Here is a 55,163-nt window from a genome sequence, read left to right as displayed (position 1 = left end):
TTTTATTCTTATCTTATGGAACCGTCCTGACCACTAAGGGAACTCAGACACTGAACTCTTAAGACCTAAAAACATTCAGGAAGGCATTTTTTACCTCGTGTTAATTCATTGTCAGCTATATTTGTTTTATTATGGTTTGCTTTAATGATGTTTTATTAGTTTTACTATTTTTTGTCTCTGTGCACTCTGAGATTCTTTTGAAAGAAAAGTGCGGTAAAAATGAAATGCATTATTATCATTATTATTATTATTATTATTATTATTATTATTAGGGCCCGATCACTGACGGAGTCGGAGCGGAGGACCTATTGTTGTTCAAATGTTTTTCTTGTTATTATTATTATTCTCGTTATTTGCGTAGGGAAAAGAGGAGCTTGGGCTAAACTACACATTCAAAGTGTCCACACCAGTCCCACTCAATATTGTTATTATTATTATGATGATCTTACATTTTGAAAGGTATCGTAAACAGAGCCTGGTAGCAGACCTCTCTCTCTCTCTCTCTCTCTCTCTCTCTCTCTCTCTCTCTCTCTCTCTCTCTCTCTCTCCTCTCCTCTCTCTCCTCTCTCCTCTCCTCTCTCCTCTCTCCTCTCTCCTCTCTCCTTATCCTCCCAACAGAGTTATTTAAATGACCTCACATAAAGCCTCCTAATGGCATAATGACGGCATGAAGTCTGGTTTATGGGCTGTGCAGTCACATCTCTCCCACCGGCTGGAGGTGCAGCCTCATCCCTTCACCCTCATCACTCCCTCACCCCTTCACTCTCACCCCTTCACCCTCATCCCTTCACCCTCCCCCCTTCACCCTCCCCCCTTCACCCTCACCCCTTCACCCTCACCCCTTCACTCTCACCCATTCACCTTCACCCTCATCCCTTCACCCTCATCACTCCCTCACCCCTTCACTCTCACCCCTTCACCCTCATCCCTTCACCCTCACCCCTTCACCCTCCCCCCTTCACTCTCACCCCTTCACCCTCCCCCCTTCACTCTCACCCCTTCACCCTCACCCCTTCACTCTCACCCCTTCACCCTCCCCCCTTCACCCTCACCCCTTCACTCTCACTCCTTCACCCTCACCCCTTCACCCTCACCCCTTCACCGCGTGATGAGGCCTTTGTTTCTCCGGTTGATCCGTCGGGTCAGGGCGGCTGACCGGAGGAGGAGATGTTTGAGTAGAAGCTTTGCTGCTGTTTGCATCCAGGACCAACCCCTGTGATGCGCCCAGGAGTTCAGGACAGGCTTTCCTCATCCTCTGCTGCTTGGCGAGCAGTTTATTCAATAGGTTTCATCAGCATCTCCTGTGGGTGTGGCTTACACCTCCACACGGCGTGTTTAGAGCGGCTCCTTGTTTAGAGCGGCTCCCTGAGGGTTCTTAAAGGGTTCTTAAAGGGTTCTTAAAGGTTTCTTAAAGGGTTCTTAAAGGAGTTCTTAAAGGTTTCTTAAAGGGTTCTTAAAGGGTTCTTAAAGGTTTCTTAAAGGGTTCTTAAAGGAGTTCTTAAAGGTTTCTTAAAGGGTTCTTAAAGGGTTCTTAAAGGAGTTCTTAAAGGTTTCTTAAAGGGTTCTTAAAGGGTTCTTAAAGGTTTCTTAAAGGGTTCTTAAAGGAGTTCTTAAAGGTTTCTTAAAGGGTTCTTAAAGGGTTCTTAAAGGAGTTTTTAAAGGTTTCTTAAAGGGTTCTTAAAGGGTTCTTAAAGGTTTCTTAAAGGGTTCTTAAAGGAGTTCTTAAAGGGTTCTTAAAGGTTTCTTAAAGGAGTTCTTAAAGGTTTCTTAAATGTTTCTTAAAGGTTTCTTAAAGGAGTTCTTAAAGGTTTCTTAAATGTTTCTTAAAGGTTTCTTAAAGACTTCTTAAATGTTTCTTAAAGGTTTCTTAAAGGGTTCTTAAAGGGTTCTTAAAGGTTTCTTAAAGGGTTCTTAAAGGTTTCTTAAAGGAGTTCTTAAAGGGTTCTTAAAGGTTTCTTAAAGGAGTTCTTAAAGGTTTCTTAAAGGAGTTCTTAAAGGTTTCTTAAATGTTTCTTAAAGGTTTCTTAAAGGAGTTCTTAAATGTTTCTTAAAGGAGTTCTTAAATGTTTCTTAAAGGTTTCTTAAAGGAGTTCTTAAAGGTTTCTTAAAGGAGTTGTTAAAGGTTTCTTAAAGGTTTCTTAAAGGAGTTCTTAAAGGTTTCTTAAAGGTTTCTTAAAGGAGTTGTTAAATGTTTCTTAAAGGTTTCTTAAAGGAGTTCTTGAATGTTTCTTAAAGGTTTCTTAAAGGAGTTGTTAAAGGTGTCTTAAAGGTTTCTTAAATGTTTCTTAAAGGAGTTCTTCAAGGAGTTGTTAAAGGTTTCTTAAAGGGTTCTTAAAGGTTTCTTAAAGGAGTTGTTAAAGGTTTCTTAAAGGAGTTGTTAAAGGTGTCTTAAAGGTTTCTTAAAGGTTTCTTAAAGAAGTTGTTAAAGGTTTCTTAAAGGTTTCTTAAAGGGTTCTTAAAGGAGTTGTTAAAGGTTTCTTAAAGGTTTCTTAAAGGGTTCTTAAAGGGTTCTTAAAGGTTTCTTAAAGGGTTCTTAAAGGAGTTCTTAAAGGTTTCTTAAAGGGTTCTTAAAGGGTTCTTAAAGGTTTCTTAAAGGGTTCTTAAAGGAGTTCTTAAAGGTTTCTTAAAGGGTTCTTAAAGGAGTTGTTAAAGGTTTCTTAAAGGTTTCTTAAAGGGTTCTTAAAGGGTTCTTAAAGGGTTCCCAGGACAGAATGTCTATGTGTGCAGACTGTAAAGCCCTCTGAGGATCATTTGTGATTTTGGGATACATAAAATACATTTAATTGCATATATATATATATATATATATATATATATATATATATATATATATATATATATATATATATATATATATATATAAGCAAATTGAGTAGATTTTCCATGAGTGTGGAGCCTGAACGTGTGTCTGTGTGTATTGAGTTGAACCAGAGCACAGACGGTTAACTACAGAGACCAGATTAAAGGAAGGACTCTGGATGGAGGGATGAAACGCTAGAGAGGGCTTAAGGAGGAGAGACAGAGGACGCGTGAGAGAGAGAGGATAAAGACGAAGGTGAGCGAGGGAGGAAGACCAAGAGAAGTGGTTTGGAATAAAGAAGTAGAATATTGAGTTTAGAGTGCAGAGATAACTAATGAAGGGTGAAGAGAGGGGTGAAGGTTTAAGATCAATGAGGGAGAGATGAAGGGTGAGAGATTTTAAGAGGTGCAATTCAGATAGTGAAATTAGAGGTGAGAGGATGGGAAGTGGGAAGGTTGAGAGATAGAAGGAGGAAGGAGACAGAGCAGGAATAAGTGGGAAGGTTGAGAGATAGAAGGAGGAAGGAGACAGAGCAGGAATAAGTGGGAAGGTTGAGAGATAGAAGGAGGAAGGAGACAGAGCAGGAATAAGTGGGAAGGTTGAGAGATAGAAGGAGGAAGGAGACAGAGCAGGAATAAGTGAAGCAGAAGGTTTGAGGTGAGCGTTGCATCACCTCCTCACTGTTGCCTTCACTTCTCTCTGCTGACGCTCACTCCTCATGTAAACGCTTTATAGATGTTCATATTAATATTGCTGTGTGATACAGTACGGGCGACTGTGGCTCAGTGGTGAGCAGGTCAATCAGAGGATCGGCGGTTCGATCCCCGGCTCCGGTGTGCGTCCACTCACCCACATCCCCATCACCCAGCGCCTCCTGTGGACTCGCTCTCCTCTGTGAGCTCCCTCCAGATCTGCAGCCAGCACACGGCCGTGTCTCTCAGGAGGAGCGGCCTGTCCATCAGTGACGATGATGATGATGATGGTGATGATGGTGGCATGTGTCCTGAGGGCTCGTCCCGTCACAGAGGAGAGTCTGTCTGGAAGGAGCTCCGTCTGTATGTGGGTCAGCAGCAGGAAGGCAGGAGACTGAAGGTCTGTCTCAGAGAGAGACGACTGCTCACTAGCAGAAGCTCAGGCCACTGGGTTCACCCCTTCATGGGAGATGAACACCTGACACAGAAGGAAAGGTGCACAGCCTGGCATGAATAACGCTTTTGGTCTCTATAGATAATATCCCTGTTCATGGGAGGGAATCTTTACATAACTCACACGTTTAATGATACTAAGGTTTAGACATCATTTAGGACGCGCCTCTCTCTTCACATCCACTTCGACCATTTCTAGTCAGCATGGAATCCATCCACTGCTGACTTCATACGAGGAGAGAGACACCATCAGCTAGTTCTCAGTCTGATGGAGAACTGGGCTACACCTGGAACGTAGAATAGCTAATGAATGTGTTGTAAGTCAGATAATGTAACGCTGACTGTACCAGCAAGGCCAGCTCATTTGTATGCGTCACATAAAACCATTAAAAACATCAAAACATAATGCAGAATAATGTAAAACCGATGAAGAGCGTTCATTGAAACACAAACCGCCAGTGGAACATTCCAAAGCTAGTTAGATAAATGCAATGCAGATGCAGACATGTGTTAATGTCCTTGAGTCTGTTGAATTAAAGACGACGGCACAGAAACCCGTCTTCTGGTTCCACGTCTCATGAGAGCTTTCCAACACGTATGTAACCACACATGTATGTAACAACACACGCATGCAGAGCTTCTGAGTGTAACTATCCTTCAGTTCCATGAAGCATCAGGACTTTCTCATGAATAACTCAGTCTGGGTCTCCAGCCTCGTTTGTTGAAGCAGCCGTGGAGGAGCACTCTCCCTCCATCACTCCTGATCTACACACACACACACACACACACTCTGTCACACACTCTCTCCCATCTCCTCTCTCTGATGTGTCACTCCCCTCCTCCATCCCTGATGATTGATAGATAATCTAAAGGAACATTTCTCGGCGCTGTCCGGCTGCTATCGGCCCGGCGTGAGGAGCCTCTGCAGGCTGGACACTGAGCGCTGATTACCAGCCTATCAGATCGCTGGCCCTCCTGCAGCCACAGCTTCTCTCACCGTGACACGTGTGTGTGTGTGTGTGTGTGTGTGTGTGTGTGTGTGTGTGTGTGTGTGTGTGTGTGTGTTTAACGTGTGGCGCGCTCCAGGTTAAAACCAGAAATGACCATAACCTGACACCTGAGGTTTGAACATAGTATTGATGAGTGAGAAGCACGTGGTGTTTCAGTTGAGTCTCTTGCTGCTGATGCCACGGCTCCATAGTGAGAGACATCTCTTTGTATTTGAAGATGGTTTCTGTCAGCAGCGAATATGAGTTTGTCTGGATGCTGATCATGTAGGATCATGTGTCATAAACCTGATAAAGGTGCAATATTATATTCTAGCTGTGCAATATCCACACATAACTCCCCTTTTCCCTGTTTTCACTCCAGGAACAGTGTGTTTTTATATCTATCTTTTTTTATTTTATATATTTTATATCATTTCTTTCCCTAAACTGTTGACTCAGATCCCTGCACAGTAACTCCAATGTGTCTGGACTGTGGGTCTATGCACACATGGTAAATACAAGGCTTGACCCTTGACCCTTGAAGCTCCTCAGAGGTCCGGTTCTGATGAGCTCCATGGTACCAGCAGCTTAGTCAACCTTCACAGCTCATTCTGAGTTGAGGCTGGGCCGTGTGGAGGAAAGCAAACATCACACATGCTGTGGGTCATTTTGATGCTCCATTGGTGCTCTTGCTAAATATTTACAGTCATCAGGAGTTATGATATAATGGATAAGTGGGTCAAGGAAAATAATAGAACAGTTCCCGTAAAAGTCGGGTTACAAGCCGCTCCTACTTCCGGTCAGTGTCCCGCTGTAGCAAGTTCCTGCTGCTAGCTCCCCGCTCCTGCTGCTAGCTCCCTGCTCCTACTGCTAGCTCCCCGCTCCTGCTGCTAGCTCCCCGCTCCTGCTGCTAGCTCCCAGCTGCTGCTGCTAGCTCCCCGCTCCTGCTGCTAGCTCCCCGCTCCTGCTGCTAGCTCCCCGCTCCTGCTGCTAGCTCCCAGCTGCTGCTGCTAGCTCCCCGCTCCTGCTGCTAGCTCCCCGCTCCTGCTGCTAGCTCCCAGCTGCTGCTGCTAGCTCCCCGCTCCTGCTGCTAGCTCCCAGCTGCTGCTGCTAGCTCCCCGCTCCTGCTGCTAGCTCCCAGCTGCTGCTGCTAGCTCCCCGCTGTTGCTGCTACTGCCCGCGTCCCCTCTGCACAAGTCGGGCGTCGAGCCGGGGCTGGTCCCGCTACCTTCGGTGGTTGTCGGGGAGCTAGCGGAGAGCTAGCGGAAGTTAGCGGGGGAACTAGCATGAGCGCCAGCTGGCTACAGCGGTGAGCTAACGCGGACACTGAACAAAAGGTAGTAGCGGCGTGCAACCCGACTTTTACGGTAGTCTAATAAATTCAGAAGATGACATCACTTTACTGTCATGCACCTTTAAAACCAGAGAAAACACACACCGCATTACAATATCCCATCACTCTCATGATACAATATGGATATGATATCTAAATATTCCCCAGCTCTATTGTTATGACACCTCTTTCCTGACAGCTTTTTGCTGCACATTTTGGGCCCTTTTCTCTCTTGGTGCTGCGGGCCTGTTTTACCACACTCGTCACACGGCAGCAGGGTTGAACACATGCACATACGTGTTCTTTTTATCATCAACAACAACTTAACGGGATCAAAAATACTTATTTATACCCACTTTGTAGTGTTGTCATTAAAACATAGTTCCTTTTGCTTGAACTAAAGACTAATCCTTAACGAACACCACACACTGGTGTAATGCTAATCTATTCCATCTAGAGGTGAAGAGGAGCCCTGACCTCTGACCCCAGGACCAACACCAGCTCATTGTTCCGTCCCACAGAACTCACACAGGACTTAACTTAATGAGCACATGAACACATCATGGCTCCACTTTCCCATCTCCATATCTCTTGTGATCATGCTGTGTCTCTTTCTCTCTGTGTCCTCTCCAGTATCTCTCACTCACCAGTTTCCTTCCTCAGAGACAACAATCTCCTGTTTTCCAAGTCTGAGGGGACGGTGTGTGTCTACAGCACTGTGTGTCATGCTGGCTATAAAGTGTTAACAGCGGCGCTATAGAAATACACATGACTTAGTCAATGCAGGAACTTTATTTAGAATGAACCGTTCAGGGTTACAAACTGAATAATGAAACGGACAACAAGTAGACTAGTGGGTTACAGCAGGAGTAAAGAAAAGAACCACAACTTGCTGTGTATTTAAGCTATAATGCTAATAACAATGCTAATAAATAACATATTGCTAATAACAATGCTAACACAGTGATTTCCAACCAGTGAGCCGTGAGAGATCATCAGGTGTGCCGCGGGAAAATGTCTAATTTCACTTAATCGGTCCAAAATAATAAGATTTAGTTGCCGCAAATAATTTTTAATAATAATTCTGAGCTGCAATATAGTGTCTGGTCTAGTAATGAAATACTCTTCCATGCCAGTAGGGAGCGCAATAATGACCATATATGCTGTATTATGCTACAATGTGACATTAATAATAATAATGACCATATATGCTTTATTATGCTACAATGTGACATTAATAATAATAATGACCATATATGCTGTATTATGCTACAATGTGACATTAATAATAATAATGACCATATATGCTGTATTATGCTACAATGTGACATTAATAATAATAATGACCATATATGCTTTATTATGCTACAATGTGACATTAATAGTAATAATGACCATATATGCTGTATTATGCTACAATGTGACATTAATAATAATAATGACCATATATGCTGTATTATGCTACAATGTAACATTATTAATAAGAATGACCATATATGCTGTATTATGCTACAATGTAACATTAATAATAATAATGACCATATATGCTGTAATATGCTACAATGTAACATTAATAATAATAATGACCATATATGCTGTATTATGCTACAATGTGATTTTTTTATTGTAGAAAATGTGCCGCGGCTCAAAACAGGTGTAAAACACTGGACTAATAGATGTCTTGAAAAGGATTCAGGACAACATGCAGCAGTTGGTCTGCCTTATAGAATATAATACACACCCTGTGTCTCCTGGAATATGAACATGAACTCAGTTCCTCATCAGCGGTCTTCTTCCCCTCTGGAGCATGAAACAGAACCACAGGAGATGCTTTATTATATTATATATTATTATAACACTGTGTGTTTCTAGATGTGTGCTCAGCACAATAATCTCTCCTGATCCTCCGTCTCTCTCTCTCCTCTCTCTCTCCTCTCTCTCTCTCTCTCCTCTCTCCTCTCTCTCCTCTCTCTCTCTCTCTCCTCTCTCCTCTCTCTCCTCTCTCTCCTCTCTCCTCTCTCTCTCCTCTCCTCTCTCCTCTCCTCTCTCCTCTCCTCTCTCTCTCTCTCTCTCTCTCTCCTCTCTCTCCTCTCTCCTCTCCTCTCTCTCCTCTCCTCTCTCCTCTCTCCTCTCTCTCCTCTCTCTCCTCTCCTCTCTCCTCTCTCCTCTCTCCTATCTCCTCTCTCCTCTCCTCTCCTCTCTCCTCTCTCCTCTCTCTGCTCGCTCTCTGTTTTACTTGATGAACCTCTAAACGACCCTGAGTGGCGAGCCGGCCTATCACTCTTTAACTTTCCACGTCTCCCTGCCGATACCGGCCTGATTGAAATGTCCTTTTTCTTCTGTCGGAAGCCAGAAGGAGTTGTTAAAGCAGACATGAATTAATGATTGAATTAATTATCGGAGTCACATACCGTACAATTAATTTTGTGGCTTTGCCTCAGTCTTTCCCCCGTCTGAGCGCAGAGAATGTCAAGAAACATTTTCTAATTAATTTATGTGTGATTATCAGGGATAGTTTCTGGAAGGTCTCCACTTTCAATTTGTGACAGGCTCCAGCAGAGAGAGGAGGAGGAGGGGCTCACACTCCTCCTCTCAGAATGCAGCTTCACTTCATTACTCGTCCTCCTCACGCCTTCATCGCTGTGCTGGACGGTTATGTTTAAGCCTGTTCAGGCTGTCTGTCTTTACATTACATTGTGGCTTTACTTATTGTATTGTAGTGATTCTACCTGCATGTCTTTTATTGTTTTTTAGCTGCGTTTGATTTCATAATCCTTGTATATTTCATTTGATTTCTGTTTTAGTTTGTTTAACATCTGCCTCTCGGGACTCTGGATGGAAAACAGCCTCTTGGCTTTAACTCTGGCACTTTTAACAGAAATGTTTTTATGAATGTGCTCTGTCCCCTTATTAAATAAACCATTATCATAATTGACTGAATAAAACACACATATCAGCACAAAGACAGAGAATACACACTCATATCTGAATCCATGTGCTGCTTGTAAATGTGAGGTCATTCACCAAGAAATGACTCAGAGTTCAGGGAGAAAGGAGAAGAGTAAAATGTGGTTAAACTCGTTCACGGCTATGCATGGGCTCATGAACATGGGATAGGTGTATCCTCCTGGGACCACGCTCACCTCGTTGGACCATGAGAAGTGTGTGTGTGTGTGTGTGTGTGTGTGTGTGTGTGTGTGTGTGTGTGTGTGAAATGAAGGTTCAGAGCTGGCAGCTTCCCCCGTCTGGTTGGATAACTCAGACTCTCTTTCTCACCACATGCACACAGACGCACATTTTTATCTGCAATAAATACAACTTCCCACCAGCAGTCAGGTGATTGAACTCCAAAATGAAGATTTTGCATGTGAATGTCAGCATTCTTTGCATTTGTTTGTCTCCAGCGAGGAGGAGGAGGAGGAGGAGGAGGAGGAAGGCTCCTCTCATCAACAGCAGCCGTCTCTTGTTCTCCTTCACCCCGTGGTTCTCTGAGCGGAAAGAGAGAAAACATGCTTTTAGTTCTCTCCCCCTCATTTTTATCTTTCTTCGCATATTTGTGAATTTGCATGTTTGCTTCTTGCTCTTTTCTGGCGGTGTATGTATTTTGTAGATAAAAGTTCAGCGGTGCAGTTAAGAGAAATTAGTTGGGTAAACAGTGGTAAATGTCAATGATAAAGTTCTGTTGAAGCTCATCTGATTAGCGGCGCGACGCAGGTGTCTTATCTCACCGGTGCAACAGAGGGTAAAATGGAAATGATTGCGTGGTCCTGAGCAGAAGATGCATATCCCAGAAATGTCTATCTGAACCGAGCCGGCCGGACTCCAGGGACCCAGGGGTGCAGGAGGGAGGGATGGAGAGAGAGAGAGAGAGAGAGAGAGGCCTTTTATCAGCCCACATTATAAATGAAGGGAGTTGTCATTAATGTGAAAAGCTGGGTCGGATTCTGAATGCATATTTTTGACTTTGACCAAAAGAAGAAAATAGGTGTTAGATTCATACATTTCTGATTGAACATTGATATGATCAAGGTTGTTAAACTACACAGATGAAGTGTTTGGTGTTATGAGGCAAGGCAAAACCATTCAATATAATATATATTTGACTACTTTCAAATCCCTAGAATCCTTAAACGAGGCGTTGCAGACGTTTCACTGATTTGCAGAAACGTTGTATAGAAAATACAGAGTTCAGAATACTTCTATAGTGATGAACCATCCCCACCTGTTCCCAGTTGAGCCCCGCTCACTTCTCACCAGTGAGACGAGCACAGAAGGGATCAAATAAATATAGCAACCCAACGTTGGTAGGAGACGTGCTCATGGAGCATCACTCAGAGCAGGAAGCTGAGGACACAGAAGATTAATATCAGATACATGTAGGTAAACAACGTACACATCTGTGTACAAATGTGACCTTTGGTACCGCTCTGCCCTGTAATATTGAGAATATGTGTGTATATAGTCTACAGTTTTACATTACAGAAGCAATTGAGACGGAATAGAAGTCAGTTTTCTACTCGTTCCCATACATCCATGTGTATTGGGCAGATAGAGTTGGATTAGAACCCAGAACCCTGTGTTCTAGCACTGACAGGACTACAGTGTTCCCCATGAGGCCGGGAGAGAGAAGTGGGATTTGTCATTCAGCAGAGGTTAAACCCCAGCTATTAGTGCGGGGTCGGAGTAGCACGCAGATAAAGATTTCCTGTTGTGCGGTGTCAAAAAATCAATAGCTCCGCCGCGATGTGCTCATTTGATATCAACAATAGTCTTTTTAAAAATCAATTAGGCCGGATAGAGGAGAACATCAGTGTTGGGTTACACCTTTCTTTCTCTCCCCTTTCTTCCTCACTGATACCCAACCAGACAGGCTGTTGCAGCTGCTCGCTCCTATTGGACGAGCAGCTGCACTTATGCATGCGTGCTCCTTGTTGTGAGGATGACACGCACAACACGTTAATAAGAATACTTCATAAAGGTGTCCTTCTGTAGACAGTGGCCGGTCTCACATTGTTGTTGGACGTGGTGAAGCTAGATGTCCATCTGTAACACTGAAATGACTTTGGCCGGATTATTTAAAGTCTTTTTTTTGTGCTAAATTCAGGATTGAATTACATTTTCTCTACTTTCCCTGCAGCTCTTCCAGCAGCTGTGTTGTGTAGCAGACAGCATTCCCATGAGAAGATGCTGTACATTATGAGAACAGAGAACGGAAGTGGACCCGAGCAACTTCCATGTGGGACTCCACTCACTGCACCATACACTAAGACCTGAAGTGACCTTTTATACAATCAGTAGCTAATGCTGACACACCTTTTCTCACAGAGGGAGAGCAAGGGACGGGAGGGAGGCCAGGGAAACACAAATGTTTCCAAAATAAGAACAAAAAGTGATGGGAAACCCACTTCTTGATAAGCTCTGCCAGTTCCCTCACACGGCCACAGATGCAACCAGAAGCATATCAGCTCCTCCATCTTTGGGTAGAGGAACTGTTTTTAATTCTTTCCAAAGTTGTGGACAGTTTCCCCCAAGTGAGTATTCATTAATATGACATATCAGTGAAGATAACAGCTCACCTGCAGGTTTAATTAATTTTCCTTCCGAGTGACTATACCTGAACGCAACAATTAATCTACATGATTAAGTATAGAATGACACTGTCGGCCCTCGTGTTATTTCTAGTAGGGCTCCATGTTAAGTAGACATCTTAAATCATTCTGTTTGTTGGTCAAAATAAATCCGTGGCAACGCTGTGAGGTTTGATGATAGCATCACTTCAACTTGCATTATTATTTCTTTGACTTTATCCATGTTTTATGTGATTGTCTCAAATGTAGTTTCCTAACTAAAGAGCGGCGGTGTCTCTCTGTTCGTTTGCATGATCGACGTGCAGCGCTTTGATCTTCATCTCTTTAAAGCACAAAAGAAGACGTGCCGTTACACTCGGTGACCTTTGCAGACACAAATTATTAAACAGGAAACCTGTTGCAAAATGTAATATGCAATCTCTATTCCTGCTTCCTAGTTAAGACAACTCATAATAATGTTGAAGTTCAAATATTCCACAAAAAGTATGAATTGTGAGCGTTGTAGCTTCTGCTTTCGTGACATGAAGAGATGACAGAGCTGCTGTGAGCTGGCGGGCCGTTCATGCACCTTTCTGCGAGCTCAGCTGAGCCGCTTAGTCTTTGTACGTCATGAATGTTCCCCTTAAACTCCCTCCCACTATATTCTTATTTGTATACATCACACAAATACATTTCCATTAATAGGACTCTCTCGTTAAACAACAAGAACATTTAGTAAAGTGTCAAAACAAACAACTCAATAAAACGGTACCGAGACAAAAGTCCTGGAATAATATCACCAGCGCCTGAACCCCCCGCCCACACACACACTCTCTGCTACACACACACACACACACACACACACACACTCATCAGTTAATTGCGTTAGTCATTCCATTAATGGCGGACTGATTGTTTTATTGTGTTGGCTCGTCAAAGAGGCCTGGACGCCCCAGTGGCTGCTGAAGCGTCCGTATTGATAAGCCTTTGTGTGTGTGTGTGTGTGTGTGTGTGTGTGTGTGTGTGTGTGTGTGTGTGTGTGGATTACTTATGCTGTGGACATAAATCTTTACACATTGTGGGGACTCGCCTTCCTTTTGAGGACATAATCCAGGTCATCAGGTTTTAGGGTGAGGATGTAGTTTAAAGTGAGGGTGCAGATAGGTTTGGGTTAGACTGTGGTAAGGGTTAAGATAAATATCCAGGAAATGAATGTAAATCAATGTTATGTCGTCTAAAGTGCTGGAAACAGGACTGCACATTTGTGTTGAGAGAGAGAAACTGTGTGTTTCTTGAGCTCGTGTTTTTGGGAATGGGTCATCTAGCCCTGACAGACTGGTGTGTGTGTGTGTGTGTGTGTGTGTGTGTGTGTGTGTGTGTGTGTGTGTGTGCGTGTGTGTGTGTGTGTGTGTGTGTGTGTGTGTGTGTGAGTACAGTGGAGTGCATCACAGCGATGGGTGTACTAGTATCATACAGAGCAGCCAGTGCCGCCATATCGATAAGGAGCGCTGGGTTATTATGCAGGTCTGTGGTGGGCGGGAGGTAATTAACAGGGATTAGGATTGTTGGAAGCCTCATGTGACCCCAGTGAACACCGCTAACCTGCTGGGATTAGCAAGCAGCGTTCATTAGTGGAGGTGCAACGATAGCACTTTTATATTAAACTGCCTCCCTGACACACTTAATCTACAGTCATGGACGCTGCCTATAATTACCCAGTTAAACTCCATCATTTGCATTTACATATATGTAAATATTCATGTCACATGTGTTCATGATATCATGGACAAAGTTGTATAATGTAGCCAGTATGGCTGGCACATTAATAAAGGGAACACGACTAAGAGACTCCAGCCATGCTAGAGGCCGGGCTAAATGATGTGTACAATGTGATTGTGAGCATGTTAGTATATGCTAGCTTGCTAACACGCTAAACTAAGATCGTGTGCAATGTGATTGTGAGCATGTTAGTATATGCTAGCTTGCTAACACGCTAAACTAAGATCGTGTGCAATGTGATTGTGAGCATGTTAGTATATGTTAGCTTGCTAACACGCTAAACTAAGATCGTGTGCAATGTGATTGTGAGCATGTTAGTATATGCTAGCTTGCTAACACGCTAAACTAAGATCGTGTGCAATGTGATTGTGAGCATGTTAGTATATGCTAGCTTGCTAACACGCTAAACTAAGATCGTGTGCAATGTGATTGTGAGCATGTTAGTATATGTTAGCTTGCTAACACGCTAAACTAAGATCATGTGCAATGTGATTGTGAGCATGTTAGTATATGCTAGCTTGCTAACACGCTAAACTAAGATCGTGTGCAATGTGATTGTGAGCATGTTAGTATATGCTAGCTTGCTAACATGCTAAACTAAGATCGTGTGCAATGTGATTGTGAGCATGTTAGTATATGCTAGCTTGCTAACACGCTAAACTAAGATCGTGTGCAATGTGATTGTGAGCATGTTAGTATATGCTAGCATGCTAACATGCTGAACTAAGATTGTGTACAATGTGATTGTGAGCATGTTAGCATGCTGACGTCAGTATACTAATATGCTCACAATCCCATTGCACACGATCTTAGTTTAGCGTGTTAGCATGCTAATGAGCAATAAATACAAAGTGCAGTTGAGGATGATCCGCATCCTAAATAGAGTTGTAGAATTGACATAGTTTCTGTTATATGTGGTGTGTGACTCGCTGAGTGACAGCATAACAGGTGTTTGCTTTTGTGGTAAATGTACGGTGGGCTGGCAGGGACATTTTTACAAAGTCCATAATCTCAGATGGTTTTGTTTGATGATTATCTGTTCAGCATTGCTCAATGATTTCATCCGCTAACATAAGCAAACAGCTGCCCCGTTATCAACAGATCACAGGGCAAGCAATAGACCAGAGTGACATTTTTACAAATGCTTTACATTTATATTTCACCAACTTGTGAAACATAAATGTGTATCTTTGATCAAGAGGTCAGCTCCTCCGGCAGCAGTGGGTTTAGTGTTAAGCCAGTCCTCAGGGGACTCCATGCCGCTACAACGGATGACCTGGATAAAAGGCAACAGGTCATGAAAGGAATATGATAACACGTGTTCGGTGTTTAATATCTGACAAACTAATGCTCGTGTTGGGCTTGTTTATAAGTTAATATCTGTGTTGGCTCACTGAGGTCAAATCCTTGCTCCGTTTCACCATGAGGGTCAATTGAGCCGGTCAGGCTGATAAGAGCCCCATGTGGCGGAGATGGGCCAATGGTGCGGAGGCAGCCTGGACATTGATGGAGCGCTGAGATAAGGACGGGTCAGAGGCCCCACGGGACAGCAGACTTCAGACTCTGTAGCGCAGGAGTCATGTTTGGGTTGGTGCTTGACCTGGGACTGAAATCTGACACTGACCCGACGTCAACCTGGAACGTTTGTGTCCAGAACCTCAGAATTTGTCAGGAGGCCAACAACCTCGATGCGTCCTCTTTAATTTGATGTATTTCCAACAAAGAAGTGAGACGGGGTTGTCTCAGGGCTGGGCGGTATGGCCAAACATTCACATCACGGTATTTTGTAAGATTCTGGAGGTTTCACGGTACATCACTGTATCTTTTTCCGAGTAAACACATTAATTCATTGACGCCGAAAAGGACCGCCAGCTGTTAGTATGTTAGTACATAGAGGGTGTTAGGAAGCTAAACATGCAGGGACTTAGGACCCAGGGGAAACAGGAAGAGACAGACCGGAAGGGTCTTCCTGTGCGACGGAGTTTCATGATCGTGTGCGAGCTTTACCCAGCATGCAGTTCAGCGGTGTAATTTTATAAATGTACAATTATTAGTGTTACAAATTGTGTATGTGTCACAATCTGTTGTGTCGAGGTGTTTCACCTGTTAAAGAGCGCTAGTTGTGGGTTACTGCTCAGCCCTAGGTCGACTTCTACATATTTGTGAAAGCGAGCTCCACCTAAAACCTAAGATACAACATGTAGCCCGACCTGACCCGAGCACTCCGGGTCGGGTCGGCTCCGGTTGCGTCTGGCATCGGTGTCCCTCCCTTGTGCACGGGGCAGAACGCTGGGCTGCTTACAGCGGGACCGTAAACAAAGTGTGACGCACCTGTTTGAAAATGTGATACTCGTGCCGGCCCTGAACGGAGCACAGAGTCATTTTGTCTCGACTTGGTGGGATCGCTGTTGATTCTGATAAAACGAGATACTATCAGGTCAGCTAGTTCCTAAAAGGTGATCCCTGTGTGACCGGTGTGTGTTAGTCATTATATTGTTCAGAGTGCCATGAGTTAAGGGAACATACCACTTCCTGTTTGACTTTACCACAACAGCCAAACAATGTTTTCAACCGCTGTTTGCCTTAAAGGACTCGTGTTATTGGATTAATGCTACTCCCTCCTACTTCTCCCCTCAAACCACACTCCTTCCTGCTCCCTCCTCCCTTCCATACCCCCTCCCCCTCCTCCCCCTCCTCCGCCCCTCCACCGGCTGTGGGAAAGCCATTTTATCAGCGTCTGTCCGTTGTTCTCTGGTGGGGATAGATACAGAGAAGATAGATGAGTGTTTTGACATGGAGAGTGTTAGACAAACACTCTTATCAGACCCGCCACTTTAGACCGACCCCCCGAAACAGCCGCCTGAACCATGGGCGAGATGGGGGGGTGAGGAGGGGGGGAGGCCGGTTTCCAATGCGTTTTGATCCGAGGGAGAGCGGCCGCCGGCCGCGGGTAGAAAGCCTCGCACTGCGGCGCTCTGCCGGTGCTCTACGTGCTCATTTATCGCCGGATGTGCGGGCCGTTGTCTCCCCGACAGACCGCACTCAGAGCTGTCGGGAGGCTCGAGCAGATGGATCGGGCCTGCGGGCCTCCCAGCCAACGGGCTCTATCTGGGCCGCGGCAGGCTCAGACCACAGCCGTCACTGCCATCCTTCTGCAGTTATCAATTTGAGGAAGTACACGAGAAGTTTCCCCCGTTTGAGCCGGGACAGAAGCGAGCTCGGCGTGTCAGAAACGCCCCCTGCTGTCGGGCCGGTGACGGTTCCTCAGTCTGCTGCGAGGGTTCAGGTCAAGTTCAGGCCGCATGCGGCTCTGCTGCGACCTCCTGAGCGGCACGTGCTCTCTGCTATTGGCACGGTGCAACCAGCAGGGGCTGCGAGAGGCACAGGCTTTTCCTTCCCATACCTAGTATCTTAGCACCTTATAATTAATGAGAAATCCATCAGCACTCTTCCTGGAAGCCTCACCAGCAAGCCTGTATTGGTAAACGTGAGTTCTGACGGTTTAGATCAGGCTGTCGACCTCCTCTTCACCCCAAAGGGCCACATCAGCACCATCGCCCTCAGAGGGTTGTAACTGCAACACTGTCAATGTAACTGCTACCGAGCATAATGTTAAATAACTGTCTTTGTATTAGATTTAAACATATTGTACATGCATTTATATAAATGTAAAAATGTCTCTGTTGCTATGACATTAACATTTAATTTAGGGTTAAGAAACCCACTTTACTTAAAGATCAAACTTAAAACAGAAGGAAATAACAAAGACAAAGATCAAACGCACGTTATTATATTCACTTTGTTCAAAGCCTTTTGTCACAGTTGAGAAGGACATAACTGGTCCAACAAATAATTATGAGCAAATAAGAACATGCATGTGGTCTGGGGCACTGGTTGAACTGGTCTGGGGCAGTGGTTGAACTGGTCTGGGGCACTGGTTGAACTGGTCTGGGGCACTGGTTGAACTGGTCTGGGGCACTGGTTGAACTGGTCTGGGGCAGTGGTTGAACTGGTCTGGGGCACTGGTTGAACTGGTCTGGGGCACTGGTTGAACTGGTCTGGGGCAGTGGTTGAACTGGTCTGGGGCACTGGTTGAACTGGTCTGTCTGCAGACCCACCATCACCCTGAATGACAAGCCGAGATCCAAAGCGAGGAACATTTTCAACTTCTCAATTTTATTTAATGAAAATATGGTGCAGTTTGAACCTGAGAAAGTACACAATATCATAATATATAATACACAGTTCTTTGTTTGGCATTCTCACGGAAACGGGTCTGTGATGGTCATCAAGCCTTTCAAGCCGTGGCGGGTGGATTCGGCCTTAAGTTTGACACCTGTGGTTTAGAAGATTAAAACAATTAAACGATGATGTGAATGCTTAACAACGGTGACATACAGATGTTGTAATGGTCTCCTGCTGTTTGAGGTAATGATGCCAGTAGTTTAGAGATGAGGTCACATCGTTCAGCTGTGAAGTGACCTGCTCCTCTCTCTCTCCTCCTCTCCTCTTCTCCTCCTCTCTTCTCCTCCTCTCTTCTCCTCCTCTCCTCCTCTCTTCTCCTCTCTTCTCCTCCTCTCTTCTCTCCTCCTCTCTTCTCTCCTCCTCTCCTCTTCTCCTCCTCTCTTCTCCTCCTCTCTCCTCCTCTCCTCTAGACGAGCTGGACTTCAGCGAGGAGGCCGGCGCCGGCAGCAGGGTTCTGGTCGGCCGGGCCCTCCATGCAGACACAACCTGGGGGCCCTACGCAGGAACCCTCCAATCAGAGGGCAGCTCAGACGGCCGGGAGACGGAGGTAAGAGCAGTGACCAGTAACCAGTGACCAGTGACCAGTAACCAGTGACCAGTAACCAGTGACCAGTGACCAGTAACCAGTGACCAGTAACCAGTGACCAGTAACCAGTGACCAGTGACCAGTAACCAGTGACCAGTAACCAGTGACCAGTAACCTGTGACCAGTGACCAGTGACCAGTAACCAGTGACCAGTAACCAGTGACCAGTGACCAGTAACCAGTGACCAGTAACCAGTGACCAGTAACCAGTAACCAGTGACCAGTAACCAGTGACCAGTGACCAGTAACCAGTGACCAGTAACCAGTGACCAGTGACCAGTAACCAGTAACCAGTGAAACACATGCCACATGGTCACTGAACGTGAGATATAACTGTTTATGGATTGTAATATAATAATATATATATATAATTATATTATTATATTACAGACCAGCTCTTGAATTAAAGTGAGACACAGAAGTCTAAAGCAACACCAGTTTATCATCAACAGAGAAATACATAATGTAAAATATATAGGTTTTAATTATGAGCAGAACTTTGAGGTATTCTTCAGTTTTTCCAATAAAAATAATCAAAAGTAATTAGGCTACAACATCGTTCAGGTTTTGGTCACAATGTCAAATTACATGATAGAAGACATTAACAGTTAGAATACATAGAACAATGTAAAGCACGTATTTATTGATTAGTTTGTTGATTCATTGATAAAACATGTTTTTCATTGTGATGCTTTGTTATTATTTTTAATAAATAATAATAATTGCAACTTCACAAATGCATTGAATTTGGTCAACGATTAGCTCAACCAGTGGAGTCGCAGAAAGAGAATCAGTGAACATGTTAAACATATTCTGCCTCCAGCGGCTGAACCTTTCACATTCTCTGACAATTTCCTTTTTTGACGTTCATATCAGATTGCAGATTGTATATCTTTGGGTTCTGGACTGTTGGATGAGCAGAAAGCGAAACTTGAGACTTCACCCCTGTCTGCTGGGAGTTCAGTTTTCTTAGATTTTATATAATTGATTAAAACAAATAGTTGTCAAATGACATACTTCTCAGAATGATCATTATGTATTATTATTATTTGATGGTGAAAATATGTGGAGCTTATTGTCTGCATGTCGTGGTACACATCTGGCATGTGTTGTAGACCGTGTTGTTGAGCTGCATGAAGCTGAGAGACCTCCAGCTGAAGACACCTCACACGGACAGGTCAGAGGTCAGGGGTCAGGGGTCAGAGGTCACATGGTCGAGCAACAAAGAGAGACAATGAGTAAACACCTTATCACGCATGTGAGTGATAGTAGATGGAAATGAACAGCTGTGTGTGTGTGTGTGTGTGTGTGTGTGTGTGTGTGTGTGTGTGTGTGTGTGTGTGTGTGTGTGTGTGTGTGTGGACCGGATGGAGCCCTATCAGAGGCTGGGTTTGTGCATCATGTGCAAGTCCATCTAATCATATGATACTGATGCTGGGAGAGGCTTCCTGGCATGGAGAACAAAATCACACACACACACACACACACACACACTCTCTCACTCTCTCACTCTCTCTCTCTCTCTCTCTCTCTCTCTCTCTCTCTCTCTCTCTCTCTCTCTCTCTCTCTCTCTCTCTCTCTCTCTGCCCGTCATCACCCCTACCTGTTTCTTGTATTGATCTACTTTGCTAAACCTAGCTTACTCGTAGCATCTCCAGTTGTTTTCAGTGTTTTGGTTCCAAGTGTTAGTCCAGCTCATCCCAGTTTAACCAGTAACCTTCAGGGTTTAAACCAGTTCATGTTCGGTTCACAGTCTCTCCTCTCTTCTCATCCTCCCTCCTCTCCCCCTCCTCCTCCCCCGTCCTCGTTCTCTCCTCCTCCCCTTGTCCTCTCTCCTCCTCCTCCCCATCTCCCCTTGTCCCCTCTCCTCCTCCTCCCCCATCTCCTCTCCTCTCTCCTCCTCGTCCTCATCTTCTCCTCCTCCTCTCTTCTCCCTCTCCTTTCCTCTCTTCCTCTCCTCCTCCCTCCTCTCCTCCTCCCCCTTCCCCTCCTTTCCTCCTCCCCTCTCCCCTCTCCCCTCCTCTCCTCTCCTCCTCCTCCTCCTCCCCCCCCCTCCTCTCCTCTCCTCCTCCTCTCCCCTCCCCTTCCCATCCTCTCCTCCTCCCCCTCCCATCCCCTCCTCCCCCTCCTCCTCTCCCTCCCCTCCTCCTCCCCCTCCCCTCCCCTCCCCTCCCCAGACGTCCGCCTGTCCTTTATCTCCACATGGCGCCATCCTCCTGGACAACAAACCCCAGTGATTGATTCCTGCTTGATAGGCTCTCATTTCTAAGATTTCATTTATTATCAGTGAGGTTCTGAGTGTACAGATATATGTGTGTGTGCACTCTCTCTATCCCACACACACACACACACACACACACACACACACACACACACACACACACACACACACACACTCCCTCACCCATCACCTTTTGTTCTTCCCCTCCCTTCCTCTGCCCATACGTCTGATTCCTCCTCTAAACGGTGAAGTCAGTTTCTGTTCTTGAGGCTTTGCATTCATATGAAAGCCTCTTCCTCCTCCTCTTCCTCCTCTTCCTCCTCCTCCTCTTCCTCCTCTTCCTCCACCTCTTCCTCCTCCTCTTCCTCCTCTTCCTCCTCCTCTTCCTCCTCCTCCTCTTCCTCCTCCTCTTCCTCCTCTTCCTCCTCCTCTTCCTCTTCCTCCTCTTCCTCCTCCTCTTCTTCCTCCTCTTCCTCCTCTTCTTCCTCGTCTCCTGACTTCTTCCTCGTGTTCTCTCTTCTTCCTCGTCTTCTCTCTTCTTCCTCGTCTTCTCTCTTCTTCCTCGTTGTCTCTCTTCTTCCTCGTTGTCTCTCGTCTTCCTCGTCTTCTCTCTTCTTCCTCGTCTTCTCTCTTCTTCCTCGTCTTCTCTCTTCTTCCTCGTCTTCTCTCTTCTTCCTCGTCTTCTCTCATCTTCCTCGTGTTCTCTCTTCTTCCTCGTCTTCTCTCTTCTTCCTCGTCTTCTCTCATCTTCCTCGTGTTCTCTCTTCTTCCTCGTCTTCTCTCTTCTTCCTCGTGTTCTCTCGTCTTCCTCGTTGTCTCTTCCTCCCCCCCCATCTGTGGACTGGAGGAGTGAGGAGATGGACCTTCAGTATCTGCTGTAGATAGTGCTGTAATCTCACATTCCTCCTGTGTTTCTCCCTGTCACTCCACTTCCTCCCCCTCCTCCCCCTCCTCCCCCTCCCTCCCTCGTGGGTCATCCGGGTCAGGGCTCTCCTCCTCTCCTCCTCTCCTCCTCTCCTCCTCTCCTCCTCTCCTCCTCAGCGGTTGGAGAGAAGGAGTCTGCTCATCTCCTGCTGCCCAAGTCATCACACATTCCTTCAGTGAACATAGAGCATCAACTCACTTTAAAATAAATACAGGAATGATATTCAATGTCAAAAGCTACTGATTGCATCTAGTAAAATATGTAGATGAATCCAATGACTCCAGGTCTTTAGCAGAAGACACATTTAGTGGCCTGTAAACTAAACAACAGCACAGTCTGACCTACTGGCAGCGTTTACTTTGAGTTGGAACGGGACTCAAGATGTCTCCTGGATGAATGTGCTGGGTTGGGTTGACCTATCCTCCTCCTCCTCTTCCTCCTCCTCCTCCTCCTCCCTCTCCTCTTCCTCCTCCCTCTCCTCCTCCTCCTCCTCCTCCTCCGTCTTCCTCCTCCTCCTTCTCCCACCCTGTGTGGACTATCTTGCTCTTAGGAGTCAGACTCTCTAACTAACCCATGCGACTCATTGGGAGTGAAGTGCACTTTTTCTGAATGGAGCTCAAAGGCATCGTAATGTAACTCAATGCAACCTGTGTGAGTGTTAGCTGGTCATCTCCTCAGCTCACGTGAACCATTCTCCTCCTGTGTGAGTGTTAGCTGGTCATCTCCTCAGCTCACGTGAACCATTCTCCTCCTGTGGCTTCAACACAGAGTAGTTGTTCTCATGTATGTATAAGGACAACATAGATTCAGTTTGTGTGTCCTGCGACAGCTTGAAAGGCATTTGATCGTCTTCAAATTAAAGTCTATGCTGCTTTACAGTGTACAGTCACCATAGACTACATTTCCCACAATGCATGTTGATTGTGTGATTCAATTAAAAAGATCAACCAATAATCCAAAATGTCCCAGAAGAGAGCGATGGATGCAGAGGAAGAACATGTGAAGAAGATGAATACGTGTTTGTGCTTCAACGAGACAAACCGTACTTTATGTTTTTACATTCATATCAATGCATGAACAGCATTTCTGCACTTGAATAAACAATAATCAATGCAAAGACAGTTATTGAACAAAATGTTAGGGAGTAGTTTATATAGTGTTTCAGTTACAACCTTTGAGGGCGACCATGATGCTGATGTGACCGGGGTGAAGCTTGACACCCTGACATAGTATTCAACCACAGTTTGTGTATGTAGATCCTATATGTAGTTCTTATATGTACAGTAGATCCTATATGTAGTTCTTATATGTACAGTAGATCCTATATGTAGTTCTTATATGTACAGTAGATCCTATATGTAGTTCTTATATGTACAGTAGATCCTATATGTAGTTCTTATATGTACAGTAGATCCTATATGTAGTTCTTATATGTACAGTGATCCTATATGTAGTTCTTATATGTACAGTAGATCCTATATGTAGTTCTTATATGTACAGTAGATCCTATATGTAGTTCTTATATGTACAGTGATCCTATATGTAGTTCTTATATGTACAGTAGATCCTATATGTAGTTCTTATATGTACAGTAGATCCTATATGTAGTTCTTATATGTACAGTAGATCCTATATGTAGTTCTATATGTCGTTTCTATTTGTAGTTCCTATACGTAGTTCCCATATGTAGTTTATATTTGTAGTTCCTATATGTAGTTTATATTTGTAGTTCCTATATGTAGTTCTATATGTACAGTAGATCCTATATGTAGTTCTTATATGTACAGTAGATCCTATATGTAGTTCTTATATGTACAGTAGATCCTATATGTAGTTCTTATATGTACAGTAGATCCTATATGTAGTTCTATATGTCGTTTCTATTTGTAGTTCCTATACGTAGTTCCCATATGTAGTTCTATATGTAGTTTATATTTGTAGTTCCTATATGTAGTTTATATTTGTAGTTCCTATATGTAGTTCTATATGTAGTTTATTTTTGTAGTTCCTATATGTAGTTCCCATATGTAGTTATATATGTAGTTTATATTTGTAGTTCTATATGTAGTTCCCATATGTAGTTCTATATGTAGTTTATATTTGTAGTTCCTATATGTAGTTCTATATGTAGTTTATATTTGTAGTTCCTATACGTAGTTCCCATATGTAGTTCTATATGTAGTTTATGTTTGTAGTTCCTATATGTAGTTCTATATGTAGTTTATTTTTGTAGTTCCTATATGTAGTTCCCATATGTAGTTCTATATGTAGTTTCTATTTGTAGGTTTATATGTAGTTCCCATATGTAGTTCTATATGTAGTTTATATTTGTAGTTCCTATATGTAGTTCTATATGTAGTTTATATTTGTAGTTCCCATATGTAGTTCTATATGTAGTTTATATTTGTAGTTCCTATATGTAGTTCCCATATGTAGTTATATGTAGTTTCTATTTGTAGTTCCTATACGCAGTTCCCATATGTAGTTCTATATGTAGTTTATATATGTAGTTCTATATATAGTTTATATTTGTAGTTCCTATATGTAGTTCTATATGTAGATCCTATATGTAGTTCTATATGTAGATCTATATGTAGTTCCTATATGTAGTTTCTATATGTAGTTCTATATGTAGTTATATATGTAGTTCCTATATGTAGATCCCATATGTAGTTCTATATGTAGTTTATATTTGTAGTTCCCATATGTAGTTATATATGTAGATTGTATATGTAGTTCTATATGTAGTTCTTCTATGTACAGTAGATCCTATATGTAGTTCTATATGTCGTTTCTATTTGTAGTTCCTATACGTAGTTCCCATATGTAGTTTATATTTGTAGTTCCTATATGTAGTTTATATTTGTAGTTCCTATATGTAGTTCTATATGTACAGTAGATCCTATATGTAGTTCTTATATGTACAGTAGATCCTATATGTAGTTCTTATATGTACAGTAGATCCTATATGTAGTTCTTATATGTACAGTAGATCCTATATGTAGTTCTTATATGTACAGTAGATCCTATATGTAGTTCTATATGTCGTTTCTATTTGTAGTTCCTATACGTAGTTCCCATATGTAGTTCTATATGTAGTTCCTATATGTAGTTTATATTTGTAGTTCCTATATGTAGTTCTATATGTAGTTTATTTTTGTAGTTCCTATATGTAGTTCCCATATGTAGTTATATATGTAGTTTATATTTGTAGTTCTATATGTAGTTTATATTTGTAGTTCCTATATGTAGTTCTATATGTAGTTTATATTTGTAGTTCCTATACGTAGTTCCCATATGTAGTTCTATATGTAGTTTATATTTGTAGTTCCTATATGTAGTTTATATTTGTAGTTCCTATATGTAGTTCTATATGTAGTTTATTTTTTTAGTTCCTATATGTAGTTCCCATATGTAGTTCTATATGTAGTTTCTATTTGTAGGTTTATATGTAGTTCCCATATGTAGTTCTATATGTAGTTTATATTTGTAGTTCCTATATGTAGTTCTATATGTAGTTTATATTTGTAGTTCCCATATGTAGTTCTATATGTAGTTTATATTTGTAGTTCCTATATGTAGTTCCCATATGTAGTTATATGTAGTTTCTATTTGTAGTTCCTATACGCAGTTCCCATATGTAGTTCTATATGTAGTTTATATATGTAGTTCTATATATAGTTTATATTTGTAGTTCCTATATGTAGTTCTATATGTAGATCCTATATGTAGTTCTATATGTAGTTCCTATATGTAGTTTCTATATGTAGTTCTATATGTAGTTATATATGTAGTTCCTATATGTAGATCCCATATGTAGTTCTATATGTAGTTTATATTTGTAGTTCCCATATGTAGTTCTATATGTAGATTGTATATGTAGTTCTATATGTAGTTCCCATATGTAGTTCTATATGTAGTTTATATTTGTAGTTCCTATATGTAGTTTATATTTGTAGTTATATATGTAGTTCCTATATGTAGTTTCTATATGTAGTTTATATTTGTAGTTCCTATATGTAGATCCTATATGTAGTTCTATATGTAGTCTCATATGTAGTTCCCATATGTAGTTCTATATGTAGTTTATATTTGTAGTTCCTATATGTAGATCGTATATGTAGTTCTATATGTAGTCTCATATGTAGTTCCCATATGTAGTTCTATATGTAATTTATATTTGTAGTTCCTATATATAGTTTATATTTGTAGTTCCTATATGTAGTTCTATATGTAGTTCCTATATGTAGTTCTATATGTAGATCCTATATGTAGTTCTATATGTAGTTCTATATGTAGATCCTATATGTAGTTATATATGTAGTTCTATATGTAGTTCCTATATGTAGTTATATATGTAGATCCTATATGTAGTTCTATATGTAGTTCCTATATGTAGTTCCTATATGTAGATCCTATATGTAGATCCTATATGTAGTTCTATATGTAGTTCTATATGTAGATCCTATATGTAGTTCTATATGTAGTTCTATATGTAGTTCCTATATGTAGTTATATATGTAGTTCTATATGTAGATCCTATATGTAGTTCCTATATGTAGTTCTATATGTAGTTCTATATGTAGTTCCTATATGTAGTTCTATATGTAGTTCTATATGTAGTTCTATATGTAGTTCCTATATGTAGTTATATATGTTGTTCTATATGTAGTTATATATGTAGTTCTATATGTAGTTATATATGTAGTTCTATATGTAGATCCTATATGTAGTTCTATATGTAGTTCTATATGTAGTTATATATGTAGTTCTATATGTAGTTATATATTTAGTTCTATATGTAGTTCCTATATGTAGTTCTATATGTAGTTCTATATGTAGTTCTATATGTAGTTCCTATATGTAGTTCTATATTTAGTTATATATGTAGTTCCTATATGTAGTTATATATGTAGTTCTATATGTAGTTCTATATGTAGTTATATATGTAGTTCCTATATGTAGTTATATATTTAGTTATATATGTAGTTCCTATATGTAGTTATATATGTAGTTCTATATGTAGTTATATATTTAGTTCTATATGTAGTTATATATTTAGTTCTATATGTAGTTCTATATGTAGTTATATATGTAGTCCTATATGTAGTTCCTGAGAGATAAGCTATCCGTTGTAAGTGAAGCCTAGTGAACAACACAACTACCCTGAGAAGAATTCACACTCAAGTAACACATCCATGCAAAGAGACATATTATGTTGACGTTCTTTCCTTTATCTGAAACAATATACATTAAACACCTTTGATGTTGGTGTGTGTGTGTGTGTGTGTGTGTGTGTGTGTGTGTGTGTGTGTGTGTGTGTGTGTGTGTGTGTTATCGTGTGGGTGTGGGTGAGTTTGTCAGTTCTGAGGAATCCGGGTGGAGCGGAGGAGAGGGAGACGAGCAGAGAGACCCGGCCTCTCTGCCTCCACAGATCTCCTTCATTAGATTGCCGGCGTGTTAACTGGTCTGTGTCATATGGAAATCCTGCCATTTGCATCTCTTGAGAAAGAGGCGTAAAACCATTTATCTATTTAAATGTATTCCGTCTGATATGGCGGGTGGACTTTAGAACAGGGTATAATAATGTTGACTGATCAGCTGATGGGCTGTGCTCTTGCTTGAGTGAACAGCCGGTGCTCCTCCCCTGGCAACCCGAGAGCCAGCGCAGCGCTCCTGCTCCTCCGATTGGATCGCTCATGACAAATCTGATATTATATCTCCCCTCCTCCTGATTGGATCCTGCTTTAATTAACTGATAGTGCGAGTGCGTGTGATTGGACCGAAGTTGCAGGATTGTTGTGAAACGATGGAGTGAGAGCGAGAGCGCGGCGACGCTAACGAGCGCGCTAACAGTCATCTGTTGCGTCCTCCCAGAGGACCGGTGTCCGGCCGGAGAGAGACTCCTCTGCCGCCGCCGCCGTCCCGCTGTTCTCCGTCAGCAGCAGCTCAGCCCCACCCCGATCCCGTCGTTCGTGGAGAGCAGCCTGGAGGCACGATCCTGGAAGGAGCCGAGTAGGGAGTTCAAAGCGTTATCACGCGCCCAACGTCTTTTCATCATGTTTTAGAAACAAGCGTTCGCACTAATCCCCCAATAATCTCTCCAGGAGAACTGGGGCGATAAGGCGCGCCACCCACGGCTTTTCAAACACTTTTTGGGTAGTCTCTTCTCACTCCCTATCTCTCCTCCTCTCCTCTCCTCTTCCCTCGCTCCCCTGGAAGGACGAGTGAAGGTGATCTCCGTATTCTCCGGAGCTGTTTTCTTCTCTTTGCCGTGACTCCGAGCCGGTTTGTTTACATCCAGATTTTGATCTTTTTTTTATCTGGACTCATCAACAGTGTTTCTCTGCCTGTGTTTCTCGCTCTCCTCCGCCCATCAAATTAGAATGTTAATTAAAATGGTGCTCCTTCAGAAGATGACAAATCAATGATTAGGGCGAGTGTTGAGATACCTTCTGGTGCGCAGAAGAACGAGGGGAACGTTCTTAAAGGAACCGGAGAGCAGGGCAGCGGCTCTATCTTTAAAGTGGGATACATATTATGAATTAAATATCAAAGCCCCTCTCGGTTCCTCCTGTAAAATAATGAAATGATGATTCCTCATCATCTCAGACCACTCGTCTCTCTGCAGTAGCTAGCGCAGCAATCCTCTGGGCTGCGGGTGTTGTTGCATTATCATTTGGCAGAAGCTTTGTTTACACTGCTAAAGTGTGTTTGGAAGGTCATGTCTTCCTCTTTCTTCACATTCTGTGTTGAACAGTGCAGGTGAGGGACACTTGTTCTCTTGCATGGAGACATTTTAAAGTACATTACGTCATCCCAATATCATGTCTGAACGCAGGGCGAGAAGCTGGAAAGACTTCATTATTGTTCAGCTTCTGGGATGACTGGTGGTCAAAATGATGCTTACATCTGTGGTGGTCCAGGGCTTCCTTGATCTCTCTCTCAAGAGCATTCAATACATGATACAGTTACCCATGTAACGATTCAATACACTATATTATAGTATATGTACTATACTTCAATATCCAATTCGACCCGAATCTATTCTGGAAACACTTAGTTATTTCCCTGCATCCACACCAGAGCCTGTTGACAGCATCTGCTCCCAGCTAGCTGCTCTGTTAGCGTAGCAGTGGGACACTAGGACCCAGAGGAGATTGCATGACGAGCTGGTTTATGGCGGACGATTCATTTTTGAGTCTGATTCAGAGTTGTGTATGGATGTAGCTGGATCTGAGACTCCTGTTTTGATTTGCTAGCACGCATCGGTTCATCTTTGCAGCCGCATTGTTCATCAGCTCATTTATAGAGTTTAGTCAAATAGAATATGCAATTTTAAGACGCCACATTACAGAAGCTAGGGTCTTCCATCTCACTGGGCACGGCCTCTTGAGTGATGGACGCCGGGCCTCAGGACGCCGCCCTGTCAAGCGGCCTGGAGGAGCTTCTCTCTGTGCTGATGGAGTCCACTGCTGCACATAAGCTGCCTGTCGTATGACAGCAGCTGTCTGCCTCTCCGGCCTGACAGAGGAAGAGCCCCTCACCCCGAGAGGGAGAGGAAACCGCCCAATGAGATAAAATACTGATAGACAGAAATGCAGCCAGGAGGAAGAGGAACAAAAGAGGCGGGAAAAGGTCCGTCGACTAAAAGAAAAAGAAAATATGAGAGAAAAGAGAGCTGGAAGAGGAGGGTTAATAAATGAGACGGAGGGAGGAGGTGTTCATCACTCAGAGGCAATGACTGCCTGGTATCTGCATCTCCCTGTCATCTGCACCGGCTTCTGCAGGCTGGAGGAAGAGGAGGAGGAGGAGGAGGAAGAGGAGGTGTAAGAGACGAGAAGAGGAGAGGGAAAACCTCTATCCTCGCTATCTCTGAGCCTCATCTCAGGCAGTTCGGGAGCCTGCTTTCCAAGAGTGCCTCATTTTCAAATCTCTTATCTCGGCCCCCGTTTTAAGTATCGCAGTTTTATATTTTTACATGTCATTTGCATGCAGCTCATCAAACCTGCCTCCCTCGCTTTCTCTTTTTTTTCCTCTCCTCCTTTTTCTGCGCGCCGATATGAGCGAGGGAAAAACTCTGTACTGTACGGAGGATGTTTGTACCTCGTGAGAGGAATGTACAGTGTAAAGAAGCGTCTCACACAGTGTGTGTGTGTGTGTGTGTGTGTGTGTGAGAAAGGCAGGATGAGAGTAGGTTTCTGATTTTAATCTGCCTTCCTTTTCTTCTTTGTATTTTTTGGAGGATTCACACAGTGACCTCTTTGTTCGGGACAGTGAGTACACCCCTCCAACCCGCGGATCGGGGAAGAAACCATTTCCTGTAGCCGAGAGATAGAACGAGAGACGGAGAGAGGGAGAGAAGAGGGAGAGATAGGACGGAGGGAAGGAAGGAGGGGCCGGCAGACAGACAGAAGGAATGAGAGTTTAGAAAAGGAAGGAGGCGGTGAAAGAGGAGAAGGGAGGAAGAGGCTGAATTGGATGAATGGGTGATTTTGAGAGAGGAGCGAGTGAATGAACGGTGGTTGAAAAGGTCAAGAGAGGAGCAGGGGGCTTATTCAGTTCCTAGCTAGAGCAGCATACACGTTTTGAAACGTTTCACAAAGGGCATGAAGTGTGATGTTAGCTTGTAGTTGTCACTCTGAATATTACCACGTGTGTGTTTATGAAGACGCCGCGGTTCTATGACTGACAGCTGTAGTGATGGGAAAGGGCTTTTCTGTCATTGATTCATCTTAGTATCCTAGCATGTTTTGGATTTGGTTTTATTTGTTATTAATGGAGTCATTGTTCATGCTACTTAATGAATTGATGATGTTATGCGTATTATTTCTGATAATGAAGTGTGTTGCCAAGGTGCTTCATGTTGACATTATTCCGTCAACAGCAGTTCTCACATTGTCTGAAATGGACGAATAAACTAATAAACATCTAATAAATCAAAATAGATATATATATATATATATATATATATATATATATATATATATATATATATATATATATAAATCCTTTCCGGCTGAACAAGCGGTCGATAATATCGGCCGCTTGTTCAAAGCTCTTTTAAACTTTCCTTTGTGTTCTACCTTTAGGTCAGACTCTGCTCACAGAGCAGCACTGAACACTCTCTAGTGTAGCGCTACACTCCCTGTTAGCTAGGAGCTAACAGGGAGTGTATCGCTACCCTTCCTGTTAGCTAGGAGCCAGCAGAAGTGTAGCGCTACACTCCCTGTTAGCCAGGAGCTAACAGAAGTGTAGCGCTACACTTCTGTTAGCTAGGAGCTAACATGGAGTGTATCGCTACACTTCTGTTAGCTAGGAGCTAACAGGGAGTGTATCGCTACACTCCTGTTAGCCAGGAGCTAACGAGAAGCAGCAGTTGTGTGTTTGGAGCGGTTTAGAAAAGGAACTAGCTTGTTAACCAGGAGGAAAAGACCCACTCAGTATTTGACTTTGAATGTTAGAGATGTCTTTTACTTGAAAATATTAATATCGATCAATAATCAGTGTCAGTGGAGCGGACTATAGTCGACTAATAAGGCTGAGCATGTTTCTCACTATTGAAAACTATCAAGTACTGAAAGTTGGCATTAAATGTCCGGTCTGGTTTGTGATCGTATTCTTTGATCAGATAGGAATTTAAGTCCATCTGAGACTGTATTTATTTTTAGACAAAGTCCTTGTATGGTAAGACAACATGTACTATTTGAGAAATGTCTTGTTTCTCAGGGTTTATGGAGCCAAACTCAGACAAGAAACATAGTTTATTTCTTCCAGTAAGATTTGGAGCAAAGTATACTGAGCTGTGTCAATAATGTAGCAGTAAAATTAAAAGACTGAATATTATAATGACACTGTATGTATTGCACACTGGTCATGTCCAGCACATAGCCAGTCCCAGAACAAGACAAACATACAATATAGAATGTATATTCCTTTTTTATTTTGTTATTTCAGACTCATGGGTAAGAAACACAAATCCAACAAAATATACAATACAATACAATAAGGACACAGGTATAATCACTGCAGTTAAAAAGTCACCCGTGGTTAAAAACATACAGACACTTGTTCCAATGCTTCCAGAAGCAAGAAGACGACCTCGTATCACTCTGTTGACTCAGTTAAGACTTTTATCATTTTATATTTCATTTAATCGACATTTAAATTAGTCTATAAAACTCCTGGAATAGAAGATCCTGGTCAAATGTTTTATGAGCCTGAGACAGAGACGTCAGTGTCACGGACCTGTAGCAGTGCTGTGGAGGCGTGTGTGTGTGTGTGTGTGTGTGTGTGTGTGAGAGAAGGTGATGTATAAACCAGGCTTAATCTCCTCAGGCCGGCCGTCAGAAGCCGGCTCCAACACTGTTGACTCTGCGTTTAATGAGCGTGAGCCGGTGGCGGAGAGAGAACCAAGCTGGGAACCATTGAGACAAAGATGTGCTCATGCACCAGTTATGATTTGCATATACAAACACACTTATTCCCCAGTGGTAGCAGTAAAACGGTGGCCGTTGACAGCTGTGCAGAGAAGTCTTAATCTGCTGATCTGCAGGGCGGTGTGGGGGCGGGGAGCTGAGCGCTGGATTCATATTCTATATTTCCTGCTTTTTAATTGAAGTCTGCATATAGCGCGAGGCGATGGGAGGCGGGGTTACACGTTGGGGTTAGTTCAAGGAAAGTTCCCGTCCCCATCATCATCATCATCATCATCATCATCATCATCATCCGGAGAGAGAGAGAGAGAGAGAGAGAACGGAGGAAGAAAATGAAGAAACGGAATCAGCCCGGCATCATTTGCATTCAAGTTTTATCGGTGTTGAGGAGGGCGTTTTTGGGCCTGATAAGGAGAGGGCGTCGCAGGCTGCGCTGGAGGTGGAGGGGTGTGTGTGTGTGTGTGTGTGTGTGTGTGTGTGTGTGTGTGTGTGTGTGTGTGTGTGTGTGTGTGTGTGTGTGTGTGTGTGTGTGTGTGTGTGTGGATGAATGGTGTGTGAATGTTTTTTTTTTTTTAAATGTATGACTTTAGCAAAAGAAGGCAGCTCTGGAGTTCAGTCTGTGTGCACGACCGCACACATCCGTGAATATTACAGCATGTATGGGGAGGACAGGGCAGTGTGTGTGTGTGTGTGTGTGGGGGGGGGGGGGGGTTAATATCAGACCAAATAATTAGATTCGCTATCGTCTCGGCGGCAGCAGTGCGGGGATCAGGCAGATTAAAGCCGGGCTCGGGGCTGGTTAATATTCATGAGGGACCGGGGTCTTAGACTGCGGCTCAAAGACTCTCCTCCGGCTGATGGGGCTTAAGGCGGCACTCTCGACGAGATGGAGCTCTGCCGGGGAGGCCTGACAGCCCGCTGATAGATGGAGGGCTGGGTGGATAGTTAGGGTGAGACAAGAGCAGATCTTTAAGTGATCACGGTGTGTTTATGAAAGACCAGGAGTCTGACAGCTCTGGTCAATCCCTCTGGTCCTCCATCTTTCTTTGCCGCCGCTCAGTCACACAGGCCTGACGCCTCCAGTGCCGTCTCCAAGCAAGGCACGTGTATGTGGAGAGCACATTTCAACAACAGGGCGATTCAAAGTGCTTCACATGAAACCAGTAAAAGGAACTAGAGTCTCCAGAGGCATCACCGTGCCTACGGGTTTCTACTGGATCTCTACCGACTACGAGTCGACCTCCGGTAGCTCCCAGCAGCCCCTTTGTCCTGTTTAAACTCTTTATGCTTTCACCAGTGGACACTTATTCTCTTTCCCTTTTACAACCCAGTGGAAATATGTGCTTTTACTTTAGAAAGCAGGATTTAAAAACAGTGAAGAAAACATTAAAACAGTCGAAATGCAAAATAAAAAGTTGCAGCAGCTCCTCTTCACTTAAAGAGGAAACACACATGAATCCTCTCCAGGACTGGGAAGTCTGCAGTTTACATTCTGCTTCAATACTTGACTTTTCACACCCAAACCTTTCTGACCCCTTCATTTGTGTGACATAAGAATGAGGCTGTGTCTCCGGAGGCAGAGCGGCCCTGACATGGAGCACACCAGCGTAAAGACTGAGCGGCCGAAGGACTGGAAGTTATACACGTACACGTCCATTCACCAGACTGCTCACTCCAGAGCCTCAGGGTTCAATACCCGACCTCGGCTAGAGGCGCGCGCGCGCGTGTGTGTGTGTGTGTGTGTGTGTGTGTGTGTGTGTGTGTGTGTGTGTGTGTGTGTGTGTGTGTGTGTTCCTGCTGAGCTGCCTTTGATAGCGACCCTGCTGGCTCTCTCGGCCCAGCTTGACTCTTTGTGGGTCCAGACACGTCCAGTCAATGAGATGGGCGTCAGACCAAGAGAAGTGAAAAGGGTTCTGATACCATCCGGGACACACTCACACACTCACTGCCCTGGCCCTGTGCCTCATTATCTCATGCTAGCGGTGTAGTGAGGACTCTGGGTGTAAAGCTGCTCTCTCTCCTTGTTGCAGGTTGACGTTGAAGATAATCTCATATTTAATCGGTGGTTGTGTTTCCATTTAGTTCCGTTTGTTTAACCCTTGGTGTCTGCTCTCTCAGAGCTAAGCCTCTGACTGACAGCTGACCCGCCTCCTGGAAGTCCTGCAGCGTCGGTCCTCTGGAGCGCACGCTGTCCAACGGACCAGCGATCAGCCTTTATGAGCACACCTTCTACAAGTAAACACCTACAACCAAAGAAGACACACAATGTCACATTGTAGCATATTACAGCATATATGGTCATTATTATTATTAATGTCACATTGTAGCATAATACAGCATATATGGTCATTATTATTATTAATGTCACATTGTAGCATAATACAGCATATATGGTCATTATTAGTAATGTCACATTGTAGCATAATACAGCATATATGGTCATTATTATTAATAATGACACATTGTAGCATAATACAGCATATATGGTCATTATTATTATTAATGTCACATTGTAGCATAATACAGCATATATGGTCATTATTATTAATGTCACATTGTAGCATAATACAGCATATATGGTCATTATTATTAATAATGTCACATTGTAGCATAATACAGCATATATGGTCATTATTGCGCTCCCTACTGGCATGGAAGAGTATTTCATTACTAGACCAGCTCAGACGCTCAACAATGGAACATTATTATTTGCGGCAACTAAATCATATTTTTTGGTACCGATTAAGAGAAATTGGACATTTCCCCACGACACACTGATGATGTCTCACGGCTCACTGGTTGAACTCCAGACCTGCAGGTGCTTCTCTCCATGCGGAGGTCACTGTCTGCTGAACCCGGTGAGCAGGGGCCGGCTCTCACCATGTTGTCAAAGAAAAGAACTTTTATGAAGGAGCAGACTGTAACTATAGATCAATAACTTCCCCAAAGATACCGCGGATTATGTTTCCTTTGTCCTAGAGGACAGTACACATCTCAGTCTACAGTAACACGAAAGCAGCTGTGGTCAGAAGGGAGGGGACAACATTGACTTTTAATGGAAGTCTTATTAATTGTCAATAAAAATAATATGGATCACACTCACAGTGAGTAGTTACTTCATATGTTTTAAAGAACAAGGCTGTGGGTGAGTGCCTCTCATTCCTCTTTGTGTGTGTGTGTGTGTGTGTGTGTGTGTGTGTGTGTGTGTGTGTGTGTGTGTGTGTGTGTGTGTGTGTGTGTGTGTGTGTGTGTGTGTGTGTATCATGGTGAATTCCAAAGCCGTGGCCGTGATGAATTAGTCTGAAACAAATTAGCGGTACTTACAGCTCAGACGGCTCCAGCATTGGGTTACAAATTAAAACAAAAGAAGCCGTATCTGCTCATCAGCGATGCTTCCCCGTGAAAGCAATCCGCTCTGCTGCGTCCAGGCGGAGACGCTCCTCGCTGCTCTGCTGCTGCTTCCCACAGGCCTGCAGCAGGTATTATAAGACTTCGCTGTGGTGGAGGTCTGACCGCTCCAGCAGTAGAGGTGCAGCTACAGAGAGAGCGGCCGCTTGGGAACGCTCATCCCCAGTCATGGAACACCTGGAGGAGGCATGGAGTTTATAAACCGTTATGTCCAGGCCTGGAAAAGTCCTTGAAAAAAATACAATCCCCAAAGTTTAGTAAAAGTCATGTAAATGTGTTATATTCATGTGTTCATGACGTTCATTTACTGAATTTGAAATAATGAATATGCTTTTAAAAGAAAGACTATAGAATATAGAAAGACTATAAGAGAATATAAGCAGGCATACATACAGGCATCTATATACATGTTTATTCTTTTCATCAAACTATTGTCTCATTCATTTGAGTCATTTAAGACGCACCTCTGTTGGCTCCCTGAGGCTTTGGAAAAAAAAAAACTTTATTTATTTATTTTTTTTGCCAAGTGGAAAATCAAAGGGAACTCCTCTTATCTTGGAGTTTGAGGTGATATTGGTCACTGAAAATAAAAAATAAAATGTGCGTCACATCCTGTCACGTCGCCGTCCAGCAGCTTCCTGCAGGTGACGACTCGTGATTCTGTTATTAATATATATATTTAGATTCGCAGTCGAACCACATCAGGACTCAAGGTCTGCAGAGGTGTCATCTTAATGGACCTCAATGAAGCCGACTTCATAAGAGTTTGATAGTTATAAACAGGTAAGATAGCAATACAATTTCAAAAATTGTCTTTATTCTTGTTCTATAATTTTATAAATACAACAAACTATAGTTTTTGTATTTATAATAATCAATAATCACTGTTGCTGCTACACAATAATACACAATAATAATAATAATCACTGTTGCTGCTACACAATAATAATATCAATAATCACTGTTGCTGCTGCACAATAATACACAATAATAATAATATCAATAATCACTGTTGCTGCTACACAATAATAATAATAATCACTGTTGCTGCTACACAATAATACACAATAATAATAATAATAATAACAATAATCACTGTTGCTGCTACACAATAATACACAATAATAACAATAATCACTGTTGCTGCTGCACAATAATACACAATAATAATAATAATAATAATAATAATAATAACAATAATCACTGTTGCTGCTACACAATAATACACAATAATAATAATAATCACTGTTGCTGCTACACAATAATACACAATAATAATAATAACAATAATCACTGTTGCTGCTACACAATAATACACAATAATAATAATAATAATAACAATAATCACTGTTGCTGCTACACAATAATACACAATAATAATAATAACAATAATCACTGTTGCTGCTGCACAATAATACACAATAATAATAATAACAATAATCACTGTTGCTGCTACACAATAATATACAATAATAATAATAATAATAATCACTGTTGCTGCTACACAATAATACACAATAATAATAATAACAATAATCACTGTTGCTGCTACACAATAATACACAATAATAATAATAATAATAACAATAATCACTGTTGCTGCTGCACAATAATACACAATAATAATAATATCAATAATCACTGTTGCTGCTACACAAAGCGATGCCGGTTATTATTTATGACAAAGAGCTGATTGACTTTGGCCATGAATGAGTGAACTGATTGACGCCACATTACACTGAGACAATTCTGTTTAGCAAGTCTACGTTGAATTTAATTTCATAAAAAAAGAACCTTGTTTCATGACGTTGATAAATCAGAGTCACAGTTTCCAGAGAGATGTGAATATCTCTTAGTTTCATTCCATAAATCACAAACAGCTTTAAAGATGTTTTATTAAACTACATTATGTTGAGACTCTACAGGTGAACACATAAACAAGATATCACCACTTCATATTCACTAGTTCATCACTTATATTGAGACTTTTGTTTTGTATTTCAAGTGTTCTGAAATGTTATGTTTAAATATGCAAATGAGGCATTATGTAGCGGTAAGGTTAGGATGAATCTGCAGACAGCAGCAGAAAGTAGTGGAGTAACCACCTGGTTCCTCCACCGGTCTGCTCGTGTTCTAGAAGAGAGCAACGAGCTCATTGAACACTCCGTAGGGGGGGAATGCTGCATTTGTCACAGCGGTGCTAGAATATTTCATCCGTCTGTGCAGATGTCTGTCAGCTGAAGTGTAGAACAGTATAATGTGTTATAAGTGAGGGGATGCCTCCCCCTGGTGGAGACGGGCGGTCCTGCACACAGACCCATGAGAGACCTGCTGTGATCACAGAGGGACTCAGTCATCACAGCACATTGTATATTCTCTTATTGCTTTTACATTGTTGACCCATTGTGTTCATGTCAGATAAGCGAGGTCACAGGCAGGAACACGGAGGGAGGAAGGAGCTTCCATCTTGTCTGTTGGAAGTTAGAACAACAGACTCACACACACACTGTACAGAACATACAGGGCAGACAGGACAGTCGTTCAACACTGTTCAGCTCAACAACAACAGTAACATAGATGAACCCACTGTACGGGGATCAGACGTGCAGCCATGAGCTCGTGCTGCAGTGTTTAGTGAGGCGTCCTCAGCTGAGGAGGAGCTGCTCATGAAGGGGCTGAAGGTCAGACTGTGATGAAGCCCGACACCTCTCCCCCTGTTTGAGTCGTCGTAGGATCCCCACAGTCATTCCAATGCTTGTGTTTGTTGTATGTATTTGTTTAGCAAAGTCTTGGGGAAAAAAGACATTTTGATCATAACTATAAACATCCAGCATGATATGAGCAAAGTGGATCAAAAAGGATCCTCCAGAGCTCCAGAGCAGATACAACGTATTGTCCAGTGCCGTAAGGACAACCCACAGACTGATAGAACCTTTTTAGAAAGATTAAGACCTAAAGCATCTCACGAGAGTTACGGTATTTTAGCAATTGAAATGAATTGAATCGACGTTATGGTTGTAGAGATATGCAAGGTGCTGTAAAAGAAAGAAGCAATTTCCAGTAAAAAGCGTTGGAGCTTCTGGGCGTGTGAGTTTCATGGAGACGTGATCACCTGAGAGGCTCACGGGACAAAGAGCAGACTGTACTCAGGTGTGTGTGTGTGTGTGTGTGTGTGTGTGTGTGTGTGTGTGTGTGTGTGTGTGTCATACCTCCACAGACACTAGATGTTGACTCTTTGTCCCGTGTATTCTCCGTGGATCTAATTATGGCCGCCGTCTGAATAGACATCATCAGATCTCCTTTCTCTTCCTTTTCTTCTCCCCCTCTCTCCCGGGGTCTCTCTTCCTCTTTTATTCCTTTCTTCTCTCCTCCTTTATTTCCCATGTGGCTTTGTTCAGCCCGTGCTCCCCTCATTTCCTCATTTCCTTCTCTGGCCGTGATCGTCCTCCGCTCGCTGGCGTTCTTCTTCATACGTGTGTTTACTGCACACAGCTCTGATGACCTCACGGTCTTCATACGTGTGTTTACTGCACACAGCTCTCATGACCTCACGGTCTTCATACGTGTGTTTACTGCACACAGCTCTCATGACCTCACGGTCTTCATACGTGTGTTTACTGCACACAGCTCTCATGACCTCACGGTCTTCATACGTGTGTTTACTGAACACAGCTCTCATGACCTCACGGTCTTCATACGTGTGTTTACTGCACACAGCTCTCATGACCTCACGGTCTGTGTACCTGCAGTTAAAGTAGAGAACGCATACTTTAAAGTGACTATGGCTTTTATTTGAACAGGAGCTCTCTCTTCTTTTGGTTTCTTTTGGTTAAATGTAGGTCTGGTTGTAAATCTATTTAAGATCAAGAAATAGTAAATCGTCCCATCAGTGTTCCAGGTGGCAGCAGGACGGACCAGAAACACAGCGACTGTTTTCAATGATAGAAAAGGGAAGCTGGGACAAACACGTTTGCTTTTAAAAATGACTACATTGTATTTTAATTGACGGATTAATTCCTCAACTAGTTGTTTCAGCTGATGGTCACAAACAACATCTACTGCTGACTGTGATGTCATGAGCAGTGAAAGTAAAGGTTTGTTCTCTACTGTGTAGCTCATCCTCATCTCCTGTGTGTGTGTGTGTGTGTGTGTGTGTGTGTGTGTGTGTGTGTGTGTGTGTGTGTGTGTGTGTGTGTGTGTGTGTGTGTGTGCGTGTGCAGAGCTCCAGCTGGACTCTGGTGTGTGAAGACCCAGACTGCTGGATCAGTCAGCTCCCTCTGACCTCCGACGTCTCCGCTGCCAACTGCAGCATCTACAGCCGAGGTGAGCGCCCACCCCGTGTCTCATGAGGGTCCTCCGCCCCCTCCCACCCAGCAGGGTGCCATGTCTCCCCGTGTCTCCGCCCCCTCCCACCCAGCAGGGTGCCATGTCTCCCCGTGTCTCCGCCCCCTCCCACCCAGCAGGGTGCCATGTCCCCCCGTGTCTCCGCCCCCTCCCACCCAGCAGGGTGCCATGTCCCCCCGTGTCTCCGCCCCCTCCCTCCCAGCAGGGTGCCATGTCCCCCCGTGTCTCCGCCCCCTCCCTCCCAGCAGGGTGCCATGTCTCCCCGTGTCTCCGCCCCCTCCCACCCAGCAGGGTGCCATGTCTCCCCGTGTCTCCGCCCCCTCCCACCCAGCAGGGTGCCATGTCCCCCCGTGTCTCCCTGTGTCTCCGCCCCCTCCCACCCAGCAGGGTGCCATGTCCCCCCGTGTCTCCGCCCCCTCCCACCCAGCAGGGTGCCATGTCCCCCCGTGTCTCCGCCCCCTCCCTCCCAGCAGGGTGCCATGTCTCCCCGTGTCTCCGCCCCCTCCCACCCAGCAGGGTGCCATGTCTCCCCGTGTCTCCGCCCCCTCCCACCCAGCAGGGTGCCATGTCCCCCCGTGTCTCCCTGTGTCTCCGCCCCCTCCCACCCAGCAGGGTGCCATGTCCCCCTGTGTCTCCGCCCCCTCCCACCCAGCAGGGTGCCATGTCCCCCCGTGTCTCCGCCCCCTCCCACCCAGCAGGGTGCCATGTCCCCCCGTGTCTCCGCCCCCTCCCTCCCAGCAGGGTGCCATGTCTCCCCGTGTCTCCGCCCCCTCCCACCCAGCAGGGTGCCATGTCCCCCTTGTGACCTGAGCTGTGTTTCAGGTGAGGACGTGTTCTGTAAGCTGACCAGAGCGCTGGCGGCGGGGGATGGGCTGCTGGCCGCCCTGTCGCCTCCCCCCTCCTCCCCCTCCACCTCCCCGCTGACCCGGCGCTCCCCGCCGCTCGGCCCCGTCGCCCAGAAGCCCCCCGCGGTGAAGGAGGAGTCGCTGTACTCGCCCGCGCTGCGCTCAGAGATCCAGCTCCTCCCACAGCAAGCTGGCATGGCCGCCATCTTGGCTACCGCTATTGTCAACAGTGAGTGTTGTTTTTAAAGTATCGCTGCTTTTTTATTTATACAATAGAGTATATAATAACAATAATAATATATGTAATTTGTATGACTTAGTTGGAGTTTTAATCTGCACGGTACAAAGTGGTATTAAAGATACGAGAAACACAAGTAATGTAGTAGAAATATTAAAACAATAGTTTTTTTAAATGTACAAGAAGCATGAGATATATAACAGTTTCCCCTTCTAATCGTTTATGCATTACATGTTTGGTCCTATTATCCAGTCATTGTTATTCTGATCACTGCAATAATAAACCGGTGCTCGCCGTTATTTAGCAGAGGACCTTAAAGTTGCAATGATTTATTCAGCCACAAGATGGCGCTGCAGCTCTTTAACTCTCCTGCCAGGGCGGCTTAATACAGTTTACCATTGGCACACACACGCTCACACACACACACACACACACACACACACACACACACACACACACACACACATACACACACACATACACACACACACACACACACACACTGCTGTCACTGTTGGTAATCATCCTAGAAGAAAACACGTTCCTAGATCTGGTAACGCTCCAACACCTCGGATACTTATAGCAATGGAATGAGTGTGTGTGTGTGTGTGTGTGTGTGTGTGTGTGTGTGTGTGTGTGTGTGTATGAGTCAATAATCTATTCGAGCTGTGATAAATGTTTCCTCTGATATATGCACATACTTCAGTGACATTAGGCTACAGGTGAAGACTAGTGATTACAGTTCGACCACATTTACTTGAGGTGCTGAAAGTGAAACCTTGTCAAACAGGTCTGATCCCTTGTGTTTCACCCGGTCCACTAACTGACTGTCTGTTCTGCCGTCTGCCAGAGGACATCTTCCCATGCAAGGACTGTGGGATCTGGTACCGCAGCGAGAGGAACCTGCAGGCCCACCTCATGTACTACTGCGCCAGCCGGCAGAAGCAGCCGGCCGCCGCCTCGTCCCCGCCTCAAGACAAACCCAAGGAGTCCTACCCCAACGAACGCATCTGCCCCTTCCCACAATGCAACAAGAGCTGCCCCAGCGCCAGCTCCCTGGAGATCCACATGCGCACACACAGTGGTGAGAGCCAGACTGACCGCGCACCGGCATCCCGGGTCAGACCGCCGAAGCCTAACCAGCGTGCATTCATCAACCAGTTCACCAGGTGCTCTGGCAGGTGGAGCTCACTGTGTGCCCCTCTCTGTCCTCCCACAGGTGAACGTCCATTTGTCTGTCTCATCTGTCTGTCAGCCTTCACCACGAAAGCGAACTGTGAGCGCCACCTCAAAGTGCACACGGACACGCTGAACGGAGTGTGTCACGGCTGCGGCTTTGTGTCCACCACCAGAGACATCCTGTACAGCCACCTGGTCACCAGCCACATGGTGTGCCAGCCGGGGTCCCGCAGCGAGGTCTACTCCCCGGGGCCGGGCCTGCCGAAGCTGCCGCTGTCCACCGGTGAGTCACCCCGTCATGTCAATGCTGCGTTCACACCGAACGCGTTGCCAATTTGACACGCGAGTAGATTGCATGCAAAGTCACTGCACAGACGCGGTAGGATGCGGAAAAGCGAATTCGCACAAGTTGAAATTCATCACCGCCGTCCTGCCGTTGCTGAATCTAACTGCTGCTGGTCCTGAAGTAGCGCTGCTCGCGGCTTCATTCAGACGCTGTGGTGGGACTACGGATAATGTTATGAACCCAGACACCATGGAGTTTGATGTTCCCGTATGTGGAGTTTACACAACAAGTATAAAACAGAACTAGTGATTATTCCCATGGTGGATGGAGGAAACGGTAACTGTTTTTACGGAGATAAGCCAGGTGTGAGTAACATTCGCGACGCGTTTGGTGTGAACGCAGCGTCAGACTGGACAGTCTTGCCGTTTTAAACCATTCCATTGTAAGCTGCCGGCATTGTTCACTAATGTAATCTCTCTTCTGCAGGTCTCAGTCCAGGAGACTCTGGTGTGGTGTTGAAGTGTCAGGTGTGTGGATACAACTCTGACTCCCCTGCCCAGCTTCAGCAGCATGTGCGGACCCACCTGGAGGTTCGGGTCCCAGCCGAAAGGAGCCCCGCTCCCCGCCAAAGCACCCCGTCGTCAGTTGACCAGCCCCCGCTGTCCCCCCAGGAGAGGGAGCCCCTGGCCTGTGTCCCGACTCCAGACTCTAGCCCTGGGGCAAACGGCGGCTCAGCCACGCCGCGAGACCACAGTCCTCAGGACGCCCCGACCGCCGACCTAAAGATCAAAGAGGAGCCGCGTTCGGACTCCGAGACCGACGAGCAGCAGATGGAGATCACGGAGGACGGAGAGAAGGAGGAACTCGGTGGAGAGGAGGGACATCCAGAAGGAAGAGTCGAGACAAAGGAGAAGCAAATCACCACGTCCTCCCGCCCGACATCGACGTCTCCGAAGAGTCCAGCCACCGCCACCGTGAAGGCAGAACCCACTAGTCCCACCCCCGGTTCTAGCCCTGCGCACGTGGGAGGCGCTGGGTCGGTCCTTCCTGGAGGAGCAATGTTCTTGCCTCAGTACATGTTTAATCCCGAGGCCGCCATTTTGCCTCAGGCCTCAGAAATACTGGCTAAGATGTCAGAGATGGTCCACAGCCGACTGAAACAGGGCCAGACGGTTCCCCAGAGCAACCCGGCGGCCTTCTTCCCCTCCGGACCCGCGGCGCCTCCCGCTGGAGCCCCTCCCCCTCACAAAGGAGCCACCTGCTTCCAGTGCGACATCACGTTCAACAACATCAACAACTTTTACGCACACAAGAGGCTGTACTGCTCCAGTCGGCACCACGGGGAAGGAGCCACTTCGGCTTCGGGCCCTGGATCCACGCGGGACGCCGCCCCGGACGCGGCGCCGTCCAGCGGGGCGCACGGCTCGTCTGCGTCTCCTCAGGGCGGAGCGGCGAGCAGAGCGGCGTCTGCTTCTCCCGCTGACTCCGACCCTCCTGCAGGGAGCGGAGCAGCTGAGCCCAAGAGGGTGGTGGAGATCAAGACAGAACCCGCGAGAGAGGGGATCTCCTCCTCTTCTGAAGGGGAAGGGGGAGGTGGTAGTGTGGGAGGAGGAGGAGGAGGAGGAGCTGGTGGAGGAGGAAGAGCAAGTGAAGGCAGCCAGAGTCCTGCCAGTGGTTCTGCGGAGGACCAAGAAGACGACCCCAACAGAACCTTCTGCCAGGCCTGCAACATCCGCTTTAGTCGTCATGAAAACTACACCGTACACAAGCGCTTCTACTGCGCTTCACGCCACGACCCGTCCAACCACCGCTCCTCCGCCCACATGGCCAAGGCCTCCACCGCCGCCTTCCTGCCGCAGCCCATCCGCAAGCGCAAGAGGAAGAAGATGTACGAGATTCACATGGCCAGGACCGAAGCCTTGGCCAACGCGGCCGCCGCCGCCACTGCGTCCGCCGCCTCGGCGCCTTCTCCCTCGGTTCTGGGCTTGGCCGTGAAGCGAGAGGGTTCTCCCGGCTCCGGCGCCGAAGGAGACGGCCCGATGGACCTCAGCAAGCGGCCCCGTCTGAGGGAGGGTCCCCGGCACGGCGGCGGCGGCGGCGGCGGCGGCGTTCTCCCTGCCCTGCCTCTGACGGACTACCACAAGTGCACCGCCTGCAGTATCAGCTTCAACAGCATTGAGAACTACCTGGCTCACAAAACCTACTACTGCCCCGCCACCACCCTGCAGCCGCACACCTTGGAGCAGCTTCACCGGCTCAAGAGCTCGGCCTCCACCTCTCCCAAGAGCAGGCCTCAGCAGGAGCACCCTGTGGAGGCTAAAGCGCTGCCTGCTGAGTGGGTCGCCCCGGCTCAAGGCCCGTCCTCCAGTCCTCACCCGTCTGCCTTACCGGCCTGCGACGCCACGTCTCCTCCCCACGCAGCCACTCTTGCAGCCACCCCGGGGGCTGGAGCCAAAGGCTCCTCTCAGGCGGTGTGCCCGTACTGCCCCAACCGGCTCATCACCTGTGACCTGATGGAACACTTCAAGACCACCCACGGGCTGGTCGTGACCATCCAGCCGCCGCAGCCAGGCGGCGCCGTCAGCCCCAGCCTTAGTCCCAGGGACGGACCGGCCGCGGCCGCCTCCACCACCCCGACCGGCCAACCCAGACTGGTGGCTCGGGTCCACAGAGACAGCGTCAACGGGCAGGCGAGGAGCGGCACCACTTCCCCCGTCTCCCCGCGGGTGAACGGCAGCCCTGCAGCCGGGGCGGGGTCACCCTTGGCGGTCTCTCCTCTGCCCGTGTCGCCCCCGAGGGCTCCTTCTCTGACTTTGTCGCCCGTGCCTGAGGCCCCGAGGGAGCCGGTGGGCTCCTCCCACCTCCCGGACAAGGCGTTCCCCGCCGCGGCCTCCCACCCCGTGCCCACGGCTCAGCCCGCCCCCAAACCCACCGCCATCTCCCCCGTCATGAACGGTAACTCCCGCTTCTGCCGGCTCTGCAACATCAAGTTCAGCAGCCTCTCCACATTCATAGCTCACAAGAAATACTACTGCTCTTCCCACAGTGCCGAACATGTCAAGTGAACTCTTCCTTTGTCTTTGTGGGTGGAGGTTCCCCTTCACTCCCCCCTCCTCCTCTGCCGGACCCCCCACACGGGGGCCACAATGGCCATGAATGACGATAAATGACTGTTACTCACCTGCAGGGCCTGATGGCCGCCTGCTGCAGAGCAGGTTTCGCAGGTGGTGTTACTTGCGTACGTTCACTGATATTCTCGTGCGATGGGTCAAAGTTTGTAGCGCACTAAGAGCAGAGACAGACGCTACCTGCACACCGGCGGGCCCTGGGCCCCGAGATCCCTCTGTCTCCAACTCAACATCTCCCACTCCCAGGCCTCACCTTACGTTGTATTACGGGACGGGGAAACATTTGAGTCAGCAGCCCGTCTCCCGTCTCTCTGTTGAACCGTGTCAGTAATTAGATTCTGACGGATGGAGGCATTTCTGATGATGATGATGATGATGATGATGACTCTCCAGTCTTTTCCTGAGCTCTTAATGTCCCAGACTTAAACAGAGGAATCGTTCCTCCTGTGTGGAAGAGACTTGATCATTGTTAATGTTTTTAATATCTGTGCATAGTGTATGATGTCTGAAAAAAAGAATTCTATAATGCTTTTGGTTTCAACACTGGCTCTTTTTTGCTTACTAGAGAAGCTAAAGTAATTTAGCTGAAAAACAAATATGTGGTTTCACGATGTTACTAATTACTGAAGGATAATATTTCAAAATGGACAATTTTGTTCTGTTCTTTTCTTTCATACACACAAATTTTTATTTTCTCTTTTAAAATGCAAGGGAGAAAAAAATGTGAAATATTTATCTTTTAGTCCTCACTGATTTCATGTCGACAGAAAACTACCTAGTGTCTGAGAGTACTTGTATTTTTTATTTGTATATTTTTCATACTGTTGGAAGGAACTGTTTGGATCTGGGTGTGTTGAAGTGTATTTTTTAAGTGTAGATATGTAATATCTTCTCACAGTAATCACTGGGATCACTCTGAACATGGTTATCACGTTAGCGGTGTTCTGGTTGTCATCTTTAATTGATGTGAGGTTATCTCTAGCCCTCTTGATGAGATCACCACATGAACAGAGCGCTTCTCATACTGTTGTGTTCATACTTTGGTGATAATGATTCACAGATTTTAAGGTATACAAAATCCAAATTTTGAATAAAAATGTTTCCTTTAGTGACCGGCCATGCAAAGTATGACCATGACGGACACACAGCTTTTGTTGGACTGCCATTTCATACACATATACTAAGGGATGCACAAAGCGTAAGAACATGCTGTGTTGTCTAATACGCATCTTAAAAGATGTCTCTTTTAAATGATTGTGTTTCTGTCCGGGAATGAAGGCGTAGCAGGGAATAGTCGCCCCTCATTACAGCACATATCTACTCGCTGTGTGAGGAGCGACTGTCCTGTTCCTCTCTCTTTATCTCTCTCTCTGCACACACACCGCCATGTCCACGCTGCTGCAGCAGCTGCAATACAGTGTTAGTTCGGACTGTGAAGGCTTTAATTTTACAAATATGGATGCAAAGGTCTAAGAGTCATCTTAGGGGTTTTTTGAGGGCCAGACTTCATTTTTAATTGGAAGTGCCAATAACCAACATCGCATCCAGGTGCTGAGGTTGTTACACGACTTTTATTTCTTCACCCGCAATTTTGAAAGAATAAACATTCTTAGCATTGTCCTTGTCTGCAGTGGAGCACATGAACCGAAATATTTCGATAAAATACTAACGTCAGTCAAACTGTAACCCTAAGCACAGACCAGTAGTAAACACCCAGCTGTTAGATCACCCTGAGGAAGCACAGCGCTGACATCCCAGCAGAGCGTTGCTATGGCGAACGTGAGCTCGGCAGTAGTTCATTGACGATCGCCCCATCGGTCCGTTCCCAAAGGTGGAAAAGCAGATGTCAAAGTGTAGGCTTCATTTGAACATAATTCACAGCTCCTGGCTGGTTCCCGCTCCGGTGGTTGAAGCGCCGCGTACCAGACTGCGTTCACAGTGTGCTGGGCCAACTCTCAGTCCAAATTGAAAGAGAGAAAGCAGAAGAAAGTCACAGATTCAGGTCAACTTGTCACAACTTGAGTGCTGGAAAATCATCTTTAGAACGTAACCCCTTTTAATTGCACTGTGTTGTATAAAGATGTGCTGAATGTTTTAGTTTTAGGGACTTTTTTGTATTGTATTTATGTTATTCAGAACTTTTCCCCGTCCAAAGTGGTCACCTGAAGGACTTTCTGAAAGAGTTTAACCTTCGCTAAAAACCTTTTTTTCCTAGTTGTAAACATGTTTTTTTTTAATGATTCCTCTGATGTCCATAATGGAGAAAATCACAATGAATGTCGAAACTTTTATTTCCATATTTTCATTTCAGTACCATTACATTCTTGTCCAAACTATGCATGGGAATTAAAAAAAGTTCTGAGAGACAGTGATGCAGAATGCGTGCTTCTTTCTCGGGCTTCGGTCTCTTTGGCGTGACGCACAGCGCTCGCCGTGACCCGAGTGGCGCTGCGTTCACCGGCGTGTAGTCATCACGAATCACTTCCTTTCAGAAAAAGGTTCCCAGTGAATACAGGCAGTGAATCACCAGCTTTCCTTTTCAAAATGATGTGTGCCCAATCACAGCTCAAGGCTGCTCCAATCAATGGCAAAGTGCACTTATAAAAACACTGGTACCTTCAGAGAGACGGATGGAGTTGACTTCCTCACCCTGTGTATCCTTCAATTATGGGATCTGATTCAACACATCCTGGTATTCAGTTCCTGTTTACTCCCTTGTGATCCGGCGAAGTTTGGGCTCACATTCCACACGTTACAAGTCTCGTGTTCGCTTCAAGGAAGCACTCGACATGAGAGGCCAACATCACCAGAGTGTGGACAGTGCCTCGTTCCATTTGACCCAACGGATCATCACCTGGACGCTTTACAGCACACCTGTGTAAACACGTCTGCACGTTTCACGTATGAAGAGTAAGCTGCTCTCAAAGCGACTGGACGTCAGATAACGACGTATGACGTAAATATCAGACGGACAACAATTTAATATTTAGAAATATTCAAATATGTATTGGCGTGAGTAGTATATTGAACAGGTCCACCACGAGAGACTGGAAACTGGGAAGCAGAACTGCTGGACGTTAACCTTCAAGTTTACTAACATCTTTTACCCTTGGGGTCAATTTGACCCCAGCAATTTAAACCTCCAGAAAATTATTAGAATGAATATTATTTCCCAAGCTTAAGCGTCAGGTAGACCCAAACAGCCTGTGTGTAACATACATGTGTAGAGGGGTGGGCAGTGTGTGGTCATATCAAATATCTTCTGATTCATGTTCTTCACAGAAAATGAGTTAAGGCTAATGAGTCTGAGTTTAAAAAAATTATGAATCGTACCATTTTTTCTACACAGTGAAAAACAGCCTGAGGTCAAATTGACCCCAAAGAACACCGATGCGTACAAGATGTGTACATATGAAAACATATCATGTTCATTTTATGTTCACCCAGTTGTCCCCATTCAATGAGGAAAAGTCATGAAAAATGCAAAAACTATTATGTCAATCATCTATTTAGAGACGTTAAACATTGAATGGGGTCAAATTGCCCCCGATGGTAACAGGATTAACCACGAGTCAAGAGAGCTGTCCCAGACGAGAGGACCGGCTGAAGGAAGGCAGATCACAGGAAGCAGGAAGTGAAGACCCTGGAACGAGAGAGTGCCAAAATAAAACAGGAAATTATTGCTTACAGCTGCATTGCTATTTGTATTGCCAATACCATCACTGCTTTTATTATCATTATTATTCTACTACATCCACTGTTGCTGCTATTTTTGGTAGTTTTAACTTTTTCCTCATGGTATTACTCTGAATCATTTCTGTCATTTTCCTTGATGTGTAACTCTGTTGTTCATTCTGGTCTCATGACATCTATTCTTCTATCCATCCTGAAAGAGCATCCTCCTCTGTTGCTCTCCTGAAGGCTTCTCCTCTTTTTCTCCCCGTTAAAAGTCTTTTTGGGGAGTTCTTCCTGATCCGATGTGAGTGTCAAAAGGTCAGAGGATGTCTTATGTGTACAGATTGTAAAGCCCTCTGAGGATAATTAGTCATTTGTGATTTTGGGCAATACAAAATGAACTCAATTGAAATGAAATGAGACAAATACTGTAAATATAAGAAAACATAACTTCTACAGGGGATTGGGAGATGACAGCTCCATCAGCAGGAAGAGGTTGCTCAGATTGCTCTCACGTCAATACGTGACCTAAGTACAGGTGTTCCTACATGGAAGAGATGTTACCCACATCTCATGGCGCGTACAGCATCATGTACGGTATGTCTGTCTGTTGAGTCAGTTATGAAATAAAAGACCAAGTATCCAAGTATATAAGTATAGAAATAAATAAGGCCCATCTCTCTTATTAACCTTAACTCTTTTTAATAGAATTGGATTTTAAAGAGAACCTTTTGAACAACCTTGTAACATCAAATTTAAATTCAAATCAATTTCCCACCGATGCGAGGTGTCACAGAGAGAGTACTTATCCTTGTCTGGATAATTGCTTTGCATATTGCTGAGTGATTGATTCAACGCTGAGCTGAGTAGTGAGCGCTGCCTCCAGAGAGGTGAACGCTGCGAGATTAAACACCGTCTCTTGAGTGGAGCGTCTGCTGTTCGCCCTGTGCTGGGCCACAGCAATAACTGGAGTATTCCCCCAACTGGACAAAGTTAGATATTTATTTTCCAACACTGGCTTAACCCTCTGGGGGCGGGGCCCGCGTCGACGCGGCCGGGCAGGTGTTTAAGTTTTTAATAAAATTCTATCATCACAATAATACGTCACAGAGATATGGTTTCAAATCTGGCGGATCTGGTTTCCACTTCCGCGTCTGAGCATCTAAACATGGACGTGTCTTATGATGTGTGCAAAGCTTCAGTGTGAGTCAGAAGATGCCAAGCAAAGAGTCCTGAGCAAATATATTGGAGGGGACAGACGGCGCAGCTCCAGTGCCTGAAGGATTCGCTAACAAGGAGCTAGCTGGAGCTAACGGGCCAGATAGCTGGCTACAGCGTTTCTGTGAGACTGAACGGTGAGTAATCAATTGTTGTCCCTGTCACCGTTAACTTTCTTACAGAGAATTTAGTACGACCAGTAGTGTTTGACCTCCATTATGTGTTTGTAAGACCGTAACTAACGCGTGTTTGTTGACGATAGCTTGGCGTTAGCGCGTCACTAGATAGCCCCGTTTTGGATGTCTCTTCCGTGTCTACGACTGAACGGTGCATACTCAACTGTTGTCTCGATCACCGTTAACTTTCTTACAGTGAACTTAGTAAGCCTAGTAGCGTTGGATCTCCGTTAATCGTTACTACAGTAGTGTTTATGTCACGTTAGGTGCTGCTAACACAGCGCGAGCTAACGAGAGCTAACGGAGATAGCTGACTACAGTTATGAACGGTGGGTAATCAACTGTTGTCTCTACCACCGTTAACTTTCTTTCAGTGAACTCATACTGACTTGTATTAATGTATTTTACAGAGTGGATTCAGAGCTGTGAGGGTCCAGAGGACAACATGCAGCTGCAGCAGCCTCCAGTCCGTCTGCCTGCCAACACATCACCATAGCAGGCCTCAAAGCCAGCCACAGCTCATCCCCCCCACCATATAATAATACATTTGGTTTTTGACATTTATCTACATGTGTCTACCATTTTATTCATATATTCCACTGCTTTTGTGAACCCAAGACCTTTGGTAAACCAATTTCCATCACCAAAACCGATATACCACATGAGTAAAGTTGAGTAAAAAAAACATTTCCAAAATCAAGATTACATTTTTCAGCTTTAGTCATATTTTCTCTTTACACTTGTGCCTTGGGACAATGGTGCCTCATTATATAGATAGCTGAGATTCTTCTGTAATTTTTGTATGCATGTATCATATGCAAGTGACTTTAAAAAGAGACATTTAAAAATGATGTAAAATCAAGAAAATGAACCCAGACCCCAGAGTGTTAAAGGATTTAGGGAAGATAATATTGCACAATTGTTTGGTTCTTTGTTCCATTTGTCCAATTGTCCAAGAGGGGAAATCATAACAACTGTTTAAATTGCAATTCAAAAGTAATTTGACACAGCCATGGTCCCAGAAGATTATTCCTGAACATTGGTTGTCCCCAGTGCAGTCACGTCATTCCCTTTGCTCAAGTTGATCTTTGTCAGCCTCTCAATAGCTTCTGGAGTGAGCAGCAGATAGACCGATCGTGATGGACTTCTAAAAGACAGCTCTCGACCAGGAGGGCTGCAGCTCTTACGCTAGATAGTTTACTAGTGGGGTGTGCTTCCTTATATACTGTGGGGACGCTATGCTGATGCACACTTTCAGTGGATGAATGCATGCCTCTGATTGGAAGAGAATATTACCCATAAGAGGGCACCATCTTCGCTTAAAGAACTAGGGTTACAATATTGTAACTTTTGTTTTATTGTGGTCCACCCAATAAGATGTCTAGATGGCCGGGTTGTGGATCTGGCTGGGCTCTCTGTACTGTTTCAATAAGTATTGGCTCCATTGGTAGAATTGCCTCTTTATAGTAGGCCACGACTTGTTTTGTTTCCAGTCAACATGAACACACAAGCATGTGCTGCTGCTGTGTGTTACCTGGTAACACACTGGGTTTGATTGACATTTCATCCAAGGTCAACACACACTCCCTTTCAAGCTCTGTCAATCCATCCGCCTTCAGTTTTAGGAAACAGAAAACCTCTGTCAACACGTTTAACACACTTCATCCGTCTTTGCAGGATTCTCATTTCTGGAAGGGTGATCTGCAATTCATGGAGGGTCGTGTAACTTGTTTTATCTTCCTTCTTTTTCTTAGTGCCACATTACATGTTTTGGCCATTTTTCTTCTCTCTTAAATTTTTCCAATGGAGTCGGTTCCCTGGCTGCTGGCTCGCTAGAATGCTAACTGGATGCTAACTGACTGGGTGGTTTCACTTCACTGCCAGTTTCCCTTCTTCACTCTTTTTCCCTTTCTTCCCAGTTTGCAAAAGAAGACCGAAAGATGAGCACCAAACTGACTGACCTGGTTGGTAGTTGGTGGATGAGGAAGGTGACTGTGAGCAAAACGGTGGCAACGGTCAACCGAGTGCAGCGGGGCCGCACAGGCATTCCTTCAAACCTGACAGCAGGTGGGCTATAGTAATCAAATTGTGAAATACCTGTGGCAGGGCTTGATGGGCAGTTGTGTGTGTACTGGGTCCAACAGAGGTGAGAGCTCCAGGAAGAGGGAACCTCAAAGGCTATACAATAAAGAGCCTCCAGGTCCTGGTCCTGCTTGGACCCCTCTGTCTGACTATTCGTTTGTGAGTGATAACCAGAAGAACTTGGAACGTGAACAGGGGGCCACTGTCGGACCTCATGTCTGAGGGGGTCTCATGTAATTGGCAAACATGGTAGACAACCAGATCAGCAGTTTCAGAAGCTATGGGGAGTTTTAGGAGGATACAAAAATGCACTGCTTTGAAATGTCTGTCTACGACGGTAAGAAGGCATTGCTAGCTTGTGACAGAGGCAACCCGGTAACAGAGTCCAGTGCAATGTGTGACCAGGGACATCCAGGGACCAACATTGGGCAGAGCAAGCTGGCAGGAGGTTGGTAAGAGGTTTGGCAGGCTTACTGAGCAGGCGGTGACAAAGGCCCGGGCGTCGGCAGCCATGGAAGGCCACCAGAAAAGTTGCTTCAAGAGGGAAACCATGCCAGTGGCCCCTGCAGTACCCAGGAAAGCACATTTCCAGGCACTAAGAGACAATTAGTAGGGCCGTTACCTGGACCAGGCTGATCTAGTCTTCAACCAATCAGATCTCCGAGGCAAATTTTAATTTGTGATGTTGGGCTATACAGAATAAACTGAATTGAATCTTTAGTTTGACGTACGTCAGCCTTAACATGCGCTGTGATTGGTCAGTGGGCCAGCGTGACTTCTGTCAACAGAAAGCTAGCTAGCTGCTAGCAGAACTCAGTAGTAGTCAGAAGACTTCAGGCTGAAACATAAGAGAAGTTATGACATTTTTTTGTATTTTGCTTGGTGTCGTTTTTTTAACACGGCTGAAGGAGGAGAAACGGACTTGGTGGTGGATTTACTGACATTGCCTTTCTCACGGAGGGTTATGGGCATGTTTGGCGGTGACGATCCCAATATCGACTGCCGCTGTTGACCGGACATTTTCAGCCCTTAAACGAATGGAGACTTATTCCAGAAACGCAACTGGGAGGCTCGGCTGTCCTCACTGGTCCATGGCCATCGAGAAGCAGCTGTTACTGGAACTGAAGCGCACAGATAAACTTCACAACCTCGTTTGTTAACAAAGAGAGGAGGATGGACTTGGTCTTTAAGTGAACAGCATCTAGTGAGTGAACTGTTTTTGTGTTTTTACATCTGCAGTAGCGTTGTGTTAATGTGTATATGCTGTTTTTATTTTATAATTAATATGGTTCCTTCTGATTGTGGCCCGTGCTCTTGAGTGTGCAGCGTTTTAGTGCCGCAGTTTTGTTGGATTGCTTTGTCATGTTTAGTTATAACTAAATGTGACTGGTTCTTGTTGACTACATGCATTGTCTGTTAACGACGCAGCATCCCGTCATACGCGTATTTATGTATACGATATCAGACGGCACAGAAGGCCCAGGTAGAAAATGCACGGACCGCCACTGCCAGGGAGATACACAAATATTCCGCTTCACTCTGCCTTTTAGGTAAATTTGGGAGTAAATGGTAATTAATGAATTAATGGCATTCATTTTACACCTTTCTTTCTTCCAACCACTCAAAGTGTTTTACACTACATGTCCACATTCACCCACATATCCAAATGCATACACTGATGGTAGAAACTGATACCGGCACATCAGCATCTAGAATAACCACAACAGGCGTAAAACCTATGCCAAATCAAATATGTGGTTGTGTGTGTGTGTGCGTTTGTGTGTGTTTTTGTGTGTGTGTGTGTGGGGGAATTTGTCCGCCTCCATCTGCTGCCTGAATTCCCCATCCCATTAGAGTTTTGACGTCAAACACATTTGGCATTCACACAATAATCAATTCCCCACGAGTTGTCTGAATGAACTGAACAGTTTTTTGTGTATAACATTGAAAAGAAAAGGTCATGTAGCATCATTCACCTCCAGTCATTTCACGTGGCTGTCGTCACAGGGATCCTTCTTCAGAAAAGTGTGCGATATCAGTTAAATACCAATCCAACATTATCGCGAGGCGAGAACGGGGGGTGTGTGTGTGTGTGTGTGTGTCTGTACTCCGCCAACCTGCTGAGGCCTGTATTCATCTCTCAGAGGTCCCTTGCTTTAATGGTGCTGTTAGCAGCATGGGAACCTGCTTGCTTGTGTCCGTGTGCCTGTGCTTCATAGATTACTTGGTAACATGTGTTTCCATCTACCTGCTGCCAGCTGGAGGCCTGTAACCGCTCACAGGGACGGTGAACGCTCCAGCCAGAAATTCATTTGTTGGACCCACACCAAGTGGTCCCATCAGGCTATGGTCCCATTGGGTTGTCCAGCTCATAAGTCCATTCATACTGCAGCCATCTATTTGCAAAGAAATGTTCAGGCGGAAATAACAACCGTATACTTTAGTGTGTTCAAACTTATATAACTCGTTGTCAGCAGCACTTAAAGTGATTCTGACTATTAAGGGGGAAAATCGTCAGAGTGTTGACTTTCTAAGACCATGCATTTACTCCACATGGTT

At 44.9% G+C, this 55,163-nt stretch overlaps 1 protein-coding gene across 1 annotated transcript; it reads left to right on the top strand.

The window, feature by feature from the left end:
• Nucleotides 1-29,329: 29,329 nt before the first annotated feature.
• On the top strand, nucleotides 29,330-45,390 carry zfpm1 (zinc finger protein, FOG family member 1; the record flags this gene model as incomplete). Its single annotated transcript, XM_079224040.1, has 8 exons — nucleotides 29,330-29,418; nucleotides 39,854-39,940; nucleotides 40,026-40,208; nucleotides 40,294-40,476; nucleotides 40,562-40,851; nucleotides 41,711-41,944; nucleotides 42,080-42,322; nucleotides 42,812-45,390. 8 exons carry the CDS (start codon nucleotides 29,330-29,332, stop codon nucleotides 45,388-45,390), a joined length of 3,888 nt encoding a protein of 1,295 aa, XP_079080166.1.
• Between the last annotated feature and the right edge of the window lie 9,773 nt (nucleotides 45,391-55,163).

The sequence above is a fragment of the Taurulus bubalis genome, assembly GCF_910589615.1.
Source record: "Taurulus bubalis genome assembly, chromosome: 9".
NCBI lineage: Eukaryota > Metazoa > Chordata > Actinopteri > Perciformes > Cottidae > Taurulus > Taurulus bubalis.
This window is presented reverse-complemented; position numbering and strand designations above follow the sequence as displayed.